At 33.3% G+C, this 72089-nt stretch overlaps 3 protein-coding genes across 5 annotated transcripts; 2 read left to right on the top strand and 1 right to left on the bottom strand.

The window, feature by feature from the left end:
- Window positions 1-32998: 32998 nt before the first annotated feature.
- LOC130965743 (protein MAIN-LIKE 2-like) lies at window positions 32999-35173 on the top strand. Its single transcript, XM_057890504.1, has 6 exons — window positions 32999-33492; window positions 33627-33717; window positions 33811-34008; window positions 34069-34218; window positions 34302-34899; window positions 35022-35173. Exons 1-6 carry the CDS (start codon window positions 32999-33001, stop codon window positions 35171-35173), a joined length of 1683 nt encoding a protein of 560 aa, XP_057746487.1.
- Window positions 35174-35904: 731 nt separating this feature from the next.
- Window positions 35905-37275, bottom strand: LOC130965742 (uncharacterized). Its single transcript, XM_057890503.1, has 3 exons — window positions 37055-37275; window positions 36819-36952; window positions 35905-36677 (listed from the first exon to the last, which is right to left on the bottom strand). Exons 1-3 carry the CDS (start codon window positions 37273-37275, stop codon window positions 35905-35907), a joined length of 1128 nt encoding a protein of 375 aa, XP_057746486.1.
- A 22903-nt stretch (window positions 37276-60178) lies between these two features.
- LOC130969892 (uncharacterized) lies at window positions 60179-65858 on the top strand. 3 transcript variants are annotated; one of them, XM_057895798.1, is made up of 6 exons: window positions 60179-60322; window positions 60403-60612; window positions 61455-61613; window positions 61736-61876; window positions 64296-64358; window positions 65109-65740. In XM_057895798.1, the coding sequence occupies exons 2-6, from the start codon at window positions 60427-60429 to the stop codon at window positions 65406-65408; spliced, it is 849 nt and encodes a 282-aa protein (XP_057751781.1). In that variant the 5' UTR covers window positions 60179-60322; window positions 60403-60426; the 3' UTR covers window positions 65409-65740. The 3 variants fall into 3 exon arrangements, 2 of the variants coding, with proteins under 2 accessions (XP_057751781.1, XP_057751782.1); XM_057895799.1 differs by having other exon boundaries at window positions 60182-60236; window positions 65109-65856; XR_009081947.1 differs by having other exon boundaries at window positions 60193-60322; window positions 61455-61876; window positions 64221-64358; window positions 65109-65858.
- The last annotated feature ends 6231 nt before the right edge of the window (window positions 65859-72089 follow it).

Here is a 72089-nt window from a genome sequence, read left to right as displayed (position 1 = left end):
TGCATTTAATGATGAAATTGATGTGACATACTCTTGAGGTGTTTCCTTATTTATTTCATTTAATTCGTTAAAGCAAATTAATTATAATTAATTAGTTATATCAATTAATTAATTTGATTAGACATTCAAATCTCACCATTTATTATAATTTATATGAATTGATTAATTATAATTATTTATATTAATTAATTAATTTGGTTAATTATATTAATTATTTAATTTGATTGGAGTAAATATTAAATTATTTAATAAATAATAAATATGATAATGAAATATATGAATTAATTTAATTAGTTTATTTTTCTCAAACCGTCTATTTATATATACAAGATCAAATATTTTTTACTCTTTCGCTCTCTTTTCTCTCTCTCTCTCTCTCCCTTCTTCCCTCTCTTCCCCTCTTTCTCTCTCTCGTGTTTAAGATACAACAAGTGTAATTATCCGTGCCATGCACGTTATAAGATTGAAATTATAATTTTAAATTATTTTTTAAAATTAATTTAAATTATAATAATTTAATTAATAAAAAATTAATATGTTATGGATTGTTTGTTTGTTTTTTTTTTAATTTAGTATTAATTGGATTAACTCTAAAATAGTTATTAATCGATTTTAATAATCTACTTTTTTTAATAAATCAGACATATATACTGAATGTGATCATAAATAATATAGTAATAGTTAAATCTACCCACAAACATATTGGCTATTATCACACTCTAAAACAAATTAAATATAAAGGCTATTAGCATGCACTTATAAATCTATAAAATCGCACTATCTTTAATTCGTGCAAGGGTTTATTTATCAAATAGACTTAAAATATAAACAAAAAATATTTATAAAATGGACCTAGCATCGCTTGAAAGAATCATGGAAAATAATAAACTTACCTTATCATCCATAAGAACCATTTCTATGTAAGTCGTGTTGTTCTTGTCAAATTTGGATAAGACTTTTCATAACCTTATAATTATTGCCTTTATTTTTCAAACTTTTTCATTACATAATCTATCATAGCTAATACTGTTGATAGAATTGTAGTTAGTATCCTTTAGGTATGAAAAATAATAAACAGAAGAAGTTCCATGTCTGAGGTACGAATTTTTTAGATGATAAATAATTATAACAATTCACTATTAATCCTTATATATATATACACACACTAATTATACACGGTAATAGTTAACAAATATTTTCAATGGAGATACTTACTCAATATATATGTTATCGACATTAATTATATGCCAATATTTTTAAGAAAGAGCTAAAAGAGGATATAAATATATATAAATATATATAATATTATTGCTATATAGGAAGCATACATAAATTGCTACATTTTTTTATTATGTTATACAACTTAAAATTATACTATCATGTTATTATTAATCCTAGATACTTGCTATAATTATATCAAATTTAATTATGAATCTAAATAAATAAAATAGATAACATTCAATATTATTTTTTTTTTACATTCAATATTACTGTAAATATAAAAAGTAAAATAATTAATGGAAAAATATGAGCAGAAAATAAAACATATTAATTAAAATTCAATTTGTTATCTAATTAATCTTGTGTCCATACTATATAACTTTACAAAAATGTTATGAATCACAACCTTTTTTATTCTACAAAAAAAAAAACACTATATGTAACCTTTAGTAGTACAAAAAATAATTATAAAAATTAATTATTGATATTGATATTAATCATAATTGATTATTAATACTATAATTTTTTAAAATATATTTTACCTTTTTAAAATATAATGCATGTACCGTATAGACTTTATTGTTATCCACTAATTGATATCAAATTAAATGGGTCACTATTAATGTGTGCATCAATTATCTCCTAATAAAATTATTGCACTTGGATGAGAATTAGAACTATATCAATTGATATAATTAGAATGATTAAAAATATCGATGATTTATAAGTAGTTTAATAACGCATTAAATATTAATTTGATATAATTATAATGAAGATATTTTTTTAAATTAATATAATCATGCATTATTTATGAGCTAATTGTAATATAATTAAAATAAATTTATTTGAGAAAAAAATTCATATATAATTTTCAGAAATTATAATAATTTTTTTATTTATATATACGTATATATTAATTTTGTTAAATAATTATATATATATATATAATTATATACATATACATAAATAAAAAAATATATGAATTATATTTTGTTAAACTCCATATTACCAGCTATTAAAAACATTTAAATCACATGTATGTATTAATTTTTTTGTTATAATTATTTCGTTTTATATATATGATTTTTTTTATTCTACAATCGTGCAATAATATTTTTTATAATATTATTGCTATATATGAAGCAGCTTTATATTATTATAATTATATCAAATTTAATTATGATGGTAAATAAATAAAATAGGAAATAATCAAAACTAATTTTTTTTATAGTCAAAATTTACTGTATATATAAAAAATAAAATCACTAATGATTAAAAATTTGAGTAGAAAATAAAAATCTATAAGCTAAATTCGATTTGTTAACTAATTAATTTTATGTCCATATAATATTATTATTGTTATATATTGATTAAAACTGCGAATACATACTAATAAAATTATTACATACAAATGAGAATTAGAACTATATCAATTATATTAATTATTATTATTATTATTATTATTATTATTATTATTATTATTATTATTGAGAAATGATGATAATTCATGTGATAATGAATATTACCTATAAAACATCTAAAATTAAATAATATTCAAGTATAATTATGTGACAATTATAATTCAAAAATTACTATATATGAAGTCACGTGAATTATTATTATAATTGATATAATAATTGCTATAATTGCTACATATTCTCAATCTTATCGGTTATATCAATTTAACTATATCAATTATATTCAAATTAGTAATCAATTATTTTTATGAAAATTTTTGCTATAATTAGATTATACTTATGAGATTATTTTGTATTAATCGTTATAATTAATTTAATAAAGATATTTATTAAGTATATATGTTATCTATATTAATTATATGCCAATATTTGTAAGAATGAGTTTAAAAAAGTGATATATAATATATATAATATTATTATTATAAAAAATAGATTTAAATAATATATTAAATATTAATTTGATATAATGATAATAAAAATATTTTTCTAAAATAATATAATCATACATTATTCATGAGCTAATTATAATGCAATTAATTAAATGTATAATATTATTCTATATTATTTATTTACCGTCATGATTTGATTTGATTGTTTTCTAATTTATTTACTTACATAAATGATTAAAATATAACATAACTATCGTAATTATTATAATTTTATGATATAATTATAATTAACATATTTTATCGTAATTAAATATTGATTTGATATAATTATAATGAAAAAAGTTTCCTAAAATAATATAATCATACATTATTTATGAGCTAATTATAATACAATTAAAGATATTATTATATCATAATGTCTACTTACTATATTAATATAATATTAAAAGATACATGTTTCATTATTTTTATAAATAAAATCGATTTTTATTGGCAACTAAATTGTACTTAGGTCAACAAAAACTATATGTTTAGGTAAAGATTTTTTGTCAAATATAATGAAAATACAAATAAAGAAATAAAAGATAAAAATAAACTTAAATAATATATCTGGCATCACTTCATTTTATTAATTATTAAATTATTTAAAAATAGTACATCCACGAAAAATAATCATAATATATAAATTGAGGCAATAATTTAAAATTTTTTAATTATAATTTAATCAAATACTAATATTAAAACAAAATTACTTAAACAATATTGAATCTATTCTAGTTCTTAGTCACGTATAATATAGAGTCATTCTCGTAACGATAACCAACTGAAATAACATCGTAAATATCAATATTTAGAATTCGTGCAAATTCAAACCATCCTCTTGTTAAATAAACTTCATCATCCACTATTCATGCAATGCGGCAAGGTATAGAATTGCCACATCGAGAAACCAAACTAACCCTTATTCCTCTCAATGGCATTGCATGCATGCAAAAGAAAGCCGGTAATTTCTGAAAAAAAATCACAATATGTTATAAAATTATTCTAATAATGAACAACTTAAAATAAGAAAATTTAAATATATTACCAATCGTTGAAATTGCATATTCGAGTTTGTCACGAATTTAGCAAAATTGAACTTAAACTGAGAGAATTCAATCTCATCATGTGCTCCACTTTGAAGATTTTCGGGCAGACGTAAAAAGTATGGAGGAGATGGAACTTGAACTTGCCTTATAAAATTCCGTGGATGCAATTCCTCAATCAAAAATTGAGCTCCTCCCAAGAAAGCTAACTTTAACCACATTCCATTAGATTGGTCATCATAGGTGAGTAGATCCAACCATCTTTCGGTAAAGTAGAGATTATTGTCCATTCTTTGAACGCTTACATCCATGTAGTTTGAACCTGAATCAGTGAAGATAACTCGATGAGGTATTTCATGGATGTGATGCATTGTAAACGATTGTGGTAAAAGACAATCGAACTGGAACATTAGGCGATAAGAATAACTTAGAGTAACAACAATTAATAAATTATTAAAAGAATAATATAATAGAATGAGTATATGAAAAATATTATAAAAAATTATAAATTGTACCTTAAAAAGATCAACTTTAATAAAAAACGAAGAATACATTCTTATTCTATGAAGTAGTAAAAAAAATACTAAACATAAAATTATGAGCTGACTCTCAAATTTAGATTCATGTACCACAGAAAAATACTATTTATAGACCTTAGTAAAACAAAAATAAATATGTAAATTACTTATTATTAAGGCAATTTTTTATTATGTACTGTAATTACGCATTATAATTAATAAATAGTTTAATAGTGCATTAAATATTGATTTGATATAATTATAATGAAGATATGTTCTTAAATTAGTATAATTATATATTATTCATTAAATATTAATTATAATATAATAATATAATTATAATAAAGGTATTTTTTATAAAATAATTTAGAATAGATGAAAAATTTCATTCGTTTTGGAGGGAAAACGGACTCACGAGAAATTGACATGTCACTCTTATTAGCTAGGGGAAAACCCAGTTTTAGTATATTAAGTAGATTTTTATAATTTTTTATCTTTATTTATACATTTCATTTTTTTAATTTTTGTTTATTTTAATTGCTTATTATTAAGCGCATACTTTTTTTTCTTTTAGCTTCTGATTAACAAAAAAGATGTGTCATCTTTACGTTATTTTTAAATAATCTTATTATAATTTTGTTTTGTAATATTTGATTTTGTCATGTGTACTTCAATTCATATATATATATTGTGTTTTTTTTGTGATTCAAAATTAATATATACATTATTTGTATATATATATATATATATAGTCTTTTTTGTGATTCACAATTAATATATACATTGTTCGTGTATGTAGTTTATATTTTAATGCTTTTATTGATTCTCTTTATTATTATTTTTTGTATGTGTCTCTTTGTTGCTCTTTATTTTAGTTATATTCATTGATTTCTCTGTATTGATGTTCTTTTTATTTGAAATATCATGACAATTTAGAGTGCATGTTGTGATCCATGTGATATTCGTTAATTTGGTGTACCTTTTTAGATGGTTTATGTTATAATGTGTTTAAGGAGTTGACTTAAAATTATAATATGATATATAAATTTATAATATGCTAAAATATTAGGATACTATCATATAGATATTTTTTTATTTGTCTATTAGATTCAACTATATAGAATCTTAAAAACTATGCAATTATGTAATTAGTTGTTTTTCCATATAATTATTGTATGGATCATTTACATTAGTAAGACTATTTTTATTATTAATATTTATAAATATACTATTATTTGTATAATTGATTGAATTATCTTTTTTGTTTAAATTTAATTCTATTGAATTAATTATTCAAGGTGTCATCGCTATTTCTATTTTTAAAGAATTTTTTTAATATTATTTAACAATTCTAATAACATAATAACAACTAAAAAAATAGAACAAAAATTTTTTTAATGTGAAAATAGAGTAAAAAAAATAAATTTATTTAATAATTTTTTTTAGGATATATATGTTTTTTTATAGATAATTATTGTAAGGCATGATAAATTATTAAATTCTAAAAATAATTATTAAGGATAAATAATTGTTATAATTAAAAATAATGTCAATTTAAATTATATACAAATAAACCATGCATGTCACACATAACAATTTAAAAGGGTTATTTTTGAAAGAATATAGTTTATGATATTTAATTTTTTACTATTTATTATAAAAGTATAATTATTTAACGATATTTATTTTTTAAATTCACTATGTATGCAATTTTATTCTTTTTTTTTTACAAAATTTTACTCATGATGGTTATTCTTCTAATGGTGTAAATGCAGAAATTATATTTTTACTTTTTGATATAATCGATATATTATTAATAATGAATAGTAATTAACCCTTCATATTTTTAATCAAAGTATTTTGACGATAGTTTCTATTTATAGATATTAATAGATAATTATTTCTTTAAAAATAAAATACATTATGATTTTAGATTATTTCATAATTAACAATAATACTTGATTATTTCTTTAAAAATAAATTTCATTATGATTTTAGGTTATTTCACAACAATAATTAATGTTCATAACATTGAATTACTCTAAATTTTTTTATTTTCTATCATTAGTAGTTAATCCCAAATTAAAAAGATTATATTGAATTGTTGAATAGTCCAAGTATAACCGGAATTGATTTAGTTTATTTGTTTATTAATATAATTAATTGGAAGCATAAATGATAAATAAGACAAGCAAATAATTAAAAAAATATAATATTAGTAATTACTTAAAATAGATAACAAAATAAGTTATAGGGTATTACTTTATTTAAATTATTAATAATTAAAAGAATAAAAGGTTAGTAATTATTTTTAAAATAAATATTAAATTTAGTTTTATGGTATTAATTTATTTGAGTTGTTAATAAAATTTTATAATTTTCAAATTTATATCTACTCAATTTATGTAATTTATTTTATTTTACTTTAACAAAAAATTGAGACGTGCATGTTTAATTATTTATTTAAAAAGTATAGCGAAATGAGTTTTATCAATTAATTGATTGTATTAATTTGTAAGATAAATAACATATAATAAATGTTGTGAAATTAATTATAATAAGTTAATAATTAATAAACAAAAAACTAAAAGAGACTTTTTTATTGCTTTTTAATGGCTACACGTGTTTATAATTTTACTTTCTCTTTATCTCTTCCTTTCACACTTATTTCTTTTAATGTATTAAACTAAATCAATTACACTAATTATTTGTATTAACTAATTAAGTACTTTTTAATGGGTTATTATAATTGTTTCTTTAGACCATAAGTTAAAAATATTATAAAAAATATTTTATAAAAATTGTTGAAAAATAAATATTTTTAAAATGTGTTTTTAAGACACAAATTAACTAAATTATTTTTTAATTTAATGTGTTTGATTAATTCAATTGTATTAATTATAACTAATCAATTATGTAATTTAATTTGATTAGGATAAATATTTCATCATTTAATATTTTATTTGATTCATTAAAGTACATTAATCATAACTTCAAATATTTAATTTAATTAGAGTATATCAAATTATTTTAATTTTTTTTATTCATTAAACCAAATTAATTATAACTAATTTATTACTTAATTTGATCGAGATAAATATTAAATTATTTAATAAATAATATATAAAGTAATAAAATAAATAAACTCAATTAATTTAATTTATTATCTTATTATTTTATATATTCATTTTCTCCTTCTCTATTCTGTACTTGAGATAAAAATATTTATAATTTTTTATTTTTATTTTTTTATCTTAATTTTGTTAATATTTTTCTATAATTTTGTTTTATATTAATTTTTTTATTTATTTTTATTAATAATTCTTAAGGGTATTATTATTTTATTTAAAGATAATTTACTGTTTTTGTAATATTTTTATAAAATTTGATTAATAAGTTTTTCTTTAAAATATTATTTTTGAAATTTTTTTAATAAGATTGTATTTTGATTTTTCTCTTTCATCCTTTGTATTAATTAATTATATTAATCTTCTATTGTAATATGATTTTTATCTACTCCATACATTATCTTTTCTATCTTCTTTTACTTTTTTTAATTGCTATTTTTATTTTATTTTTAATTATTTATTTTACTTTTACTTCTCATATATAGATTTATTATAATTCATCACAGGTTCTTTTTTAATCTAAGTGATTTTTTAGGTTATATTTTACCATTGATACTTTTATTTTGTTTAGTGTTTTTTTTTAATTTGTGTTTAATATGATAATATGTAAATATCTATTCTATTATATAAAAATTAAATTTCTGCACTTAATGATAAAACTATCGTGACATGTTTCTGATGGTGTTTTTCGATATATATCTTTTAACTCATTAAATTCAATTTAATATAATAAATTAATTATATCAACTAATTAATTTTATTAATTATTTAAATATCATACAATTTATTATAATTTCTATGAATCTATTAATTGTAATTCAAATTGAATGATTATTTTGTTACAAAATTATTATTTCCTAATCTATTCATGGACAATACATATATTAATTATAATCCCAAATTAACCTTTTTTTTACATTAAACGACTTATATAATGGTCATCTCATTTATTATCATAAATGCTGAATTAAATAAGTCGTTATTACTTTTGATTTAGAATTAAATGAGAATAAAATTAGAGATAATATTTTATTTAGCTTTAGGGTTTAATGGGTGTCACACTCAGATATAAATAGTGACTTCCGAATTTTGGTCTCCAACACATCAAAGCCACATCTGTAAATCTTTTTCCATAAAAAGGATTGCGATTCAACTCTATCAAGGATACAGAAGATTTTCAAAGAACAAGGAAATTGTCTGAATTTGTACGAATTCTAAATGTTCAAACTTATCATGTTATTTCAGTTGGTTATCATTACGAGAATGACTCTAATCTATACGTGTCTAAGGAGTAGAATAGATCAAATATTATTTAAGTAATTTATTTCTAATATTAGTATTTGATTAAATTAGTTTTAGAGAAATTTAAATTGTTGACTCAATTTATATATTACGACTATTCTTTTTGAATATATTATTTTTATATTTTTTAATATATTTTTTTTCTAATTTTTAAGTTTATTTTTTCTTGGATATATGTATCACCCTTTTTTCTCATTTTATATTTTAGATTAGTAATGTAATTATTAAAAAAATATATTTAAAAAAAATTAAAAGATCAATATTTAAAAAAAGGAAAGATACGTGAAAAAAGGAAAACAAAAAATTAAAACATCACTATTAGAAAAAAAATGGATATATATATGGATATAAAAAAATTTATTGCACGATTTTTTAATAAAAAATAATTATATATATATATATATAACGAAATAATTATAACAAAAAAAATTAATATACGTGATTTAAATATTTTTAATAACCGGTAATATGGAGTTTAACAAAATATAATTTATATATTTTTTATTTATGTATATGTATATAATTATTTATGTAAATGAATATATATTAAAAAAAACTACCGTAATATATATATATATATATATATATATATATATATATATATTTAACAAAATTAATATATATGTATACATAAATAAAAAATTATTATAATTTTTGAAAATTACACATGAATTTTTTTTTTCTCTCAAATAAATTTATTCTAATTATATTACAATTAGCTCATGAATAATACATGATTATATTAATTTAGGAAAATATCTTCATTATAATTATATCAAATCAATATTTAATGCGTTATTAAACTACTTATCGATTATCAATATTTTTAATCATTCTAATTATATCAATTGATTTAATTCTAATTCTTATTAAAGTGCAATAATTTTATTAGGAGATAGTTAATGCACACATTAATAATGACCCATTTAATTTGATGATAATAATAATAATAATAATAATAATAATAATAATAATAATAATAATAATAATAATAATAATAATAATAATAATAATAAGAAGGTCTACACGCGATACATGCATTATATTTTAAAAAGGTAAAATATATTTTAAAAAAATTAGGGTATCAATAATCAATTGTGATTAATATCAATATCAATAACTAATTTTTATAATTATTTTTTGTGCTACTAAAGGCTACATATAGTTTTTTTTTTTAGAATAAAAAAGATTGTGATTCATAACATTTTCATAAAGTTATATTGTATGGACACAAGATTAATTAGATAACAAATTGAATTTTAATTAATATATTTTATTTTCTGCTCATATTTTGCATTAATTATTTTATTTTTTATATTTGCAGTAAATATTGAATGTAAAAAGAAAAAAATAATATTAAATATTATCTATTTTATTTATTGAGAATCATAATTAAATTTGATATAATTATAGCAAGTATCTAAAATTAATAATAACATGATATTATAATTTTAAGTTGTATAATATAATAAAAAATATAGCAATTTATGTATGCTTCCTATATAGCAATAATATTATATATATTTATATATCTCCTTTTTTAGCTCTTTCCTAAAAATATTGGCATATAATTAATGTCAATAACATATATATTGAGTAAGTATTTCTATTGAATTAATCATAAAAGTTAATAAAATATAATGGCATAAATTTTACCTAATTGTAGCAAGTATTTGCTAATTATTACCATATATATATATATATATATATATATATATATATATATATATATATAAGATTAATAATAAATTGTTACAATTATTTATCATCTAGAAAATTTCATACCTCAAACATGCATCTTCTTCTGTTTATTATTTCTCATACCTAAAGGCTACTAATTACGATTCTATCAACAGTATTACCTATGGTAGATTATGTAATGAAAAAGTTAGAAAAATAAAGGTAAGAATTACAAGGTTATGGAAAGTTCCATCTAAATTTGACAAGAACAGGACGACTTACATAGAAATGATTCTCATGGATGATAAGGTAAGTTGATTATTTTTCATGATTATTTCAAGTGATGTTAGGTCTATTTTATAAATATTTTTTGTTCATGTTTTAAATTTATTTGATAACTCCGCCTATGTTACACTTGCGGTACATAGCCGGTCCCAAGCCCGGATAAAGGAGGAGGGTTGTGTTAGGTCTTCGGCAACCAACATAAAAATATAGACGAATCCCCATGACATGAATCAAAGACATTATTGCGCTAAAGCTAGGTCGTTGCCCGGAAGCAACGCGCCGTATGGCTCGAGTACAGTGTCGAAGCAAGAGCCGTTGCATCGGTGCCCGGATGTAGTGTTAAATGAGTAAGGGTTCTCGCGTTTTCGTGAACGGACGAGGGTAAATAAGCTAGTTCACAAAGGAAAAGGTAAAGGTCGAAGCGACAGAAGGTTGAGATTTGGGACATGGAACATAGGCACTCTAACAGGAAAGTCCATGGAGGTGGTGGACACCATGACAAGGAGGAAGATTAACATTATGTGCCTACAAGAAACGAAATGGGTTGGTGCAAAGGCTAGGGAGTTGGATACTTCTGGTTTCAAACTTTGGTATACAGGAAAGGTGAAGAATAGGAATGGGGTTGGAATAATTGTGGATAAGCAGTGGAAGAAGGACGTAGTGGATGTCAAGAGGGTGGGAGATCGGATCATCTCTATCAAACTTGTGGTGGAGGGAGGTGCTTTCCATGTGATTAGCGACTATGCACCGCAAGTGGGTTCGGACGAACAACACAAGATAAGATTTTGGGAGGATCTAGAGAGTTTGGTTCAAGGCATACCTTTGGGAGATAAGATTTTCTTAGGAGGAGATTTAAATGGCTATGTTGGGAGAGAAGTGACTGGATATGGGAGTATTCACGGAGGCCATGGTTTCGGGGTGATCAATGCCGAGGGTAAAACTATTTTGGACTTTTCCTCAACTTTTGATCTTCTCATCGCAAATACATGTTTTAAAAAGAGAGACGAACATCTTATAACCTATAAGAGTGGCATGACAAGCTCTCAAATCGACTTCTTCTTGTTGAGGAGAGTCGACCAGAAATTTTGCATTAACTGTAAAATTATCCCGGGAGAGAGTTTGACAACACAACATAGGGTGCTCGTCATGGATTTTCGCGTTGAGTAAAAGTTGAGGAAAAGACATCATACGAAGAACCCAAGGACGAGGTGGTGGCGGATGAAAGGTAAGGAACAAAGAAGCTTCCTAAGACGGTAGGAGAAGAGGCAAAGTGGGATGGGAATGGAAGCGCGGAAGAGATGTGGAGGGAGATGGCAGAAGTTATTAGAAGAACAGCAAAAGAAAGTTTTGGTGAATCTAAAGGAATAGGACCAAGAGACAAGGAGTCCTGGTGGTGGAATGCGAGTATACAAGAAAAGATAAAGATAAAAAGGGAATGCTTTAAAGAGTGGTCTTTATGCCGTAATGCAGATAATTGGAAAAAATATAAGGCGGCTAAGAAAGAGACAAAAGTGGCTGTAAGTGAAGCAAGAACAAGAGCATATGAGGGTCTCTACCAGTCTTTGGGCACGAAAGAAAGAGAAAAATGTATATATAGAATCGCAAAGAGTCGGGAAAGAAGAACGAGAGATTTGGATCAGGTTAAGTGCATAAAGGATAAGGATGGAGAGGTGTTGGCTCAAGAGGAGAAGATTAATGAAAGGTGGAAGAGCTACTTCTACGAGTTATTTAATGAGGGACATAAGACTCTTCCGAGCCTTGGTCGATTATGCACAAGGGGAGAAGATCAAAACTTTGACTACTATCGAAGGATTCGAGACTTCGAGGTAAAAGAGGCTCTAAAGCAGATGAAAAATGGCAGGGCAGTAGGACCTGATAATATCCCAATTGAGGTCTAGAAGGGTCTTGGAGAAAAATGCATCAACTGGTTAACTAAGCTTTTTAATGAGATTTTAAGATCAAGGAAGATGCCTGATGAGTGGAGAAAGAGCACCTTGGTACCTATCTACAAGAATAAGGGGGATATACAAAGTTGCGGAAACTATAGAGGGATTAAGCTTATGAGTCATACTATGAAGTTATGGGAAAGGGTGATAGAACGGAGGTTGAGAAAAGAGACACAAGTAACAGAGAACCAATTTGGATTTATGCCAGGCAGATCTACCACTGAAGCGATATACCTATTAAGAAGGATGATGGAGAGGCATCGTAGTAATAAAAGGGATATGCACATGGTGTTTATTGATTTGGAAAAAGCGTATGATAGGGTACCAAGGGAGGTCTTATGGAAGGTTTTAGAAAAGAGGAGAGTAAGGATCGCATATATTCGGGCAATTAAAGACATGTATGATGGGGCCACAACTAGTGTGAAGACTCAAGGTGGTGTGACAGAGGAATTCCCTATTGGTATAGGATTACACCAGGGATCATCCTTAAGTCCATACCTTTTCACATTAGTCTTGGAAGTACTCACAGAGCACATCCAAGAGCCTGTGCCATTGTGCATGCTTTTTGCCGATGATATCGTCCTTATGGGAGAGTCAAGGGAAGACCTAAATAAGAAGTTGGAGTTATGGAGAGAAGCTCTAGAAGTGTATGGTCTGCGCATAAGCCGTAACAAGACGGAATATATGGAATGTAAGTTCAGTCTGAGAAGGGAAAACTCCAATATAGAGGTGAAGATTGGAGAAAACATCCTACGAAAAGTTAAAAGTTTTAAGTATCTTGGGTGCATCATACAGGATAATGGAGAGATTGAACAGGATGTAAATCATAGGATCCAAGCAGGTTGGTCAAAATAGCGGAGTGCATCTGGTTTTATATGCGACAAAAAAGTGCCTTTAAAACTTAAAGGTAAATTCTATCGCACCGCTATAAGACCGGCTATGCTGTATGGTACGGAGTGTTGGGCGGCTAAAGGAGAGCACGAACATAAGCTGAGTGTGGCAGAGATGAAGATGTTGAGATGGATGAGTGGTCATACGCGATTGGATAAAATAAGGAATGAAGATATAAGGGAGAGAGTTGGAGTAGCACCCATTGTGGAAAAAATGGTTGAATCGCGTCTCAGGTGGTTTGGACATGTGGGAAGAAGACCGATAGAACATCCAGTCAGGAGGGTGGATGAGATGGAAGATGGACAAAGAGCGAAAGGCAGAGGAAGACCTAAGAAGACCATCCGTGAGGTGGTCAAACGAGATCTACATGTAAACGGTCTCTCTGTAGACATGATACATGACAGAGCACAATGGCGTCGTTTGATTCATGTAGCCGACCCCACTTAGTGGGACAAGGCTTTGTTGTTGTTGTTGTTGTTTTAAATTTATTTGATAAGTAAACCCTTACACGAATCAAAGACAATGCAATTTTATATATTTATAAGTGCTAATAGCTTTTATATTTAATTTGTTTTATAATGTGATAATAGCTAATATATTTATTAGTAGATTTGACTATTACTATATTATTTATGATCACATTCAGTATATATGTCTAATTTATTAAAAAAAGTAGATTATTAAAACTGATTAATTACTATTTTTAGAGTTAATCCAATTAATACTAGATTAAAAAAAATCAAACAAAGCATAATATACTATTTTTTTATTAACCAAATTATTATAATTCAAATTAATTTTTTAAAAATAATTTAAAATTATAATTTCAATCTTATTACGTACATGGTACGAATAATTACACTTGTATGTTATCTTTGTGGCCGAAAACTAAATATTTTGTATTTAATTTAATAATTATATTTATATAATTATAATCAAATATTATATCTCATTATAAACTTATACGATAAATTTCTATTCTAAAAAAGGGTGTTACAACACTCACCCCTCAATACATTATCACATTTGCCTTCACCTTTTCAATCCCTCACCCTCACCTTTAACACCACTGCCTCTTGTCCCCAAATCCAGTATCGTACTGCTCACCCTCACCACCATGGGTATTGCTCTTCACCATATCATTAGTACATCTTCCCTAATCTTAGCGGCAACAACAATAAAAATAATACAGGAGATTAGGCAGAGGCGTGAGAAAGGTGCCGCAACGTCCTAAGCTGCTGCACAGGGGAACACAACCCATAGATAATCGAAAGGATGAAGGAAGATTATCCATCCGAATCCTGTTAGGGAGTTAATGGAGTATTTATACAATATATACAATGAGCTATTTATCTGGATCAATATGAGTTAAAAAATGAATATTTAGAATAAAATATTACTAATTTCTTAAACACAATACACTCATATTATCCAAAATAACCATTCGAATATCATGCCAAGAATAATAAACATCTAATATCCTACTGAATCGAACATCTCTATACCCTATTATACACGTTGTATAAATACTCCATTAATTCTCTATATTTCCTCTATCCATTATTTTTTAAGAGAAATTTTATTACGACATTTAGAGTTCTTACCAACTAATTTTTTTATAAAAAATAAAATGTCTAATTGAATGTCAAAGATAAAAATGTCTGTTGTTAAGTTTGAGAGTTAATTATATTAATTTTTTATACCGCCTATTTTTTTTGAAAGATTACTTTTTGTTCCATGGTTATTTGTAAAATTGATTTTATTGATTTTTTTGAGATAGATATTTTTTATTTATTTTAATATTTTAATAATTAAATTTTGTCAATGCAATTGATAAGAAATAATATATAATATATCATATTTTGATAATCTTACGAAAGAGGCATTTATTTTATATTATTAATATTTTATTATAAAAATCAAATTTAATCAGCGCTCATATTAAATCAGAATAAAATCTTAAAAATCTTAAAAAGAATTAGTTTAATTGCTACTCTAATCTTCTTCTAACTGCTGTCATAGACTAATTTAAAAAACAATTATGATAATATATAATTATTTAATTAAAGTGTGATGATATTTATATTATCTTTGAAATTTAATTTTTATTTGATAAACATTCTTATTTATCTTCTAATGCCCAAAAAAAAAAAATTAGTTACATATAATTCTTAAAAATATGTACTGATTAACTTTTGACTATAACATAAAAACAAATAATTTTGTATCTTCTATTTAAATAAAAAATTTCGAAAAATAAAAAAAGGTACATTAAGATCAAAGCCCTTTTATTCGTTTACCTCAATTTTAATTATTTTTTTATAAAAAAATATAAAAATAAAAAATTCATTGTTATAATAAACAATTGTTAATAATTATAAAGATGCATTTGCAATTTGCATATATGCAGGATATCTTAACTATTTTATCACTATGACCTGTAATTCTGAATGGGATGAGATAAAAAGAAAAGTGACTCTCTTTAGATTGAAGATAGAAGACCGCCCTAATATATTGTGTCGAATTTTCAAGCTCAAGTTTAATGGTTTGATTGATGACCTAAAAGAGAAAAAAAATTTTTGGTAAAATTTTGGAATGTAAAGTCTGTGTTTATGCAACACCTTATTAAAATCTTATGTTGTAATGTTTTGTTCATTTGTCTTTTTCAATTTTCAGATGTTTGCTGTAATACCCAGTCTAACCGAAATTAATTAAATAATAAGTTAAATAGGAGTGAATATGATTGGAAGATTTGGCAATTGGAATTTGATAATTTAAATATGATATTTAGATTCAGTGAATTTTTCCAAGTCGGAAAACATAATTTTTTGCGTAAAAGCGCACAGTGAAATTTTGATCGGCAGTACCAGCTAAGATCTGTCTGGTACTGCAGCTGAGAAAATTGATTATGAGTAAATAAGATTAAAAAATGAGGAATTATAATTAGGGGAGGTAAAAATATTTAAAGTGTGATTTAGAGCGCTAATCTTAAAGGGTTTTGGCCCAAAATTGGGCCAACAGACAAAAATAAGTGAACCGGGCCTAAGTGGGCCTAAGACCCAACATATATAAACATTAGTTATGAGCATTTCAGCTCATTTTACCCTAAAAATAAGAAGAGGGGCGCTTAGTTGAGAAGAGAGAAAACATAACTCTCTTGGATCTTCAAACCACCATAACTTGAGCTACGAAGCTCCGATTGACGAGCCATTTGCAGCCACGCATTACTCTTCTCATCCTCTACAATTCTATCTTTTGTGGTGAGTATTCCATTCCTCTCTACCCAGTTTTTGAAATTCCCTACTGTTACACGTTTTTGGGTAGTTAGTATTGAAATCTTGTGATTTTGAGTGTTTAGGGATACTCCAACATGGATTCTAAGTGGGTTCTATCCCTACTTCATATGGACTGAGATAAGAAGTACTCAAACCCTTGTGATTTATCATTTTTATGAGCCCTAGGTTGATGTATGTATGTGAAATTGGTTATGTTATTGTAGTTGGTGATTTTGATGCACAATTGGGAGGTTGGTGTTGCTTGTGGAGCTTTGGTGAGGCTTGGAGCTAAGGATTGGTGGAGACTTCCATAGAAGAGGTTCAATTGATTTGGCTACAAGAGGTATGGTTTAAGTTTCATTTAAGTACCGTGTGGTGTGATGAGAATTCCTAGGCTAGATGCCCCTAGGATTAAGTTTGGATTGTGTAAATGGTTGGTGCTAATATGCATAGTTGGTATGTAATGTGAATTAATGATTGGGTTAAAAAATTGTGTGGCCTTGTATGCTTGGTGTATTGAGAATTTGATGTATTGGATAATAAGTATTGATTTGTGGTTTATGCATTTAAATTGTGAAATTAGGCCGGAGACCGTGAATTTTGGGCGGAGGCCGGAAAGAGGTAAGGAAGGTAAGTTGATGTGTGCATTGTATGATGACACAAGTGATTTGATGAATTTCAGATAATGAATATATGAATGATTGGGTTGGTTATTGAATAATAAGGTTTGAGGAGTTAAAGTGTGGAATTTGGTAATTTTGGGTGAAATTATGTAGATAAGGTATGTTTGGTTTTGGTTGAGATATATTATGTGGTTATATATGTAATTATGATTATTGATGCCTTGATGATATGATGATACATGAGAGATATATATGTTGTGATATATGCTTGAGAAATGATTAAGGTTGATTTGTGGGTGAAACCATGTGATAGTGAGTATGATATTGATTATGTATAATGATGGTTGATTGAAAATAGTATTGTTGGAAATTGGGATGAGGAAGGATGTATGACATGTTAATGTGTTTGTAATTTAGCCATTTGTTTGAAATGGGTAAAAATGGTTATATGGCGATTTTGTGAATTGTGGTAAGGTGTTAATGTATGAATTGAGAAGGTTTGATGTTGATTTTGGTATATTTTGATTGATTTAAAAAAGGGTTGAAATTGGCATGCTTTGGTTGATTTTGAAAAGGGTTGAAGATGGCTTGTTTTGAAAATGGCACTTTGTGGTTTTGTATGAAAATATGGTCTTTGGGCATACTTTGATGGAACATAAGTTAGACTCCGGATCTCTGTTTTGTGCCAAACTTATTTAGAAATAAATTTGGATTCGGGGTGTCCATGTCGTTCGAAGAACGGGTGAAAAAAATGATTTAAAACGAGGAAGTTATGTCCGTTGAAAGATTAGGGGTTTAATTTGTGAATTCTCACTACAAGAAAAATACCCATTCAGCCACACTTTTTTTAGACTACATTTGAAAAGCGTAGTCTATTCTAGGAATAGGCTACGCCTTTCTCTGTGTTTCCTTTTTGTAGGAGAATAGGAAACACATTTGTGGCATCACTTGAAAAGTGTCTCCTTAGATATTATAAATATCACTTATAAAGCGTAGCCTTATCTTAAGAGCTATGGGTTCACTTTTTACACCAAAGAGTGCGCTTTTGAAGGGTAACTTATTTGTCAGGTTTCAGGTCTTTAAAAAGATTGCCTAATGTATCTTAGGTCAAATGTCCAACACTTAGTAAATTTTTTTCACTCTACAGCAAATAATAATATACAAATTAAACCCCATAAAAAATGATATACAAATTAAACGCATACAGCCAAATCAAATGAAACAAACGCATAACCCTCACTCTTGTTAGCTGCTTTTCCCTTCTTCTTCGCGCCCCCTCATTGCCCCAAAACAGAGAAGACTCTGCACTCACTACTCCAGGAAGACTCTGCCATCACCACTCACTACTCACGGTGTCACCACTTCAGGAAGACTATGCACTCACTCATCTTCACCATTCACGACGCCGTCACTCGTCTTCACCATACCGGCGCATCTCTTCTCTGTGCGTTCACATCAGGACGACACTGCTTTCTTCATTCGGTCACTATCGTCGAGAAGGTATGCATCCAACTTCATTTGGTTTTTGAAATTTGAGAGAGTAAAGTTTCGATTTTAGAGTTTCAATTTAGGAGTTTGGTACAATAATCTGTGAACTCATGAATTGATGAATTGCGGCTTAGGAGAACTCATTCTTGTACGTTCGTTCACCACAAACCCTAGGTCCGTTCTTCTATTGTCTTAGCTGTGCGATTTTTTCAGCTATATTTCGATTCAGTTCATACTTTTCTGTGATCAACCTTATCGCCCATTTCATTTTTGGATCATTTAATGGCTTGAAAAATGATTAAAACTTAAATTTGTATCCTTTTATTTATTTTACTTGCTGATTAGGGTTGTTGTTACTTTGAAAATTCATCTGACTTTGTTGTTTTTTTTTTCTTGATGGTGGCCGATTTTGTGTTTTTTTTATTATATATTTTTTCTAATGGAATATTTGAATGTAGATGTTTTATGCTGAAGCAAATTGATGAGCTGAAGTAGTTAAAAAGCAGAGAGTGAAATAGAGTTTCTCTGAAAAATTTAATCATGCGAATTTTGTAGATTACATAATTGAATTCTGAATCTAACTTGCATCCATATCTACAATTACCATTTCTTGAACAATTTGATGGATTTAGTTTAGAATTTTTTAACATGCGTTGTTGACTTCCCAGAATGTGATTAGATGCATCCAAGTTGGTTTTAAAACTTGTTGGTTTTTTCTGATTTGAATTCTTCTTTTTTCCTTGCGAGATTCATGGTTTGAATTTAAATTTTGGACTGTGGTCAGATTTAATTAGTATAGATACTATGCGAATTTAATTTTTTTTATTCCAACTGTTTAATCATTTGCTTGTTCCTGATTTGAGCTACAATAGTCAATAGGTTATTGAATTTAGAATGCTAAGTAATGCCATTCAAATAAGCTTAATGAATATCTCATATAGTTATTTCTGAATTGTGACTTCAACTCTTTAGAATATTTTATCACTTGAGAAATTATACTATGTTATAGTTGGTGTTCTGAAGAAAAAATCAGAGTATAGACTCTATTTGGTTTGTGCATTGCTTCAAAACTTGTTGATTTTTTCTACTTTGGATTCTTTTTCTTCTTTCCTCGTGAGATTTATGCTTTGGATTTGAATTTTGGGCTGTTATCAGATTGCTTGAGAATAGATACTATACAAATTAAAATTTTTTTAATCCAACTGTTTGATCATTTGTTTGTTCCAGATTTGAGCTACAATAGTCAATAGGTTATTGAATTTAGAATGCTAAGTAATGCCATTCAAATAAGCTTAATGAATATCTCATAAAGTAGTTTCACCTTCTTTAATTTCTCGTCTCTGGATGCCATTATTAATTACTTTTTCACCTTCATTTGGGCCTTACACACACAAAATCCCCTGCCATTTGTGGATTCCCTAATTGACCCCTTTCCCGATGCCCATGATAAGGTACAATGCATACTTTTTTTTTCTTTTTATTATTATGCTATTAATTCATGTGTAGCTCCAACTTGATTGCTTTATTAGTTATGAAGCTACAATTTAATTTATTATTTATATACTATAAATTCTTTGTTTTCCTTAATTTGTTTTGCTTCAGCGAGTTTCTAGTAAAATATTTAGAGAATTACTTCTGATTTTAGTTCCCATTTAGTATGAAATTGTGTTAGTCCGTTTTTTAGTTATGTCTTTTATGGTGACTTATAATATCCCCTGAATATGATTGTTATTTTAAAGCAAAAGACTTTGGTTTATTTAATTATTTATTCAAGCATAGTATGATTTATTTTAATTATTTATTCAAGCACAGCATGATTTTTTAATTGCTCTAGTGAGAGATACAAGGGTTGATAAGCCCATGGATATGCCAAAAAGATTGAGTTCTGCAAGTTCTAATTTGGTAAGTATGTCTTTTTCATCCGAGATAGAGTCTGGAATCTGAAGAATAGTTTGTGCCAAATTGTGATTAAAAAGTTGAATTATTTGGTATTTTCATTATTACTAAAATCTAAATAAGTTTTTGATTTGGGCTTTGCGACAATGATTTTTGATGGGTTTAAATTGTTTGATCCAAGAGTCTTGTATGTTTTGACTTGACTTAATTATTTTCTTACCTTCTAGCAAACCCTTCTAATCTCCTATTCCAATGTCAGCCTTTAGGAATGTACAATACATAAAATACTTACTTTGGTATACTTCAAATAAAGTGAGTGCTACTTAGTTTACAATCTCTAGTTCTATTTTTTAAAGAGGGTCATATTAAATACTTTTAAATCAAAGTTCAATTCACCTTAAACTTTTGGTGTGCTAATTATCTCTCAATAAACTCACTGCATTCTTTTTTTTCATTCTCTCGACCCCACAAAAACTATAGGACAAGTCTATGAATTTTATCGATTAGAGTCTCGTAAAACTTAAAACAACTAAGAGTATAAATAGAGACAACAGAGTTTAAATTGTTTTGATGTTACAAGAGCAAACATGACTGGAGAGGTTATACTCCAAAAATGAGAAGATGCAATTCAATTTTTGTTAGAAAAAGTTGGTGCCATAGCAAATGATAATTAATTATAAAAATATTGTTAAATGGATTGAAGGAAAAAATGACATTAGCTGGGAATTACTATTTTTGAGAAACAAAACAAAGAATAAAATCTATATTTTTCAACATATGAAAGTTGTATACAAGGAGGATAAATGGTTTCGACCATGCGAGTAGATTTCTTTAAATAAAGCTAGTAGGTAGAGAATTATGGAGTTCATGAATCAAATGATATATATAAAGGATATAGATACTTAGTAATATAAAGTGTCTTTATGTAATATATGTATGTATGTGGTTGGTGAGTCATAAAATTGTTGCAGTTTGTAATGTTGGTGGGTAGGTGTTACTAAAAAAATAGAAAATATGTTGAATGTGTTGAGTTAGATCTAAGTCCATGTAATCTAATTTTTTTTATGGCATTATCAAAGGGGATTATTAGATTCATGTTGAATGTGCTTTGTTTCTTATTTTATGTTTTTGGTGATATGAAAAGAAGAGTAGTTTCAATTATCCTATGCACGGATATTGTATGTGTTATTAATATGTTAATTACCTTTTTTTTGTTGTACTTTTTTAAATTATAATTATTTTTCTATATAATTATGCAGAATAATTCTGAAGATGCGAGTGAAGATTGAGATGCTTATCATGATAGTTTATTGACAAAGATGAAAATTGAAAGATGTATGGTTGATGATGATGTCTGTTATTAGAAGCTAAGATACATTTATATGATATAATATTTTGGTTTTTCCTAGTTTATTAGTAGTAAACTCTAAGTGCATTATATGAGTATACTTATTCTAGTTTGAGATGTATGAATACTCAAAATTATGATCATCTTAATATTTTTGGTTCATTATATAATTATATTTTGTTTCAGTATAATTTTTATTATTTAAAGATTATTGTATGGTATTATTATATATGTATTCATTTTTATTTTATAATAATTAACTAATTTAATTAAAAATACAGGATTATATATATAATTATATTCTCAAATATTAGATTTTAGATAAAAAAAATTGTTAGAAATTTCTATTATATATATATATATATATATATATATATATATATATATATAAAAACAGAAATTTAAAAAAATGAGGGACAAAAGGCTACACTTATATAGAGTAGCTATAGGTATACTATTTGCTACATTTATAAACTGATGCAATAGCCCTGAAAAGTGTAGCCTATTCTTTAGAATTATGGTAACCATTAGTGCTGAAAAGCGTAGCCTTAGGTCCTGAACAACATCACTTAAAAAGCGTATCTTATTCTCAAAGGCCAGAAGCGTAGCCTTTAATACAGAAAAACGTAACCTTTGAGAATAGGCAACACTAGTATAGGCATCGCCTACAAAAGTGTCTCCGAAGCCTAAAAAGCGTAGCCTTTTCCTAAGGCATCATTTTTTTTCGTTTTTGGCTACACTTTTCAAGTGTACCTGAATGGGTGTTTTTCTTGTAGTGTCTGCAACTTTTAACTTAGAAAAATTTTTAGCAGAATGCCCCCCACGCGTAAGTATGCCTGACGCGTACGCGTCGCTTTTCAAGAAGGCACCATCCACGCGTGCGCGTGGTGTGCGCGTGCGTGTTGATGCGCTGTACCAAATGCCGAGCCATTTTTCTTGAGAGTTGTGCTGGAGTTGTGCCAGTTTTGTGCGTGGAGAACAAACACACCCACGCGTATGCGTGGCTGACGCGTGCGCGTCCCTTTGCTATTTTTTCACCCACGCGTACGCGTGGGCGACGCATACGCGTCGATGAACATTGTGGCTATCCATGCGTGAGCGTGGAGGACGCGTACGCGTGGCTCTATTTTCATACCAAAGTGTATTTTTGAGTTTTAAAAGCTAAATCTCATACTTCTAAGCCTCCGACCTCACCCCCTTATGTATTAAATCATTATGATATGCCTAGCAATGAGAAAGGAGTTAGGGGATGTGGTAACTTGCGAATGAAGCAAGGAAAAAAGTTATGATCAATGATGATCAAAGATGATTATATGAGATATGGAGGTTGACGGTAGAAGTACCGTGTATGTCGTGAGCCGAAGGGCTATATTTATTGATAAATGGCTGGTTCTTGATTGAACCATGAGACGGATGGCTGAGTTATTGCTGGGTACGGCGGAGCCATGTTGATAAATTGGCTAGTTCTAGATTGAACTGTGAGCCGGATGACTGAGTTATTGCCGGGTTACGGCAAAGCCATTATTGATTATGGCTGAGTATAAATGCATATATGATTAATGAACGAATATGATAAATGAATAATGATGAAAAATATTGAATGTGAGTATGTTTGTGTTTTCTCTCTGGTTGTAAGGGTGACAGGGCACCGATACCCTCTAATGGCGACAGGGCGGGGCGCCGATACCCTCTAATGGCGACAGGGCGCATATACCCTCTAATGGTGACAGGGCACATATTTCCTCTAATGATATTAATGCGCAATAGAGAGACTGTGCCCACGTTAGCTACCGGACACGTCGGGTTAGCTTGATAACCGACAGATGATATCATCAGCCATAGGACAGGCATTCATCATTTGCATATGTTTGAATTGTTTGGGTTTGCCTATTTGTTTTGGATTTCTACATCATATATGATATGTTACCTGATTATGTGCTACTTGTTCTACTTGTACCTTATTTGTGTATTACTTGCCTGTATTGCTTGTGTTTGTACAACTGAGAGGCCCCTCATGCTGGTGTCGGTGGATGTTGAGGGCTGTTCTTGATGAGATGAATTGATGATGCGATTGCATGATGATGATCATTTAATGAGATAATTTGAGCTCCCTGGGTAGACGCAGTGATGTGGTTTCACTAGCTCCAGGTGAGGGTATGATGTATTGATATAGAATTGCTGAGGTAGAACAACTGGTGATGGTTTTGCTTATGATTCTGAGTCTGATTCGTGGAAGAGTCAGCGAGTTGGGAAACATGTGAAACATGAATTAGATTTAGCACTCCCTTATGACAGTTGCCTATTCATGGATTAGCGAGAACCTAGGATGGATAATTGGTGAAGAAGTTTAGGATGCTTAGTGAGTTTTTATTGCAGTGCATTGTATTTATTTGGCACTTTTACCGTACTGGGAACCCATGGGCCCGGCGTTCTTATTCCGTATATATCTCTTGTTTTTCAGATACAGGTCTAGGTGCTCAGAAGTGAGTTGTGGGTCGTCTGAGAGACGGCGAGGATCTTTATTTTCTCTACTTTGTGTTTTGCTTAGAATCTCTCCACCTTTGTTTCGAAAAGATTATATTATGTATTGAACTCTTTTGAACTTGCCTATAGAGGCTCTCAAGTTTCCTTTGGGAGAGATTAGGATATACTGTTGTCAACTATTTTCATACTGTACCCTAGCCGGCCTAAATTTTGCGGGTCACGACTAGTGGCTATTTACTTATGTTATATATATCTATCAGTTATCTATCTCTTAATCTCCTTTATGCCTTGTCCGTATATCACTTTCGGCTTCACGGTTTATCTTTTTGTTGTCGAAACGTGAGTGATACATCTTCGCGATTTTATTTCTACTCTTTTCAGGCTTCTCGATTAATACTCCTTTCGAAATTACTATTATTTATATATAAAAAATCCTCCTGAGAGTTGTACCACCGTAGTATCATTGACTTATGACTCGAGCATAAGGATTTGAATATTAGGGTGTTACATTTGCACTATAGAATTTCAAAAGAGAGGGTTTCCGCATGCACATATCCTTTTATTCATGAGTAACGAGTTCAAGCCACAAACTCCAGATGACATAGACAAACATATAACAGCTGAGATTCCTGATGAAGATGAAAGGCCAAATCTACATAGAGCTGTTCAAAATTACATGGTACATGGTTCATGTGGTCCGTATAATAAGAATTTACCTTGCATAAAGAATGGATCCTATTCAAAGTTTTATCCCAAAGAGTTTAGACAGCGACCACTCATTGATGAAGCCGGATTTTTCAAATATAGGCGTACTGATAATGGTCGAACAGTAAAGAAAAGGAAATGTGTACTAGACAATAAGTTCATTGTTCCGTATAATCCAGAATTGTTGCTCAAGTTCGGGTGCCACATAAATGTGGAATACACATGTCAAACAAGTTCTATTAAGTATCTGTTTAAGTATGTACACAAGGACAATAATTGCGTAACAGCTACCCTATAAAACGCTGATGATCCGTCAGAAGCCACACAAGTTGTTGACGAAATTAGGAAATACTACTAAATCATTAATTCTGTCATTGTTCACATTAAACAAACGATTAGTTTGTAAAACCTTGGTGCATATATTATATAGTACATTAGTTTCCTCTTTTATTCTTCTTACATTATCAATAATCATATCATTGTTCTATCCTTTTCTTCCGCTTCTACGAATTTGACGAGTTACTTTCTAAGATTAAGTTAGAAAGAACATAATTCTCAAGTGGCCTTTCACAATCAGAATTTTTCTTTAGAACCAAATCCAGCCTATCAATTTGCACAAAAATAGGCTCTATCTGCATATTGCTTACTCACGGTAGCTAAAAAACTCACACATTAAATTTAATCAAAACCATAAATATATTACAACTACGAATTTCTAATTAAGAAGCAAAACGTCAAAAAAGCTATATAAAATAAGTATAGAAGATTAAAGAAGACATTAATATAAAAAAAATAGAAATAACTAATGATTGATGAACTAAACAATTATAAAACATTGAGTTTTAAAATCTTCATTTTTTCAGTTTCCACCTATTTTACTAGTAACTCTCACGAACCAAAATAGTATACCCTAAAAAAAAGTTAATGAAAGAGTGATAACACAAATCATAATCTCCAATTTGCCAACTTTGAGAGTGCAGGTGGCAATCCATGCTAGCAAAATTATTTTAAAAATTTTAAACATTGAAAATTATTTTTGAAATTCTAAAATTAATTTAAAAAATTTTAAATTATTTTTGAAATCATCTTAAAAATTTCAAAATTTATTTTTATAATTCTAAAATTATTTTAAAATTTCTAATAAAAAGAGACATCTAAACCTAATAAAAAGAAGTATAAAAAACCTAACAAAAAAAGATATTCAAAATCATTTTAAAAATTTTAAAACCTATCAAAATGAGATATCTAAAAAATATTTAAAAAATTCAAAAATTAAAAAAAAGTCTAAAATAAAAAAAAAAACATCTAAAACCTAAAACAAAGAAACTTCCAAAACATAAAAAAATATTTTAAGAGATTTTTAATTTTTATTTTTGAAACATTTTTTTTATTCTAGTTGGTTCTAATTGACTAGACCATTAGTTGATCTCCTAGACTTTTCATAAATGAATACTGTAACACCCTAATTACCCTAAGCCTTACCTCGTGTCGTAAAGCAAAGGTTACTCAAAGGTTACGACAATTCTAAAGTTTATACATATTATATAGAAAGAAATAATATATTCTAGAAGCTCGATGAAGGATTAAGCTCAAAAACAGAGTTCAAAAAATGCAAAGCGTTCACACGAAGCTATAAACTTAAGGCACAAGATAAACGTACAGATATCAAGGTATATATATATATATATAGATATATCAAAAGATAATAGTCATAAGGATCTAGCCGCCGCCCGCGAAGTTTAAGCCAACTAGTTATATGCAGACATACAGAGTTTATAAGGTAAAATAGCTTATACAATAATTTTCTCAAATTAAGCCTCTAAGGCAAAATAGATACAAAAGTGAGAGATCTAATAAAAAATAAGGCAAAAGACTTCAAAACATAGCAAGAATTCTCCGCTCTGTCACCATCAAAGTAACTCACCGAGGTAGGTTGCGACCTACATCTGAAAAATAATAACATTGTATGGAATGAGAACCAGAGGTTCTCAGTATAGTAACAGTACCCAGTAATGTAAGATATAAGACTCCGGGACGCCAGAGGCAATCCTAAAACTTCATATCCATCATGAGATTGAAGCTTAAAATATAAATAAACTTTAAAACATAAATTTAAAACCATAATGAAAAAGGGGTAATCTAACTTAGTGGATTTCTACTCTAACATTTCACCGCTGTCCCACAGCCTTCACCAGCCTAACCTCCATGCGATCCCATCGCCACCGCCTTCCGAACCTCCTCAATCCCAATAGAATACACAATTAATAACAATGCAAGTAAAGCACAAGTATAAGCATGTATATCAAGTAATTCAATAAGCATTTAGGCATGTTGAACACTTAGGCAAACAATACAAGTCGGCAAAGCAAACAAGCAGATAGAATATGCACATGATAAATGTATGTCCTATTTGGCTGTGATATCACATCATCGATTCAACTGCCAACCCGACACACTTCCATGGAGATGTCGCCTTTCGGTCATCATAGTGGGAACGCCCAGGATATCGTGCCTGGAACACGGCCTAGAATTTTGTGCTTGCACACTCTAGTAATTCTGAAAGGATGCGAGTGGGATAATTTTGCCACAGATCTCACATCTCAACATAAGCGGGACTAACCACCGCCCTTACGCCGCCGCCGCGACCTCGACAGGCGGGATCCAACTACCGTCCTTACCAGGCGCATAGCGTCTCAACAATATCATTTAAAAAAAAAATCACATCAGTGGATTTAGAAATCATTTTCAGTATTCAGTCCACTCCGAGTCCTCGACTCCTCTCAACATCATCAATTCGAATTTCACAATTCATCATTTTGATCGTTATTACAACACTCCGCCATCTCACTCAACCAGTCCGTCCTCAGTACTCCAGAAATCTAAATCTCCATTTTCTAAACTTTTTGCCAGAAATACCTAATTAAATCCACCTAAAGCCTTCTCTATGTTTTAACACCTAAAAACAAGCTAAAGAGTCTTAGATAAGTGTCACGGAAGTTTACAAGCTTGCCGAGGAGGTAAAACAGTTAAAAACAATATTTTTATTGAAAAACAGGGTAGTGTGCGTGCGCACAAGGCTGTGCGCACGCACCTCCCAAAAATATTCTCAAAGTGTGCGTATGCATAGGAGTGTGCATACGCACGGTAAGTAAAAGTTGCTATTTTGCGTACACGTACACATACATGCGAACGCCCCCAACAGAATGCACCTCCCGGCATGTGCTTGCCCACAATATTGTGCGTACGCACAACTTGAAAAATTCGTAGTGTTTGTGTACGCACTAGAGTGTGCGATCCTCCCAACAGTAAGCACCTCCCTATGTGTGCGTGCGCACACATGTGTGCGTGCGCACACATGTGTGCGTGCGCACACATGTGTTCGTACGTACGTTTTCAAATTTTTACAGGGTGTGCGTGCGCACAAGGCTATGCGTACGCACAAGTCAAGACAAGGCCACTGTTCAGAGCACGCGCACAGCAGTGTGCGTGCGCACACAAGCATAAATCACAAATTCTGCAACATCACAGAATTTTGATTTTTGACACCCATTTTCAACGATCATATCTTTCTCTACAAAATTCAAATTTCTACAAAATCTATACCGTTTTAAAGCTTTTGAATTATCTTTAATTTGATATAAAATTTAAACAATTTCAAAAATTGTAGCTTAAGATATGATATTGTTCACCAAAAATCTAATTTTTACCAAATCTCTAAACCTCAATTTTACCAAACTCACCATCCAAAATTACTTATCCCACATTTAAAACAGTCACAATGTACCTAGAACATATTCAAATATCCTCCAATTACTGCCACAACCTAGAATTCACATTTTCATCATTTCCGTACCAAATCATCAATCAATTCATAAATCTCTCAACAACACATAACAACGTCACACATCAACAATTCCTCATACACAAATCCATCACTTACCACCCAACATCAATCTTAACACAAAATAAGAAATCCATCATCATGCAACATAACTCAAAGTCATTATACATCATAATCATCAATATTGAATTTCAATCCTATTCTATGGTCAACTAGCCTAAGTGTCAAGAAATATTATATATTACATAGAAAAAACCAAAATCATATCTTGGCTGATTCCCAATATGCACTAAATTGCTAAATTGACCTCAACCAAGCTTCCACAAGTTCTCAAACTCAATCAAGCCACCAATCAATCTCCATATCAAGCATCAACAATCAATATTCCAAGCTATACACATTAATGTACCACAAATTAATACCTAGGGTTCCTAATATTCAATTTCACAAGAATTAAGAATAAACTCATCTTATCCAATATTGATTGGGTCAAAACCCAATAGGAACCAAAGATTAGAGTGTACCTAAATACCCAAAATTATAAAATTTCACTCAATACAAAACCCAAAAATTTTGAATTTATAAAAGAAAAGATTGAGAAAGGATTTGTAATTTTCTTACCAGTTTCTTGGATGGGTTTTACAGAGCTCTTCATAGTGATCGTGTGGTCGCAAACGGTGCGACGATCAGAGCTCTGTAGCTCAAGTTACGAGCTTGGGAAGTTTGAGGTGAATAGTGTCAATGGAACCCTTTTCTCTCTTCTATTCAGTTCAGCTGTGTTTTTGGTGTTTGAGTGTGGTGAATGCGCTGATGGCTCATTAAAGAGGGGTTTTATATGTTGGGCTTAGGCCCAGATTGGACCCAATCCAACCCATTAGCGTTTTTGGCCTGTTTGTCCCAATTTTGGGCCAAACCTTTAAAATTAGTGCCCAGTTTTCAATTCTAAATGTTTTCCTAAAGTTTTCTACTATTCTTAATTATTCTCACACAGTACCGGTTTGGCTAATTAATCTGTCGGTTCGTAGTTTTACGCAGTTTTTCGCAAAAATTATATTTTTCAACTCAGAAAAATCTACTGAGTCCAAATATCATATTTATATTTTCAAATTAAAATTATAAATTTTTTGGATCCTATTTTAGGTAATTTAATTATTTTAATTAAATGGTTAATTAATCACGGTTCTTACAGATACAACGTCTATGCGCATAGCAAAATCCTAGTTGACTCAAATATTTTTCACATAATCGTTTTTAATGATAGAATAGATCAAATAATTATATTTGTGTTAAATTAAATTAGAACAAATCAGGTTTGCAATTACTGAATCTAAATCTTTAATGTTGTCATTGTTCACATTAAACAATTGGATCTTAGTATAGTGTAGTATATATTACATTGATTTTTATTTTTGAAACTATTTTTATCCTAGTTGACTCTAGTTGACTAAACCATTAATTAATCTTCTAGACTTTCTCTAAATAAATAGTTAAACACAACGTCTCCATAGCAAAATTCTAAACAACTAGTAGAAGGTAGCACCTAAAGAAACCATAGCAATACAAATCAAAAACTTAAATAGATCATTGAATAAGGTAGAAACTTAATACTCCTCCCGTGAACCCTAAACATTCCCCAACCTGCTGTCACGTCACACCTGCACGAAAGGTTTGGACTAGCTTTTTTTCTTTACTTTCATTCTCGGTTCCAGTTTGAGAGTTTTTTAATTTTGATATGGAAGTAACGATTGTGTATAACAGGCTTATGGGAGAATTAGGTGTATCACCGAGTTGTGATGGCGGCATAACTGAAATCGGACAGACCGATTTAGGAGTCTGAAATCGAACGGACCGATTTCTAGTAATCGGAGGGAAGCAAATCGGTGGGTCCGATTTGCTGGACCATGCCAGGTGGCATGCATGCAAGCCATTCCTCCGTCGGTTTGGTTGAAAGGAAGCAAGTTAATATCCCAACTTCATAACTTCACCTTTCCCTTTCACCCTCATCTCTTCTTCTCTCTCTTTGTTCCCCATCACTCTCATCTCTTTTCCTCTGTGTTTTCCAACCCCACCACCATTGTTGGACTACTAGAAACACCAGAAAAATTTGAAAAAATGTCCAAAAGAAGAAAAATCAAAGATGTAAATCAACCAGAGCTTCATATTGCTAATTATCTTGGACATCCTAATTATGTAAGTTTCTATTTTTTAATATTTTAATTTAATAATTAAATAATAATAGTGATAAAATTTTACTGTTTTTAATAACAATATATATTATTATAGCACTAAGTAGAGATTAATAATATATATATATATATATATATATATATATATATATATATATATGGTTACTGTTAATGATATATATGTATGATATGGTTATGATTACTGTTAGATATTAGACATAGAAATTGAACTTGAGTTAATTAGTTAGTTAGTGTTTATCCCTTTAAACCTTTCACAATAGATAATAAATATTAGGCTTTTTATTTGATTTGAATTTATTGAATAATATGTTGAAATGAAATGAAGATCTGTATATAAATTTAAAATTTAAAATTTAATTTCTTTTATTATTATTATTATTATTATTATTATTATTATTATTATTATTATTATTATTATTATTATTATTATCCGTGGATTAACAGTAATGAAAAATTTTATTATTTTTATATTATTATTATTATTATTATTATTATTATTATTATCCGTGGAGGTTAATGAAAAATTTTATTATTATTATTATTATTATTATTATTATTATTATTATTATTGTTTTTACTATAATTATTATTATTATTATTATTATTATTATTATTATTATTATCGGTTTTACTATAATTGTTATTATTATTATTATTATTATCAGTGAATAATTGTAATTAATTATTAGCATGATTATTATTATTATTAACGATATTACTATTATTATTATCGATATTGTCCATAGGTAATGTTAATTATTATTATTATTATTATTATTATTATTATTATTATTATTATTATTATTATTATTAATTGAGTATAATTTAAACAAATAATTAGGCATATTTATTAATTTGTATGTTTACAAATGTATGTATGTTTATAGGCAGATTATATTATTGTAAGTAGGGACATGTAAGAGAAATTATATTATTGTTAATATACTTATTATGCTGGAATTCGTAAAGGAACTGTGATTTTATAGGGTTCACGCTTGTTGGTATGTGATCATTTGAAGCCGTCCGATCCGTACAACCAAATTGTTGAGACTCACTTACGGGAGACGGGTTTCTATTATGTTTCTCAAATTGGGGTAATTTAGTGTCAGTCAGCAATGATTAATGCTCTGATTGAGAGATGACGTCCTGAGGCGCACACATTTCATTTTCCAGTTGGTGAGTGTGCGGTGACATTGGAGGATGTGGCAATGATTTTCGGTCTCCCGACAAATGGTCTTCCGGTTACAGGACTAACCATGAGTTCTTTTGAGGCGATGGAAGCTGAGTGCTTGCACCATTTTGGAGTTACGCCGACGATAAAAGAATGTAGAGGAAGTTTTATAAAGTTGACTTGGTTTAGGCGTTTGAAAGAACGCATAGTGTTGACTGATGGTTTTCACATTCAGATGTATGTAAAGTGTCACATAGTGTTGTTGTTTGGTACTATTTTGTTTGGAGATAAGTCTGGTGCAGCGGTGCATTGGAAATTTCTGCCGTTGCTCCGTAACTTCTCGGGGATCATACAGTTTAGTTGGGGTTTGGCATGCCTTGCGCACCTGTATAGATCATTGTGTAGGGCAACTCGCGTCGACTGCAAGGAGATGGACGGTCCTTTGACACTTTTGCTTACATGGGCTTGGATCCGGTTACCATTTCTTGCGCCGATTCCTGGCAACCCCCAATTATTTCCGATTGCAAATAGGTAAAATGAATTGATGTATGAATCGACACAAGCACTAGATTAGTTAATGAATTGCTGTATGAGTTGACAGAAGCGGTATGAATTGATGTATGAATTGACGAAAACAAGTTAATTAAGAATTTGTCTTAATGCAGGTGGCAAAACTGGGAGCGTGAAAACTATGGTTACCAGTATCATTCCGTTCCCCACTGTAGGAGGTTGTTAGATGATATGCAGGAAGGACATGTATGTCATTAAAAAATATTTCATGCATTTGTTTTGTCAATGAATTTATAGTTGTTTAATCATCACTGTCGGTGTGTCCAGTTTGTTTGGCAGGCTTATGGCATTGGACACGTTGGTCCAGACCTGATTCCCTTAGACATCCGTCATAATTCTGTTATTTGGAATGCCAGGGTGCCGCTTATATCATTCGAATGCGTCGAGTGGCATGCAACTGATAGAATCAGGAGGCAATTTGGCTTGAATCAGGATGTCCCTAATCAGCCGCGGGATCTAGGTGCATCACATGGTAAAGTACTAACTGGGCCTAAAAATTAAGATTGGGCAAATACGCACTCTGTCTGGGCGATGCAGTGGACCAACCGGTACAGTCACGTTCTAGTTGATGAAATGGGTCCTCCACATTATTCCTTGGACACTTACATGCATTGGTACCGAGGAGCTTTCGGTGATCACTTGCAATTGTCTAACCTTGTAGCACAAGAGAATCCAGAAGGGCCCCCGGTTGATATTCAAGAGAATCAACAAGAACAACCAACGCCACAGCCACATCCACCTTCACCCCCCCGTCACCTCCACCGCCACAGGCACAGCAGGATGTTGAGTATTTTGCTCCATATGTTCCTCACACGCAACCGTCTGATTATCTTTCACCGTCAGTACCTATACATCAGCAGTATTGGAGTGGTCCACAGTTTGAGACAGGGGAGCAAGGATCGTTCTCCCAGCTGCTTGGTTTCATGGGTAGTTCAGGAGTAGGTCACTCATATTCAGGTAACTATGCGGACATCCCCGCCGACCACTGGGCACGTTCGGGTGGTGTTACTCAACCTAGGAGGTCATTGGATTTGAGACCTTGGGATCGCACTTCCTCTGATAATTCTGGAGCCAGAATGTCTGTTGATTCGAGTAGGAGTGCTGAAGCTGCGGGAGGAATTATACAGAGTCGAAACCAGGGGCGTATTCCGATGAGTCTAATTCAGGAGAGAAATATGGGAGTTGATGATGACACTGATGACTATCTAGTAGACCATCCGGAGAGTGATGGAAACCATGATGATGAGGATGAGGATGATGATGAGGATGAGGATGATTTCGAGGATGACGATGAGGACGATGACGTCGCTGATGATCCGGCCGACCAAGCTAATGAAGACCGCGCTGACAATTCAACGGCTAGTGCAGGTAACGTAAAATTTTGATTATATATTCTTATATTTGATTAGTTCCAGTCTCCATGGGTTATACATTGATGCTGAATTTATATTTGATTAGTTCCACTCATTATATGTATTGTATTTTGATAGGTACAGCCACAAGTAAAAAAGGAAAAGGCTACAATCTTAGAGAAGATCCGCCACGTCGGAGTGCTAGTCGGTATACCCCCTCCCCATTTAACAAGCTTGCCAAGAAGTGCAAAAAGTTATGCACAGGTTTAAAGTGGGCAACGAGAAAATGATGTGTTTCATGTTGTTAATTAAGGTTTATGGGTTGGTTGTATTACTTAGGGTGTTGTTACTATTTAATGTTGACTGTGTATAAAATTATGGACATTGTATTACTTAGTTTAGTTAGTTTGCTGTTAGTATTTAATATTGCTGTTTTTGGATTGGTTCTATTACTTACATTGTTGTTACTTTGATTGATGTTACTTTGCTATTTTAATTAGGTTGTAATGATCGATATTTTTATTCATGTTGCTACGACTATTATAGATATTTTTATTTTATTTTTTATATTTAAATAACTATTATTTTAATTTTCAATAATTTATTAATTAATTTATATTTATTATACTATTATAGAAATAAAATTAAAAACTAAATACATATTTTCAAAAATATATTAATAATAATTAAATATCAATTCTTATATATAATTTATGGTGCAAAATGAGATAATAAATTACTAATTACTCACTAGTACAAAATACTTTCTCAATTTAATGAACAAAAAAAATAAAATATAACACAATCAATATCAATATATTAATATATTTGTATACTATATGTTGTTACTATGTGAATCCATATTTAAAAGGATAAAAAAATATAAAACTGCGAATGTCAAACTGGTTTAAATTTAATACATCTAGCAATAAATATAACAATAGTCACTTCCTTACGATATATCAAACTGCAAATGTCAAGCAGCAACGTAAATTAAGATGAAATATAACAATAGTCACTTCTACTCTCCGGGTGCCCCCGCACTTGGACCACCTCGCTGACGACATCTACTTCGGCTGTGGCCCTCGGCACCGCATTGCTTGCATCTCCTAGGACCACGCAACATGCGGGTGTCCATCTCATTCAAGAAGCGGGTCATCTTAGGCCGACCTTTGGCCACCCGTCTAAGGAACGAATTGCCAACGAATCGTGGACCATGATAAGCAGGCCACGTTGTAGGATTTTTCTGTGGTCTAAACCTCGCCCTGTATACTCTTCGAATTGAATCCATCTTGTATACGTCATGAACATATACTTGCCAATCCAACTGCTGATTTGCACAACAAGCTAGAACATGTCGACACAGAATTCGGTCAACCTGGAATTCACGACAGTCGCACAGCTGTTGGCGTAGGTCAACTGCATACTCAACCCCATTAGGCATCTCACGAACTTCAAAGACTTCATGTTCTCTGTCAAAACAGCTCACCTGTATGTTTCCCGATGCTCGCTGGTTTGCTTGCAGCTTCGAGGTGACCATCTCAGAGAACACATGTCCAGCATTAATTCGAGCCTCAGCCTCGGCTCTTTTCCTAGTGAACAACTCATTTAGTCTGTAAAATGTAGCCTTAACAAGCGCAGTGACCGGGAGATTGCGTGCACCCTTCAGCACGGAGTTGATGCACTCCATAAGATTGGTGGTCATATGTCCCCATCTGTATCCACCATCGAATGCCAAAGCATACTGCTCACGTGGGATGCGGTCAAGCCAGTTGGTGTAAGCCTCACCCCGTTCTTTTAATCATTCATAGCGCATCTGGTACTCCCGTATCGTCCTCGAATACCCTACGATAAAAAACCATCATCAATGAATCACGTTCTATCGAGCCAAATTTACTTAGTAAACAGTGGACTAGACTGCGTAATTAAACTTACCGATATTGACGATGAGCTTCTGCAAGTACGGTGCCTTGAACTTCCTCAAGAAATTCGACTCAATATGCCGGATACAGAACATATGGAAAGCTCTGTGAGGAGACCAAGCCCCATTACTCCGATCAATAGCTGACCTGATAGAATCGTGTCGATCAGAGATAAGTCCGACACCATCACGTGTGACCACATGTTGACGAAGGTTACTTAGAAAAAAGTACCATGCATCAGAGGTCTACCCCTCCACTATGGCAAATGCAATAGGCACGATGTTGTTATTACCATCTTGTGAGACTGCAACCAACAAACAACCCTTGTATTTACCATACAAATGAGTCCCATCCACCTGCACTACTGGCTTGCAATGTCTGAAGGCCCTAATACAAGGGTAATAACTCCAGAAGACTCTATGTAGTACACGGATATCAGGAACCAAGTCATCCCCCTGGTACGCATCCATTGTTTCAAAGTGAACTACTGTTGACGGCTCCTTGTGACACATGGCCTCAAACCATATGGGTAAAGCTTTATACGATGCCTCCCAACCTCCGAAAATTGACTCAACCGCCTTCTACTTTGCTAACCAAGATTTCCTATAGCTGATGGTGTAGTTAAACTTCGACTGGACTTCCGCAATGACTGATTTCACCTTCAAAGATGGGTCAACCTCTACCAACGGCTTAATTGCTTCTGCAACTGTCTTGGAGTCCAGTTTCGAATGGTCTTGAGAAATTGTCGACCGGGTACAAGTGTGACTACCATTGTACCTCCTTATCTCCCAGCAGTACTTCTTCTGCATTTTCGTAACCCTGATCAGCCAATCACAACCTTTGCCATAATGTGTACATTTAGCATAGAATGTCGTCGGTTCCGACTCATAAACCCGATAGTCTACCCCTCTACGGATGGTATAGTCTTTCATTGCCTTGATTACTTCCTCCCTTGAACTGAATTCCATCCTCACCGTAAATTCACCGTCGGCCACAACAGGAAGCTCTGCCACAATCACACCGCAGGAAATATATATTCATAAATAATCATTACATATATATATATATATATATATATATATATATATATATATATATATCTTAACAAATAAAATCCTCCTATAATAGTCTTTACATTCCCTATTCTATCTACATTCGCTATTCTATCTACATAGAGAACTAGTAATTAATATATTAATCAAATGGTATGGTAACAAACGGCATACCTGCATTCATATATTGCGGAAACTCAGCTGCATTCATCACTTCCAAATCCTACGACCGCATGAAAGAAGGCTCCTGAAACGGAAGCGAGTTTTCTAGTGCATTAGCAACCTCCGCCACATCTAGGTTCATGGGGCCGTCAGCTGCATCTTCGTTTTCACCTGGACCAACGATCTCATAGTTACTTTCAAAATCCTCATCGCTACCACTATCATAATGTTCGACTTCAATATTTCGGTCCACTTCAAATTGCTCGAACTCAATATACAACTCGATGCACGATATTCGCCGGTGATTCTCAATATACATTGAAAATATTTCCTGCATACTCGCTTCATCTGTCATGTATTTCGTCTGAAAATGGACGAATCCACCAAACACAGGTAAATGATACTTGTACAAAATACACGATATTCTTCCTGATCTTTCTGAATGTATCTTCTCACAAATCACACCTTTCAATTCATCCAATGACAATGTGAACGGAATAACAACATCTATTGGATTTTGACATACAAATTGAACTCCCTCATATGTTTCTAACAAAATCTGTCCATAACAATAAATTTTTAATATAACTCTATCATCCATAATATCAAACTACTTTAAACAGTCTCACTCTCAATAAAATCTAATATACAAAAATAAAGAAAAATGAAGGAAGAGGAAGAACATCACCGGGTTGCAGACACTCACGGACTGAAGAAGAAGAAGAATTGGGGTTCTGGGTACAATCTTCGTTTATGTACGCATGAGTCGCTTAATCGGACGGACCGACTGGTTCATTCACAAATTTCCACGCACTAGAAATCGCTGCCACCGATTTCTCAGCAGCTGATTTACCTTGCAGCAAATTGGTGGGTCCGATTTAGTCTCCTAAGGATCAAAATTTTTTGCTGACCCACAAATCCCTGGGACCGATTTGTGGTTTTTTGCTGACCCACAAATTCCTGGGACCGATTTGTGGTCTCCTGGATTCGAGTAGCAACAAATCGGTGCGTCCGATTTTATGAAACATATACAAACCAACCCAAAATCGATCAGTCCGATTAGACTCCCTTTCCCTCAGAAATAAATCGGACGGTCCGATTTCATCCCCCACCTAACTTCAGCTTTCCGCCGTCACAGTCTTGTATAACACCCACAACCTCCATAACGCTGCGTTACTCACATTCCGTTATCATATCGAAAAAAAACAGCCCCAGTTTGAAGCATAAACAACTATATCAAATTTCATTCTTTTTTCATCAAACATAACATTGTTAAAAATCATCTCATTCCTACCATTCCATACAAACCAGATCGCCGTTTTCTTACTAATACCCCTATCCAACCAAGCTTCAAAGCATTCCTTAGAGGAATCCGACCAAAGAAAAGGTAGTGCATCATTTTCAATTCACCCATATATAGTACACAATTTGCATTAAAACTCAACAAAAAATATTTTCACAATCCTTTTTAATAATAGAATCTAATCAAATAATTATATTTGTGTTAAATTAAATCAGAGCAAATCAAACCAAATAACTATAAAATCAAAAGATCAGTTTTCAATTAATAAATCTAAATATTTAATTCTGTTATTGTTCACAATAAAAAATAGTTAGTTTATAAAACTTTGGTGCATATATTATACAGTACATTGGTTTTCTCTTCTATTTTTCTTACATAATCAACATCATATCGAAGTTCTATCTTTTTTTTACCTTCTAAAAATTTAACAAAGTTGCTTTCCAGAGTTAAGTTAGAAAGAGCATGATCCTCAAACAGCCTTTCATAATCAGAATTTTCCGTTAGAACCAAATTCAGCCTATCTATTTGCGCAAAAATAGGCTCTATCCGCACACTGCTCACTGATGGTAGCTATAAAATTCAGACATTGAATTTAATTTTTTTTTTTTGGTGACTTCGTGTTTTTTTTGGTGACTAGACATTGAATTTAATTAAAACCATAAATATATTACAACTACTTTTAATAAAGAAGCAAAATGTCAAAAGAGCTATACAAAATAAGCATATAGGGTTAACAAAGACATTGATATAAGAAAGAGCTAATAATTACTTAACTAAACAATCATAAAACATTAAATTCCAAAATCTTCAATTTTTTTCATTTTCCAGCTATTTTACTAGTAACTCTCATGAACCAAAATAGCGTAGCTAAAAAAAAAGTAGTGAAACAGTAATAACACAAATTATAATCTCCAATTCGTCAACTTTAGAGTGGCTACATTGAGTACAGGTGACAAAATCATTTTAAAAACTTTAAACATTCAAAATTATTTTCGAAATTCTTAAATTCATATAAAAAATTCTAAAATTATTTTAAAATTCATAATAAAAAATATTTGAACCTAATAAAAAGAAACATAAAAAACCTAACAAAAAAAGGATATTCAAAATTATTTTAAAAATTCTAAAGTTTATCAAAATGAGATGTTTAAACAAATATTAGAGAAAGAACATTCAAAAATTAAAAAAATATATCTAAAATTTAAAAAAAATCATCTAAAAAATCTAAAATAAACATTTAAAACATAAAAAATATTTTAAGCGTTTTTTTAATTTTTATTTTTAAATTTTTTTATTTATCGTAATTGGTTTTAATTGACTGGACCAATAGTTGATTTCCTAGACTTTTTCTAAATGAATATAACGTGCATGCGCATACCAAAATCCTAGTTGACTCAAATATTTTCACATTATTCACATTAAACAATTGGATCTTAGTACAATATAATATACATTACATTGATTTTTATTTTTGGAACTATTTTTATCCTAATTGACTCTAGTTGACTGTACCACTAAATAATTGTCTAGACTTTCTCTAAATAAATAGTTAAATACAACGTTCCATAGTAAAATTCTAAATAGGTAGTAGAAGAAACCACCTAAAGAAACTATTGCAACACAAACGAAAAACTTAAATACATCATTGAATAACGTAAAAACTTAATACTTCTCCTGTGACCCTAAACGTTCCCGAACCGGTTGTCGCACCACACATGCATGAAAGGTTGGGACTAACTATTCTTCTTTGCTCCCTCCACCGGTTTCAGTTTGAAACACACACAGAAACAACTATATCAAGTTTTATTCTTTTTTCATCAAACATAACATTTTTAAAAATTATCTCATTCCTACCCTTTTACACAAATAAAAAACTCCTTTTATTACTCATTAGCTATCCACCCAAGCCTCAAAGCATTCCTTAGAAGAACTCGGCCAAAAAAAGGTAGTTCATCGTTTTCAGTTCACCCATACACAGCACAAAATTTGCATTCAAACTCGACAAAAAATATTTTCACACTCGTTTTTAATAATAGAATCCATAAAATAATTATATTTGTGTTAAATTAAATCAGAAAAAAATTAAGTCAAATAACGGTAAAATCTAAAAAATCAGCTTCCAATTAATAAATGTAAATCTTTAATCTATCATTGTTCACATTAAACATACAGTTAGTTTGTAAAACTTTGGTGTATATATTATACAATATATTGATTTCCTCTTCTGTTTTTCTTCTTACGTGATCAACAATCATACCTTTATTCTATCTTTTTTTTTATCTTCTAAGAATTTAATAGAGTTATTTTCCAAAATTAAGTTAGAAGAGCATAATTATTGGATGGCCTTTCATAATCAGAATTCTCCTTTAGAACCAAATTTAACCTATTAATTTACACAATAATAGGCTCTATTTGCACATTGCTCACTGACGATAGCTAAAAAATTCACATATTGAATTATCAAAGCTATAAATATATTACAACTACTTCTAATGAAGAAGAAAAATATCAAAAGAGCTATATAAAATAAGCATAAAAGGTTAAAAAAGACATTGATATAAAAAAAATTAGAAAGAGCTAATGATTGCTGAAATACATAATCATAAAATATTGAGTTTCAAAAAATTCATTTGTTCAGTTTTCACCTATTTTACTAGTAATTCTCACTAACTAAAATGGCATAGACTAAAAAAGAAAAAAAAATTAGTGAAAGAATGATAACACAAACCATAATCTCCAATTTGTGAACTTTGGGGTGGCTACATTAAGTGTAGGTGGCAATCTAACGCTAACAAAATTATTTTAAAAATTTTAAACATTTAAAATTATTTTTGAAATTCTAACATTAATTTAAAAATTTCTAAAATTATTTTTGAAATCATCTTAAAAATTTTTAAATTCTTTTTTTAAAATTTTTAAATTATTTTAAATTTTTTAATAAAAAAATATCTGAACCTAATAAAAAAATTTAACAAAAAAATGATATTCAAAATCATTTTAAAAATTTTAAAACTTATCAAAATGAGATATCTAAAAAATATTAGAAAAAAATTCAAAATATATATATATATATATATAAAATTTTAAAAGAATCATCTAAAACCTAAAACAAAGAAACATCCAAAAACTTAAAAAAATATTTTAAGTGATTTTTTATTTATTATTTTTGTTTTTGAAATATTTTTTATGCTAATTGGCTCTAATTGACTGGACTATTAGTTGGCCTCCTAGACTTTTTCTAAATAAATACAACCTTCATGCACATAGCAAAATTCTAATTAACTCAAATATTTTCACATAATCATTTTTAATAATAGAACAGATGAAATAATTATATTATTGTTAAATTAAATCAAAACAAATCAAGTTTGTAATTAATAAAACTAAATCTTTAATGTTGTCATTGTTCTCATTAAATAATTGGATCTTGGTACAGTGTAGTATACATTACATTGATTTTTATTTTTAGAACTATTTTTATCCTGTTAACTCTAGTTGATTGAACCACTAATTAATTTTCTAGACTTCCTTTAAATAAATAGTTAAATACAACATTCCTATAGCAAAATTCTAAATTACTAGTAGAAGACACCACCTAAAGAGACCATTGCAACACAAATAAAAAACTTAAATACATTATTGAATAACGTAGAAACTTAATACTCCTTCCATGGATCCTAAACATTTCCGAATCAGTTGTCGCGTCACACCTGTATGAATCCTAAACATTTTCGAATCAGTTGTCGCGTCACACCTGTATGAAAGGTTGTTTTTCTTTGCTCCTGGTTTCAGTTTGAAGCACAAATAGAAAACAGCTATATCTGTTACGGCCTGGCCCAGAATTCCCACGGGTCAACCCGGCCCAAGCTCTACTCAATCCGGTTACGCGCCCTCCAACCGACCCGGACACGCGTCCTGTACGGCTCACACACGGCTGCAGGACAACGTCCTTGAGAATATGGGCCTGTCCCCATGAGGGGCCCACTACTGACATGTATATAAAGGGAAGATTGGCTCTTCCCCCGAGGTACGTCACCTTTTCTCCCATCATTTTCCCCCGCCTGCACACTAGCTGACTAGAGCGTCGGAGTGTCTTTGCAGGTGGCACCCCCCCTTTTTTCCTTCACAACGGGAGCTCGGCTACGTGGCAAATCTGGGCTTAGCACAACCGTGAGCGAGGCGTCCTCACCCCATCCCATAACCACCCGACTAGTCCGGCAACCGACGCCGAACATTGGCGCCGTCTGTGGGGATCGAACCCACGACCACAATGGATGTTGTGCCGGGTCCCGGAGACTAAGGCCGAGGAGCCGGAGCGGAAGGGGCGGCCTCTGCCGTCTCACTAAGAGGACGACGAAGGTCCCCCCGACAACACGCCGAACAACACACGAGGACGCGACCCTTCGGAGGAACGGGCGGCGACAGCGCCATAATAATGCAAGAGCTACGTCACAGAGTCCAGAACTTGGAGCGGCAATTGGCCGACCAGGAGCGTGGCGAACGAACTACCGATCCCAGCTACACCCCATCCTCCGAAAGCCAAGAGAGAGACTCTTACCGAAGCCGTCTGCAACACGCCTCCGCATCCCGAACGGAAGCGGAGAGCACCCGGGAAGAATCCCCAATTCCGAGGAGACGGAATGACACGATAATTTACTCCCGAGGTAGGGAGACGCGCCGCACAGCACGAGGTCGCAAAGACGGGAGGTCCAACAGGACACGACAACCCATAATAATGGGCACCACCCCATTCCACCATTCCATCCTCGAAGTCCGGTTGCCGAAGCACTTCGACAAACCAACGGACATGAGGTACGATGGAACTCAAGACCCCCTAGAACACCTCACGGCCTTTGAAGCAAGGATGAATCTAGAGGGAGTAGGGGACGAGGTGAGGTGCCGAGCTTTCCCGGAAACCCTTGCGGGACCCGCGATCAGATGGTTCAACGGCTTACCGCAGGGATCCATCCACGGGTTCTCGGACATCAGTCGTGCGTTCCTCGCCCAATTTACAACACGAATAGCAAAGGAAAAGCACCCGATAAACCTTCTGGGGGTAACCCAGAGACAGGGAGAGCCGACCAGAAAATACTTGGATCGGTTCAACGACGAGTGCTTGGAAATCGACGGCCTAACCGATTCGGTGGCCAGCCTTTGTCTGACGAACGGCCTCCTGAACGAAAACTTTCGCAAAACACCTCACCACGAAACCGGTTTGGATGATGCACGAGATCCAGACGGTAGCTAAAGAATATATAAACGATGAGGAAGTCAGCCGAGTCGTGGCTGCCAATAAACGGCAGTCCGGCTACAGCCAATCTCGGCAACCCGGTAATGGAGAAAGACTGAAAGAACAAACCAGGGAGGAGGCGCCAAACAAGGCTCCCAGGTCGTTCCCCCGGGTCGGGAAATTCGCCAACTACACACCACTCACTCTTCCCATCATGGAAGTTTATCAACAAATAGCCAAGAAGGGGATCCTGCCGAAGCCCCGACCACTCAAGGACCGTACGGGAGGGAACAAGAACCTCTATTGCGACTACCACAAGGGTTACAGCCACCAAACACAGGATTGCTTTGACTTGAAAGATGCACTGGAACAAGCGATAAGGGAAGGCAAGCTAGCAGCATTCTCCCATCTTATCAGAGAGCCGAGGAGACGCTATCGCGACCATGACGAAGAAGCCAAAACCCGATCGGCAAAGCGACGACAGGAGCCAGAAGATAAAGACCACGGCCTTACTGTGATAAATGTGGTAACGGCCAAAAACACCGCGCCAAAATCCCGATCGGCGCACAAGAAAGATGCTAAGGTCTTGGCAGTCTCCTCCTCGGTGCTGCGAAACTCTCAGAGGCCTCCGTCCATTTCTTTCGGCCCAGAAGACAAATGGTTCGACGACGCCCCAGAAAACCCTCCCATGGTCATTACGGCCAGAGTGGGAACCGGCCTCGTCAAGCGCATCCTTGTCGACACAGGGGCTGATTCAAACATCATGTTCCGCAACGTATTTGACGCGCTGGGGCTAAGAGACGCCGATCTGACGACCCACCAACACGGGGTCATCGGATTGGACGACCACTTCATTAAACCTGACGGAGTAATATCCCTACCGATCTCGGTAGGACAAGCCCAAGATCGAAGGTCGACGATGGCCGAGTTCGTGATCCTCCGGGATTCCACCGCCTATAACATCATCTTGGGAAGGAAGACGATAAACGATGTTGAAGCAATAATCAACACGAAGCTGCTAGTCATGAAGTTCGTTACTGATAATGGATCTATAGGGTCCATAAGAGGGGACCTCGAGACGGCGGTCGCCTGCGACAACGCCAGCCTCTCCCTAAGAAAGAAATCAAAAGAGGCGTCCGGTGTGTTCCTGGCTGACCTGGACGCCAGAGTGGACGACAAACCTAGACCGGAACCAGAAGGGGACCTGGAAAAATTCGTGATCGGCGCCACGGAGGAAAAATTCACGTTCATCAACAAGAACCTCCCACACGAGTTAAAGGGGCCCTTGATCGAAATGATAAGGGCCAATAGGGATTTGTTTGCCTGGACACCTGCCGACATGCCGGGCATAGACCCAAAAATCATGTCGCACCATCTGGCCGTCAGGTCGGAAGCACGCCCGGTAACACAACGCAGAAGAAAGATGTCGACAGAAAGAGCGGAGGAAGTGGCCAGGCAGACGGCCAGCCTCCTAGAAGCAGGTTTCATACGAGAAGTAGACTACTCGACATGGCTCTCGAATGTTGTTCTAGTGAAAAAGCACAACGGCAAGTGGAGAATGTGTGTAGATTACTCTGACCTTAACAAAGCATGCCCAAAGGATTGCTTCCCCCTCCCTAACATAGACGCGCTCATCGACGCTGCGGCGGGCTATCGTTACCTGAGCTTCATGGACGCCTACTCCGGTTATAACCAGATACCAATGCACCGTCCGGATGAAGACAAGACGGCGTTCATAACGCCGGGGGGAACCTTCTGCTACAAGGTGATGCCGTTCGGCCTGAAAAACGCAGGAGCAACATACCAAAGGCTGATGAACAAGATATTCCATGATCTTATAGGCAAAACAGTGGAAGTCTACGTTGACGACATCCTCGCGAAAACAACGCGACCTGACGACCTCCTAAAAGATCTGGAAAACGTATTCGCATCTCTCCGGCAACACGGCATGAGGCTGAACCCCCTCAAATGTGCCTTCGCCATGGAAGCTGGCAAGTTCCTAGGATTCATGATAACTCAGAGAGGGGTAGAAGCTAACTCGGAGAAATGCCAGGCGATACTCCAGATGAAGAGCCCAGGATGTGTTAAGGATGTCCAAAGGTTGACGGGGCGGCTGACCTCACTATCCCGGTTTCTCGGAGCATCGGCAACAAAGGCCCTGCCATTCTTTAACCTCATGAAGAAAGGGATGGCGTTCGAATGGACACCCGCATGCGATGAAGCCTTTCAACACTTCAAGGAAATCCTGGCGGCACCACCTGTGCTCGGGAAGCCAAAAGATGGGGAGCCATTGTACCTGTACCTCGCTATAACGGGGGAAGCCCTGGCCGCAGTCCTGGTGCGGGAAGAAGGGAGGGTTCAACAGCCGGTCTATTTCATAAGCAGAGCCCTGCAAGGAGCAGAATTAAGATACAGGAAACTAGAAAAGCTAGCTCTAGCGCTCTTGACCTCCTCACGAAGGTTAAAGCAATACTTCCAAAGTCACCAGGTAGTCGTAAGAACGGACCAAGGGATCCGGCAAGTACTTCAAAAACCCGACTTAGCGGGGAGAATGATGACTTGGTCCATCGAACTCTCCCAATACGACATACGGTATCAACCCCGGCAAGCCATCAAGGCGCAGGCGATGGCAGATTTTCTAGTAGAAGTAACTGGGGAACCAGCCGAAGAAGCGAGCACACGGTGGAAGCTCCACGTGGACGGAGCTTCCAACCAGACGTTTGGAGGTGCCGGGATCATCCTGGAAAGCCCGGTTGGAGTCGTATAAGAGCAGTCGATCAGGTTCGAGTTCCCCATTTCGAAAAATCAGGCAGAATACGAAGCCCTTATAGGGGGCTTGACCCTAGCAGCGGAAGTCGGGGCAACAAGGCTGGAAATATGCAGCGATTCTCAGGTCGTCACCTCCCAGGTAAACGGGAGCTACCAAGCCAAAGACTCGTTATTACAAAAGTACTTGGAAAAAGTCAAGAGCTTAAGCCAAAAATTTCAGGAGGTCACGGTCCACCACGTGCCTAGAGAAAGGAACACACGGGCAGACCTCCTATCAAAGCTGGCCAGCACTAAACCGGGAGAAGGCAACCGGTCTCTCATCCAAGGTATGACGAGAGAGCCAGCAGTCACCTTGCACGTGACAAGACTGGGCCCTTCATGGCTAGACCCCATCACTAGCTTCCTTGAAGATGGCAAACTCCCTGAAGACGAAAAGGACGCGGCGAAACTGAGAAGGGAAGCAGCCAAATACGCCGTCATCCAAGGACAGCTATTCAAGAAAGGGCTCAACCAGCCCCTATTGAAGTGCTTACACCCCGACCAAACGGACTATGTCCTCAGGGAAGTCCATGAAGGCTGCTGCGGACACCACATAGGAGGCAAGGCCCTATCAAGAAAATTAATTTGAGCCGGATATTATTGGCCGTCAATGATGGCGGACTCCAAAGAGTTCGTCAAAAAATGCGTGAAATGCCAAGAGAACGCCAATTTTCACAAGGCACCGGCCTCCGAGTTAAGCCTGTTAACGACCTCACGACCATTCTCTCAATGGGGGGTCGACCTATTGGGACCCTTCCCCGTCGGTCCTGGGCAGGTCAAGTACCTCATAGTCGCCATTGATTACTACACCAAATGGATAGAAGCTGAACCACTAGCCAGCATATCCTCATCCAACTGTAGAAAATTCATGTGGAGGCAAGTGATAACGCGATTCGGGATCCCAGAAGTCGTCATCTCGGACAATGGCACGCAGTTTACCGACAAGAGGTTCACGGAATTCCTTACCGGCCTGGGTATAAGACAAAGATTCTCCTCGGTGGAACACCCCCAGACGAACGGACAGGTGGAGTCCGCGAACAAGATTATCCTCTCAGGGCTAAAGAAGCGATTGGATAATAAAAAGGGTGCTTGGGCCGACGAACTAGCCTCGGTACTCTGGTCTTACCGAACAACCGAACAATCCTCCACTAAGGATACTCCTTTCCGGCTAACGTATGGGTTAGACGCGGTAATACCCGTAGAAATCGGGGAACCGAGCCCCCGGCTACTTTTGAAAGGAGTGGAGGAAGCCGTGGAAAAGGACCTGATAGACGAAGCCAGAGAAATGGCTCATTTGACAGAGACGGCACTAAAGCAAAGAATAGCCCTACGCTACAACACCAAAGTGCTCAAAAGGGAATTCGAGCCAAACGATCTCGTCCTAAGGCGAAACGACATCGGCCCACCGACCCCTGGAGCAGGCAAGTTGGCGGCAAACTGGGAAGGCCCCTATAGAATCAAAGAAGCAATGGGTAAAGGCGCTTTCAAGTTAGAAAGGTTAAATGGTAAGGAAGTCCCGAGAACATGGAACGCAAACAATCTGAGAAGATTCTACTCCTGAAACGCGGGGCGACACGCCGACTAATCAAGCTAAGTGGTTAAGATGCAAATTTAAACTTTCCATTATGACCTATGGGTCCCTTATGCAATTGCCGAATAAGATATACTTGCGCAAATTTTCTCTTTTGTAATTTCCCTTTTCCAGATAACACGCTCTACCACAACCCAACAACGATGCGCGACCCCGGGACTGATCACCCCGGGAGCCCGTCAAATACCGTCATAACAAATGACTACGCAAAAGGCCACGGCTCGTTAATATAAACAGCACATATAAACCAATAACGGTTAATAGAAACGATAGCACAGCCAGACGAATAAGAAAGAGTTAACTACGTTAAAACGGGCAAACGACGAAATAGTCAAATTGTTCACAAAAGCCAAAATAAAACGGCCAAACTACAAAGTTTTAAACAGAGGGTTCATTTCTTGGGGACGTCGACAATCTTGCCGTCCTTAATGACCTTGAAAACACTGATCGCCGACGTGTCGAACTCGGGGGCAACAATTTTAACTTGAGCTTTGAAGGCCGCCTCGGTCGCCAAAATCGCACCCTTCCCTTGCTTGACGACGTCTTTATACTTTGCTTTCCATGTTGCCAGTTTGGCCTCCACGACCTGCTTCTCTTTCTCGATTTCGGCCACCCGTTTCTGCGCCGCGCCGACCTGACTCTCCAAAGCCATTTCGCGCTCGACAAGACGTGAAACCGTGGCGTCCGACTCTTCCAATTTTTTCTCAGCAGTAGTGGCCTTCTTTTCGGCAGCAGTAGCTTTCTTCTCGGCGGCGTCAAGCTTCTCCTCAGATTGGGTCAACTGCTCCCGAAGAGTCTCAACTTCACTTTTTAGCCCGTTATTAGCCTTCCCAACAGACTCCAACCTCCTGCGGAGGGACTCCATCCCAGACAGTTCGAACTCGGCTTTTCGAGCTATCACTGCGCCGCGTAGGAGGGTACGGTACATCCACCTCGCCTGCCCGGCAAGGGATGACTCATGAAAATACTCTTCAGTACCGGGAATCAGCTGGGAGTCTATAAAGTTTCCGGCGTCAAAATTCCTCTCCATGACAGTAAGGACCCCCTCAGGACTGGACGACGCCTTCCTCTTCCTCTTGAAGCTAGGGACCTCTTCCACCTCGTCATCGGCATCAGGGTTAGACGTCGAACCCCCAGTGCCGATAACCTCACGGAAAGGGGAAGCATGAACCGCCTGGCCACCTTCGATCGCGGCGCCTTGAGCCGAGGTGTCGGTCTCGTCGGCCGCAGCCCCTTGCTCGGAAGCAGCCTTGTCCTCCGGAGGAGCAGCAGGCTTCCCAGCAACGGACTTCTCATTACCTTCCTCATCATCACTACCACACAGGAAGGTTTGGAACAAGTCAGGAAGACCCGTTACCTCGGCAGACATTCCCACTGTAAAAAAGAGAGAGAGAGAGAGGAGGTGAAGTCGGTTAGTCGCAACAAATTATTAATAAAAGCAAGAAGATAAGAGGCGAAATGAGCAGAGGCTTCTCACAAATATAATTACGACCGGCCTCCCGATCACCCATAAGGAGGTGAGGATTCACATGATTCCTTCCAAAGACCGCCATCAACACGTCGGCGATCTTCCTATCCACCGCCGACATGCCCTTATAGGTTACCTTGACGAAGGCATTGGATCCCGCCCCGAAACTCCAATAGGTCGGGATAAGCCGTACCCCCTCCAACGACAACCAAAAGGGATGACGACCTTTGACAGGACGGACCTTGAAATATTTGTCCTTAAACCCGTGGTAGGAGTCCTCAAGCAAACCAAAAATCCTCCGACCTTGGGCAGACCGGAAAGACATGAACCCCTTTTTGTGTTTCCCCTCCTTTGAAGGGTTTGTAAGATTGAAGAAGAAAAGAAAAACATCTACGGACACCGGCAGCTCAAGATATTCACAAACCATCTCGAAACAGCGGATCGAGGCCCAACTGTTCGGATGCAACTGCGACGGCGCCACGGAAATCCGACCTAAAAGCGCCATTTGGAAGGCTGAAATGGAATACGAACTCCAACTTGGGTAAACATAGATTTGTAGAACCAAATCCAGTCGGCAACTCGGGGATGATGGAAGTTGATCTCATACAATCGCTCGTGAGGAGCCGGGACAAAAACGTCATAATTGGCTTCCTCATCGGTTCCTCCGCACAAGTACTCGGCTTGTCGGAACTCGGTGAGCTCCTCCTCGCCCATTTGGTTAGGCGAATCCTTCACGTCGGAAACGACCCAAGCATAGGGATCGTACGCCACGGGAGAAGGGGAAGCCCGGGAGACCGTGCGAGCCATACCTACATGGGGGGACCATCCAGTCAGTCTAGGAGATCGGTTGCTCAGGCCGAATACAGACACTACCCCCCACTACTCCCCAACTAAGGCCAAACAGAATTAAAACGCGAAAAGAACAAAGAAAAACCTACCCTGGAATGGTACTTTCCCCCCTAACACGTCTAACCACAATTGAAAGGCTACGCAGCAACAACAAAAACCAGGCAACAAGCATGCAAGAACAAAGCATAAAAGGAAAAGAGTTCAAAAATTACCTGAATTAGCGGAAGGAGGATGAAGCAGCAGTTAAGAAAAGATGCGAAGGGAGAGACACGCGAGGGCACCACAAAGAAAGGTTCTGAGTTTTGGGAGCAAGAAGAAGGCAGAAAAGGGAGATATGAAGGAAAGAAGGAGTACCAAAACTGGCTGTTTAAAAACTGCCTCCCAGGAAGCGCGAAAAATCTGGGGGCAGAATAGTCTTTGCAAACAGGGTTTTCCACCCCATTATGAGCATTCAATGCTCGGCACTAGGAACGATGTGATGAAACGGTTGCTTGTGCAACCAAAGGACACGCGCGTTGGGGGCATATCCTTCCCGCGAGCGGCCGACCAGACGAGCACAAGTGAGATGCGAGACGACACGCCATTGGTAGCTCCCACGACTACCATTGGCGCGTGGGGGCACTGTTGTAACACCCTACCATACAAAGTCTTGTGCTTAAGTCATAATTCAGAGATGGCAAGGTATTACGACCTCTAAAATAAAAATTAGTACGTATAGTAGTATGAATGATTGATTATAACTAGGAGCCTTTGTAGAAAAAGGGGTAAACAAAAAAAAAATCGCAACTCAAAAGCGCAACACTCCGATCGATAACGCAACGAACAAGGATAACCAACGCGAGATTATATATATACAAAGGAGTGTCAAAAATAGGAATATCAAGACTCAAGATCCGGCTGCGAAGATAACCGGTCCGAGCATAGCAATATATACATATGATAAAATAAGGAAAACCCCAAAGGGACACAAATACATAAAACCTATTCTCCAAAATCTCCCATAAGAGGAGTCATCACAGTTTGTATTATTTAATGGAGATAAAAGTATCTAAGCGAAACATATAAACCAAGACATAGTCTCGAGAACAAAGGATCTTCGCAAATCTAGAAGTCTCCAGCATGCCTCAGCGGGAAACCTCACATCCTGCATCTGAAAACCACAAAATCCGCTTGGGTGATAACCAGAGGTCCCCAGCATGGTAACAGCTTCCACATATATAATACATAATAATAGAGGAAAGCCAAAGGCAATCCTAGAACTTCCACCAGATAATATCAAAGCTTATAAACAAGCTAAACCATATAAGGGCATCTGACTAAAGATTCTTCAGTCTAACTAATACTTCCCTTTCCAATTCCTTCAAACCTCCCAACCACCAGCAGGAGTATATTATAGCAAACACAGTTATATCAGACAAAGAATATACAAATAGGAGCAGTTAAGACATTTAGGCAATTAGCAAGTAATATGCAGTCAAATAGGCAATCTCAAACAATTCACATAGTATGCATATGATGAATGCCTGTCCCTAGTGGCCGATGATATCATCTTGTCGGTTATAGAGCCAACCCGACAAGTCCTGGTTGCTAACCATTGGACTGTCCCTCTGTCGCGCATCCCCAACTCGAGTTATACTCGTTATAAACTTGATCATAAACATGATCCATATCCATCACCCTCACTGGTGAATATTTCGGGGGCGAGCTCATCCGGGTCTTTCACAGTGCCCAGCCACACTTACGACATAGGGTCACCAGAGTATCAAGTCTCAACTTGGAGCACGTGGTGGCTAGCCACTGCTACTACCCAGGGAAACTCGTATCTCAGATAGTGGAAGTGCAAATCACAATTATCAATAATTCAGCATAAACATGCATGAATCCTCATCCATGGATCAACATCCATATCAGCCATCCGGCTCACGGTTCAGTCCAGAACCAGCCAATATTCATAGCATACACAGCTATTCCGGCTCACGGTTAAATCCATAACCAGCCATTTCATTAACAATTACAGCCTTTCGGCCCATGGCATAACAAGCACTTCCACCACCATCCTCCGCATCTCACATAATCATCTTGATCCTCATTGATCATTCATTTTTCCCTTGCTTCGCTCGCAAGTTACCTCATTCACTAGCCCCTTTTTAATAGCTAGGCATGTCATAATGATTTAAGACATAAATGGTGAGATCGGAGGCTTAGAAGTATGAGATTTGGCTTTTAAAACTCAAAAATCAACTTTGGGATGAAATTAGGGCCGCGCGTACGCGCACTCCACGCGCACGCGTGGATGGCCTCAAAAACTCATCGACGCGCAAGCGTCATGCACGCTAACGCGTGGATTCCAAAATTTTGCCAATCGACGCGCACGCGTCAACCACGCGTACGCGTGGGTGTTCTCATGCCCCAGGCACAACACTGGCACGGTTCTGGCATAACTCTCTGGAAAATGGCTGGGCATTGGGTGCAGCACAATCGGCGCGCCCGCGCACATCACGCGCACGCGTGGATGGCGTTTTCTGGAAGATCGGCGCGTACGCGCCAAGTGCGCCCACGCGCAAGGGGTAATTCTGCTAAAAATTTTCTAAGTTAAAACTGCAGAATTCACAGATTTAGACCCCAATCTTCCAGTGGACATAACTTCCTCATTTTAAATCATTTTTCATCCGTTCTTCGAACGGCATGGACATCCCGGATCCAATTTCATTTCTAAACAGATTTGGCACAAAACAAAGATCCGTAGTCCAACTTATGTCCCACCAAAGTATGCCCAAAAACTATGTTTTTCATAAAAACCACAAAGTGCCATTTCAAAGCAAACCATTTCCAACCCTTTTAAAAATCAATCAAAATATGCCAATTTCACCCCTTTTCTTTGAAATCAATTTAAATATATCAAATTCAACATCAAGCCTCCTCAACTCACACATTGACACATTACCACAAATTACCAAAATCACTATCTCATCATTTTACCCCACTTCACCCAAGTGGCTCAAACTCAAACACATTGACATATCATATACTATTCCTCATGCCAATTCTCAACAACACCAATTCCAATAAATCATTATTGTACACAATCAACATTATACTCACCAACAACATGGTTCAACCCACAATTCAACCATAACCAATCATCAAGCATATATCACAACATGCATATTTCTCATACATCATACCACCAAGACATCAATAATCATCATCACATATATGACCACATTATATATCTCAATCATTCAACAACATCAACAATTCAATGCCTATCTTAGGGCCTCTAGCCTAAGTATTTCCTACCACATTACATATTAGATACGGGAAACCGAAACCATACCTTAGCCGATTTTCCAAGCTCAACCGGAGCACTTCCAAACCACTTATCCACAAGCTCTCAAGGTCTCAACACCTTCAAGAACAGATTTTTCACCACCAAATCCTTTCCAAGCTTTTCAAAGTCACCAATCAAGCTCCAAAATCCACACATACACAACCTAAGCCACAACCATCATACCCATACACAACATCTCAAAATCCAAACATCATAGAACAACAAAATTACACTAGGGTTGAGAATCTTACCACACCCAAGGTCCAAGGAGACAAGATTAACCTTCTCCTTCAAGAGAGTTGGGTCCTATAACATCAAAGAACCCAAAATCTCAACATTTTACCCATGAAACTCGAAAATAAGGGCTGAAATTTCGAACAGAAACTTGTGGCTTACCTCAAGATTAGTTGTATGGGTTTTGTAGAGCTCTCCGCGGTGAACGCGTGGCTGCAAACGGAGCGGCAATCGGAGCTCTAGATCAAAAGTTATGGTAGTTTGAAGATCAAGTGAGAGAAAGAACTTGAGAGAGTGTTCTTCTCCCCCTTTCTCTCTAATTTCAGCGTGTGTGTGTGTAACAAGTGAGGAGAGAGAGTGCTGAAAACTAGGGTTTTGGTCTAGTTATGTTGGGCCAAGGGCCCACTTTGGGTCCGGTTGGCCCGGTTTGGCCCGTTCGGTCCAATCTTGGTCCGAATTCTATAAAATTGGTACCAAAATTCTCGTCTCAATCTCCTCTATCATATTTAGCCATAAAATAACATTTTTGGCTTTCTAGAATAAATTCTCATTTATGGATTAATTAGCCGTTAATTAACCGGGTTTTACAACTGTTACGGCCTGGCCCAGGATTCCCACGGGTCAACCCGGCCCAAGCTCCACCCGGCCCGGTTACGCGCCCTCCAATCGACCCGGACACGCGTCCTGTACGGCTCACACGCGGCTGCAGGACAACGTCCTTGAGAATATGGGCCTGTCTCCATGAGGGGCCCACTACTGACATGTATATAAAGGGAAGATTGGCTCTTCCCCCGAGGTACGTCACCTTTTCTCCCATCATTTTCCCCCGCCTACACACTAGCTGACTAGAGCGTCGGAGTGTCTTTGCAGGTGGCACCCCCCCTTTTTTCCTTCACAATGGGAGCTCGGCTACGTGGCAAATCTGGGCTTAGCACAACCGTGAGCGAGGCGTCTTCACCCCATCCCATAACCACCTGACTAATCCGGCAACCGACGCCGAACAATATCAAATTTTATTTTTTTCATCAAAGTATCAAACATAACATTGTTAAAAATCATCACATTTTTACCCTTTCATACAAACCAAATCACCGTAAGAAACTTCTTTTCTAACTCATACCCCTATCCACCCAAGCCTTAAAACATTCTTTAGAGGAACCCAGTGAAAGAAAAGAAAGTGCACCGTTTCTAATTCACCCATACAAAGCACACATTCTGTATTCAAACTCAATAAAAGAAATATTTTCACAATCATTTTTAATAATAGAATCGATCAAATAATTATATTTGTGTTAAATTAAATCAGAGCAAATCAAGTCGAATAACTATAAAATCTAAAAAATAAATTTGCAATTAATAAATCTAAATCTTTAATTCTATCATTATTCACATTAAACAAACGGTTAGTTTATAAAACCTTGGTGTATATATTATACAGTACATTGATTTCCTCTTCTATTCTTTTAGGACGATCTTTCATAATCAGAATTTTTCTTTAGAACCAAATTCAGCCTATCAATTTGCATAAGAATGGGCTCTATCTGCACCCTGTTCACCGACATTAGCTAAAAAATTCACACATTGAATTTAATCAAAACCTTAAATATATTACAACTACTTCTAATAAAAAAGCAAAATAACAAAATAGTTATATAAAATAAGCATAAAGGGTTAAGAAGACATTGATATAAAAAAAATTAGAAAGAGCTAATGATTGCTAAACTAAACAATTATAAATCATTAAGTTCCAAAATATTTATTTTTTTAATTTTCACCTTTTTTACTAGTAACTCTCACGAACCAAAATATCATAGCCTAAAAAAAAAAATAGTAAAAAAGTGATAACACAAACCATAATTTTCAATTTGTCAATTTTGGGGTGACAATCCAACGCTAGCAAAATCATTTTAAAAATTTTAAATATTCAAAATTATTTTTGAAATTCTAAACTTCATTTAAAAAATTCTGAAATTATTTTAAATTTTCTACTAAAAAAAAACATCTGACCCTAATAAAAAAAGCATAAAAAACCTAACAAAAAAATTCAAAATCATTTAAAAAATTTTAAAACCTATCAAAACAAAATATCTAAAAATATTTAAAAAAAAAGAACATTTAAAAATTAAAAAATATATCTAAAATTAAAAAAATCTAAAACCTAAAATAAAGAAACATCACAACATGAAAAAAATTTAAGTAATTTTTTTATTTTAATTTTAATTTTTAAAATAATTTTATCCTAGTTGGCTCTAATTGACTGGACCATTAGTTGATCTCTAAGACTTTCCCTAAATCAATACAACGTCTATGCGCATGGTAAAATCCTAGATGACTCAAACATTTTCACATAATCATTTTTATTAATAAAACATATCAAATAATTATATTTGTATAAAATTAAATCAGAACAAATCAAGTTTGTAATTAATAAATCTAAATTTGTAATGTTGTCATTATTCTCATTAAACACTTGAATCTTAATACAGTGTAGTATATATTACATTAATTTTTATTTTTGAAACTATTTTTATCCTAGTTGACTCTAATTAACCGAACCACTAATTAATCTTTTAAATTTTTTCTAAATAAATAGTTAAATGCAATATCCCCATAGCAAAATTCTAAACAACTATTAGAAGGCACCACCTAAAGAAACCATAGCAACACAAATAAAAAACTTAATACATCATTGAATAACGTAGGAATTTAATACTCCTCCATGGACCCTAAACATTTTCGAACCAATTGTCATGTCACACCTACATAAAAGGTTCGGGTTAGCTGTTCTTCTTTTCTCTTTCTCCTGGTTCAGTTTGAAGCACAAAGAAAAAATAACTATATCAAGATTCATTCTTTTTTCATTAAACATAACATTGTTAAATATAATCTCATTTCTATTCTTCCACGTAAACTAGATCACCGTAAAAAATTTCTTTTCTTACTCATATTCCTATCTATTCAAGTCTGAAATCATTTCTTAGAAGAATCCTGCCAAAAAAAAGTAGTATACCATTTTTACTGGGAGGAGGGAGGAGAGAGGAGAGAGAAGAAGAGGAGATAGAGAAAGAGAAAGAGAGGGCAGGGGGAGAGAGAGGAAGAGAGAGAGAGAAATGGGAAAGGGAGAGAGAAAGAGAGGGAAGAGAAGAAGAGAGAGAAAGAGAGGGAGAGAGAAAGGGGAAGAGAGAGAGAAGAGGGAGAGAGAGAAAAGAGAGAAAAAGGAAAAAGGGAGAAAAAGAGAAAAGAAGGAGAGAGAAAAAGGGAGAGAGAAGGAGAGAAAGAAAAGAAGAGGAGAGAGAAAGGGAAAGGAGGAGAAAGAGGGAGAGGGAGGAAGAGAAAGAAAAGAAGAAGAGAGAGAAAGGGGAAGGGGGAGAGAGAGAAGAAGGGGGAGAGAGAGGGAGAGAAAGGGAGAGAGAGAGCATGTGAAAACTAGTTTTATCCTGTAAATTAATCTAAATTAATTTTTTCAATTAAAATTAGTTTTATTATTTTGAACCAGTTTAAAGTAATGCACTGTATTATAAATTGGTTTAAAACTAATTTCTTTTGTGACAAAGTAGTTTGGTTCAATTTTTAAACTATTTAAAATTGTTTAGTGTAGTTTCAGTTCAATTTATAAAAAATTGAACTAAACACACATTTAATTTCTAGTTCACCCATACACAATACACAATTTGCATTTAAACTGGATAAAAAATATTTTCACAATCATTTTTAATAATAGAATCGATCAAATAATTATGTTTGTATTAAATTAAATCAAAGTAAATCAAGTCAAATAATTGTAAAATCTAAAATCAGTTTTCAATTAATAAATCTAAATCTTTAATTCTGTCCTTGTTCACATTAAATAAACGGTTAGTTTATAAAATCTTGGTGCATATATTATATAGTACATTAGTTTTCTCTTATATTCTTCTTAGGTGATCAACAATCATACATTTGCTATATCTTTTTCTTTAACTTCTATGAATTTTAATAGAGTTGTTTCCAGAGTTAAGTTAGAAAGAATATGATTCTCGAGCGGTCTTTCATAATGAGAATTCTCCTTTAAAACCAAATTCAGCCTATCAATTTGCATAAAAATAAGCTATATTTACACAATGTTTACTGACAGTAGCTAAAAAACTCACACATTAAAATTAATCAAAACCATAAATATATTACAACTATTTCTAATGAAAAAATAAAATGTCAAAAAAAGCTATATAAAATAAGCATAGAGGGTTAAAGAAGTGATTGATACAAAAAATTAGAAAAAGTTAATGACCACTGAATAATCATAAAATATTGAGTTTTAAAATCTTCATTTGTTCAGTTTTCACCTATTTTACTAGTAACTCTCACGAACCAAAACAGCATAGCCTAAAAAAGAAAAAAAATAGTGAAAGAGTGATAACACAAATTATAATCTCCAATTTACCAAGTTTGGGCTGGCTACATTGGGTGCAAGTGCAATTCAATGCTAGCAAAATTATTTTAAAAATTTTAAACATTCAAAATTATATTTAAAATTTTAAAATTCATGTAAAAATAAAATTATTTTTGAAATTATCTTAAATTTTTTTAATTTATTTTTAAAATTCTAAAATTATTTTAAAAATTATTTTAAAATTCCTAATAAAAATAGACATCTAAACGTAATAAAAAGAAGCATAAAAAACCTAACAAAAAGGATATTTAAAATCATTTTAAAAATTATAAAACCTATTAAAACGAGATATCTAAAAAATGTTAAAAAAAGAATATTCAAAAATTAAAAAATATTTAAAATTAAAAAACATCTAAAACCTAAAATAAAAAATTTTCAAAACATAAAAAAATATTATAAGTGATTTTTTATTTTTTATTTTTAAAATATTTTTCATCCTAATTAACTCTAATTGATGACTGGACCATTAGTTAATTTTCTAGACTTTTTTTTAAATGAATACAACGTTCATGTCTATAGCAAAATTCTAATTGACTCAAATATTTTCACATAGTCATTTTTAATAATAGAACAAATCAAATAATTACATTAGTATATTAAATTAAATTAGAACAGATCAAATTTGCAATCAATAAATCTAAATCCTCAATGTTGTCATTGTTCACATTATAAATAATTATTTGTTTATAATCTTTTGCTAATATCATATCACATGTAATACTGCCACCCATAATTATTATGCATTTCCCATCATCAATAAATAAATAAATAGAGTTGTGTTATATGGAGTTGTTCAAATAACATTTATTACGTATATAAGAGACCGTTGACTTTCTTAGCGTGGAGTGCAAGAATATGAGTAAGTGACCATATATTATATATAGCAACTTCAATCAAACTAAGGACAGAATCTTATATAAGAAAAATTAATCATATCTTTTCATTCATAGAGTAACTACTAAATCTGTCTTGTGGTTAGTAGTTTCTTTTCTATTGGTTTAATTTGCAGCATTTAGTTATTTACTTTGCAAAGAATAAATTTGAAGCCAAAAATTTTTCAGTAAGTACATTATTATATTAAATTTATTTGACTTCTTACTTTTACGATATATGCTAACTCATAAGAAGATTATTTATTAGGCTTTAGGTAGTGATATCAGAATAATGGATCGAGAAGAAGAGAATAAGTTTGACCAGGAACATGCATACAAGCAAGCGTTGACATTTTGTGTTGTCAAAATTTGGCCAAAAGATTCAGATATGGATAGCAATGCTATTCAAGTATTAAGGTTGTTTGAGAGAAAGGATGAACAAATTTTTCGGATATCTGAAAAGATCAGAGACAAAGTGGTATGTGAAATAATTAATATGGTTTGTGTCTTTGCTCTGTTTTAATCTTCATATATCAATTAAATAGGAAGAATTGCAAAAGATTCATTGGTGTTATAAGTTGAAGTTAAAAATAAAACGCATTTGTCTTCTAAGAACAGCATTTTTATTCACAAAAAGTTATGCTTGTATCTGCTTCCATTAGGCAATTTTACTATAAATAACATGCTGTTTGAAATTATAATTAAATATAAAAAAAAGTGTTATCCGAGCGACAGAAATACAAAATTGTATTTGGCAGGTTAGACATGGACAAATACATTATGTCCAAAAACACTGAATTAGTATATTTTTTGTCATTTCTGTCAAAAAGAACACAGAATTACTGGATGGAAACATAATTTATTTTTTAATTTTTTCTTTTATTATTCCTATCAATTTTTTATTATATGTTTTATTATTCTATTTGTCATGTTCTCAGTGTCCTGTCCTCAAAACTAAACACAACCTAAGATATGTTGCATAATATTATTGTTTATAGCCAAAATTATTGTACTGAATTATTATTTTCAGTAAATTTATTTGTTGAGAAACAAATGTTTATGATAAGGGACGGATCTTTGTGTGAACTTGTGGGTAACTGGCTCCACTAAAATTTAGAAATTTTTTGGATAATATATGATAATGGTATTCACTGTTCATCTGTTTCTATTATGTTAATATTATTTATTGGCATATTATATATGTTTTGTCCTCTGTTATCAAAATTTTTTAGATCCATCACCCAATATATGATATCAGAAAAAGCAATAATATAATATGATATAACACAACCTTAACTTGTTAGGAATTTCTTCTTGCAGTTTGGTTTGGAAAAGTTGGTTCAAAGGATGAATAATCTGAAAACATATTACTTGAACAGTATTAATGGAAGTATTGAAGAGAAAAAGAAGATCTTGACTCAACTGTATCAAGCACTAGATCTGCTGTCATTTGAAATAAAACGCAGAGGGAAAGAACTTGTATGTCTTCCTAATTAAAAGTACCTTACAATATTAAAAGAACTCATTTGATACTTTATCATCTTCTTGCTACAAGATAGAATGTCAATGATATATATATTTGTGAATTGTGATGACTTTAGTTGACATTGAAGATGCTACACACAAGCAAAAAATTGGCTCAAGAAAATTCAGTCCTAAGAAAGATAAATATGAATCAGCAGCAGCTGAGAGAATCAGATACTACTACTTCAACTTCACATTTGACAGAACTTAGAAAAATTGTAATTTCAGAACTCTTCTTATAGCTTTTGTTTTATTTTATATAAAGTAACATTGGCATCATCAATCCCTTGGATTTTAAATAAATGGTTATTTTAAAAGTTTATTTAAGCCCAAATAAATATTTATTTATAAAATTCAAACTACATAAATTAACTTTTTTTTATCGATAATGATAACCATATTAACTTTTGCATGTAAGTTTGTTAGTTTAATTTATCTAAGACTAAAATATTTCTATTCTTTTATCTAATATATATAACTAGAGAGTACAGTCCATGGTGGCTATGATTATAAGGATGGTATTCAGTAGCGGAGTTTTAAAAGGGCCATGGTCAAAGTTTTTGTAAAAATATTAGTAATTCTACTTTAAAAAAAATAAAATTATTTTGTTTAATTAAATTGATAAATTTTTAATTTATGTATCTGAATTTTATATTTATTTTTATAATTTTTTCAAAATTTTTATCCTATCCTATTTGACATAATAAATAGTATATTTTTAAATTAACAATAAGTGACATATCTTTAAATTAACATTACAAATTAAATATCATTATAGAATTAACACTAAATTATATTTAGCTTCTCATATAGTTTCATGCATTATTTTATTTATTATTAGTTATAATATAACTAGTAATAATATCAGTTATTAATAAAAAATTATTATTTTATTTTTAAAATAACTTTACAAATTTAATGTCATTATATTATAACAATATTTACATTAATAAATTTTGATATTTTTATTTTATTAGAAATTTAAGACTTTGTTTTGTTGTATTATATTATTTAATTTGTAATAAAAGTAATAATAAAAATAATTAATCTTGAGATTTTTGAGAGATAAATATTATCAAAAATAAAATTAATTTTTTAAAATATTATAAAATAATTTATAAGTTATAATTGATTTTATATAGTTTAAATAAAAAATCAATTTTTTAAAAAGAAAAATCAATTTTTAGATAAAAAATTAGTTTTTAAATAAAAATAGATTTTTTATGTGTAAAAACTAATTTTTTTCATGTAAAAACTAATTTTTTTAAATTAATTTTTTATTTAAAATCAAATTGGCTTATTAATCTAAACAAAAGTTTTTTATTAATCAAAATCAAAAATTTTTTTGTTAATCTTAACCATATATAACCCTACATATTAGTAATAAATTTAAAAATAAAATAATTATATTTATAAATTTTATTTTAATATAAATACTATTATATAATTTTTTATTAAGATTTCTGACCCTTTCAAAAAAATTTTTCAAGCTCCGCTACTGATAGTATTGATGGTAATTTTGACGACACTTAAAAGTGTAGCAAAATTTTAGGTCACAATTTTTATTATTTGGCAACACTTTTTAATTTACAAAGCAAAAAAACAAAATTATAATAAAATTAATAAGTGATGTCAAATTATTAAAAAAAGTGTGACATTGATTTTAGGTACGCTTTTTAAGTTTCATCCAATTTTCATATCCAGCATAACGTTTATAATCATATCTGCATAGAACTCATCATATAATTTACAGTGGTTTGTTAGAGAAATTTTAGATATTTGAGTCCATGATTTTCAAAAATTTTAACTTGTCGGAAATGACCTAAAACCTGCTAATAAGTTTGTTAACATACAAAAAATTTTAATTGAATTAAAAATTAAATATGAGATACAAATAAAAAAGTTTGATATACTTATTAAAGAGATTTGATAGATAAATAATTAGATGTTTAATATACTATTTTAAAAGAGAAATGTTAAGAGGTCATCAGAATTTATTATTTTATTATTTTTGTTCATCACTTAATCATCAACTCAATTCATGTAATCTAATTTCTTTAGTTTAGTAATTCAACAACATACGTTATCCTATACTTTTAATCATGAGAAACTGACAAATAGGTCCCTGACCTTTTGTCTCGCAGATATTTTCGTCTCTAACCATTTGAAAATACTTTTAAATCTCTCAACTCCTTAAAAGTTGGACAGATTAGTCCCTCTTTAAAAGTTGGGTCTGACAGAGGCATTCGTATGGAGGGACTAATCTGTCCAACTTTTAAGGAAGTGAAGGGCTTAAAAGTATTTTCAAATAGTCACAGATGAAATTGTCCGCAGAACAAAAGGCCAGAGACTTATTTATCATTTTCTCTTTAATCATTGATGACTAAATAATAGGCAAAAATAATAAATATATGTGATGACCTTCTAGCATTCCTCCACAAATTTTAATTTATAAGTAGAACAAATCTAAAACAGGACAGGTCTAACTCCATAAGAGGCAACCTGATTCAACCCTACTTATAATAATGTAAACATTTATATAGTTTCTACAAACCCTTTTAGTTATTTCAGATACGATGAACATATCGCTACAGCTACTATCCTTACAATCAGAATTATGACACACTACTTCAACAGTTGAAAAAAGTGGAAAAGGATATCACATGTGACTTAAGAGAATGTTTGAAAAACCAAGTCAAGGTTAGAATTTCACATACCTTACATTAAGTCCTGCTATTTCCTTGTTTCATATATTATTCTATTTCTACTTTCATTTTAATGCTTTCAACATTTTTAATCAAAATGTTTTGGCTTTTCATTTTGTTTGGACTTTAGTTAACATGTTCTAAGAATATATATTAACATTGGTAATTGAAATTTTATGAAAATTACAAAAATTTAATTTTTTTGTTGTATTTGTTATGCATGTATTAAAAACAAAATTCGTGTCTTTAGTATATATATTATATGGAAAAGTATAAGGTACCAATATATTATCTGTCAATTTATTGCCAACAATGATTAATTATTATATTTTAAATACATATATAAAGAGACACATCTAAAAAATATATCTATAAAGATATTTCTATTAAACACAGCTATAAAAAATACATTTTTATTAAACACATCTACAAAGACACTTCTATTAAACACAGTTATAGATAAGAGTTGGCAGATGTTGGCAGAAATGTTGTTGGTAAAGTAGCGGGATTGATATTATATTATTATTTCAATCATGCAATGTGTATACAAAAAACCAGTCATTCATATAAAATATACGTTAAAATATAAAATATATATTAAAAATAAGTTAAACAATATATATATGTATATACATAAAAAAAAGGAAAAAAACAGCTTAAATATAACTAATGCAGTGTAACGTTTCATTTCTAGTCCCAATGGCTTACATTTTCGCGCATGTCTCCTTGAATTTGCTTTAAATAGTTTATATGTGATGAGTTAATGGAGATGAGGAAGAAAAAGCGTGCACTAGAAACCAAAATCAAACATGCCGAGAGAGAAATAGAGTGGATCAATGAAGAGATATGGTCTTTCCAAATACACTTGAAAGACAATCACTGCAGAAAGGAAGCATCGCTTTGCATTCTTACGAAGTGGAAAGGTGATAGACATTCAGATTCTAAGTGGGATGTCAGATGTGGCAACCTGGAATATAATTCTGTGGACAGTAGCAGAACATGGATTTCCAAGTGTCCGATTGGATTGCTTGTTAGTACTTCTTAAAAAATAAAAGTACTTTTATTGAATTCTAAATATGTTTAGATTCATTTTTTAAAAGACAATAATATTTTGTTTTTTAAAAAGTAAAAACAAAAATTTCTGCAAATTAAAATGTCTTAAATCTTTGAATTTGATTTGTAAGGTTAATCAAAAGTCCATCTTATAATATTTGTGTCAAGGGATAACGTTAGTTAGGTAATTTGGCTTTGTATAAAGTCTGTCAGTTAGTCAAAAATAATCTTAGTTGTATATGCTCACTTGCTATATACGAGTGGTTGTCTTAGTTTGCAAGTAACAATGATCAATTCAATAATAACATAGCAATTCAGTTTTTTTATTCTCTCTCAACTCTTTCAGACTCCTTTTTGTTCTGTTGCTCACTTATCACCATAAAAATCTCTTTATCTGATTTATTAAACAAAAAATCTTTCTCACCTGAATGAGGATAATTCCTTCACATGGAGGTATCAAGCGTTACTCACAATTTAAAGTCTTGAGATGAAAAATCATCTAAATAGCACTAAATTTTTATTAGTATATGCAACTGATGAAGACAAAAAAGCTGGCAAAGAATCAGAATCTTTCAAGACATAGCGTAAGCAAAATCTCACTCTTTCTACATAGATTGTGGCATCTATGACTGCCACTTTCAAAAATAAGGTAATTCACTATTATACATTCCATGAAGTATGTAATACTATTGAAAAATATTTTCAAGCAGCATCAGCATCAAGAATTTAAAGTCTAAAGTTTTAAATGGAATCTTGCAAGGAAACTGGTATTGTCAAGGAATATTTGGCTACAATTCGCACTTATGTTGATTCTCTCTTTGTTTGGGATATGAATTCGTGAAGATGATCATATACAAACCATTATACATGGCTTATCTGAGGAGTATGATGTTTACATAGGTTCTGTGATGTCCAAGATGGGATCTATTAAGATCATTGAGGCTGAATCTTTTCTCATTGCCTTTGATGATATGTTAAATCGATTAAAAAGACCTGATACAAGCATGGCTGTTACTTATCTTGCTCAATCTTCTAAAAATTTTAAACATGGGGGGGAGGATTCATGCATGGACGTGGTGGCAAAAACCTAAGAGGTGGTGGCCGTTTTGGCTATGAAAATAACAGAACTATTTGTTAACTCTGTCTCTATGGAAGACCTAGACATGTGGCATGGCAATGCTATTATCTTCTTTTTAACCTAATTCGATGAACACAGCACTACAATTCTAGATTTCTTTTGGAAACTCACAACTTTTTCCTCCCCCAACAAGTTTCCACTGACCTAAAGCATATATTTCTACTCCATCTTCAGTTAGTGAGGAATTATGGTTTCCTGATTCAGGTGTTAGGCACCACATTACTCATGATCATCGAATCTTTTTACTTCAAGCCCAGGCAATTCTATTACAGATCAATTCTTTGTTATCCCAATTGTTAATTCAGGTTTTCCATTCTTTATGATGATAATCATGCACATATTACTTTTAGATCGAATAATAACTTACTTCATATTCCTCAAATTACTCAAAATCTAGTAAGTGTTTCAAAATGTGTAGCTGATAAATGTTTTCTTTGAATTTTGGCCCGACTTTGTTGCAATCCGTGATCAGGACTCCAAGGAGCTTCTCCTACAAGGCGAGACTAGACATGGCATTTATGCATTTGACAATCTTAGAGTTTATAGACCTTTTTCTGTTAATTCTTCTTTTGCTCGTAACAATATGAATAAAGCATCTTTCAATTCTTCTAGTAATATAGTTTCTTATTTATAACCTGATTCTGGCTTAATTGATAACACAACAATTTGTAATTCTTCTTGTATGCCTATTGCTTATCCATGTAATAAAAATGCCAAATTATATTTGTGGCATAAAAGGCTTGGCCACTGTGCAATTAAAATTTTTATCTCTGCTTTTAATCAAAAGTGTTATTCCTTATGCTTCTTCTAAATTTGATTCTAATTTAAAGCAAGTCTATGAAATTTTCTCTTTAGCAAAGTTACACATATTATATTTTGGTGATACTGTTACTCTATTCTCATTTTTTAGAGCTTGTGTTTATAAATATATGGGGTCTAACTCCAATATATTCAAGTAGTTATAGGTATTATTTGTGTTTTGCGGATACCTACTCTAAATACTCAATACATTTTTCTCTTGGTAAATAAATCTAAAGCTCTTCATACATTTCAAAATTATAAATTGTTCATGAATGTTGAGTTTGAGAAACAATAATAATGGTTTGGTGATGACAAACATTATATAATTGGGTCTAAAAGTCCAAAGTTTGGTTATGGGTGTTTTATTGGTGCAGGCCCATATTAGAATTGCAAATAACAAAAAGAGCAAACACCTATTCTTATACGGATGAAGTTAAAAAGTTCAAAAAAATAACCGTTACACATAGAGCGTTTTTTCTCCGTACAGTTGCTTTTAGAACTTGTTTGAGAAGCCATGAACGGTGCTGATGATCCAGGAGAAGCAGCGACAAAGAAACCTCCCTCTACTGAGGAGCAAGATCTGCTAAAGAGAAGTAAAAAGAAAGTGAGAAAGGACGGTGAAAATTTTTCAGGAAGCCAACAACCTGTGCCAAGAGAAGAAGACTGGATGATTGAAGATGGTTCAAGCACCGGAAACCAATCTAAGAATCGGTCATTTGCTCAAATCGTGAAGAATGGTCCCATGAACAGCCACATGGAAGGTGAAGATTTAGATTTGGCTATCGACACCGGAAAGAAAGAAGCAGAAGGAGATAAGACAGACACGGTGAGTGATTCAGAGTCTGAAATCAGAATGGAGAAAATTGAAGAAGGACTTTTTAATATTGTCATCAGTGAAGAGACTGAGAGAAAACTATGGAAGCCATGGTGGAACACGTTAATAGTAAAACTGTTGGGTCGAAAGGTGGGATATGTAGCAATGAAAAGAAGATTAGAGATAATGTGGTGTAACAAGGGAAGTCTTGATGTCATTGACTTAGGACAGAACTTCTATTTAGTCAAGTTTTACTCAAATGAAGATTTTGATTTTGCCTTATTGGAAGGACCATGGAAGCTTTATGATCATTATCTAATGGTGAGGCTTTGGGAACCTAATTTCAACCTTCAAACAGCCACTATAGACAAGGTAACAGCATGGATTAGACTCCCAGGACTACCTATTGAACTCTATGATAGAAACATTTTGAAAAAATTGGAAATCTTATCAGAAGGACTGTGAAGGTGGATAGCAACACGGCTGAGTTATGTAGGGACAAATTTACAAGACTGTGTGTTGAAGTTGATTTAACTAAACCCCTAATGGGGAGATATTTAATCAATGGAAAGGAATACCCAGTAGAGTATGAAGGTATTAATCAGATATGTTTTTCTTGCGGGAGAATAGACCATGAGCAAAAAGATTGCCCTCTAAAACAAGCTCTAAAAGCAACAGAAGCTTAGTCAACCCAAGACTCTCCAAAGAATGAAAGATCCAATGGAGTTGCAGAAATGGGACAAGAATAGGCAGAACAAAGGCGATTAGATAAGGAAAAACAGATTGACATTACAGGGGCAGGGCAAGACAAATATGGAGAATGGATGGTTGTACAAAGGCCAAGAAGGAAAAAAAAGGGGCAAAAAGAAACTGTCTCTGGAAACATGGGAGGAAGAGGAAGGTCAAGATATAGTGTGCTGACCATTGAGAAAACAACACAGGAGAAAGAACAAGAAGAGAGAGAGGGTGACAATAATGCTGAAATAGATACAAATAGCGCACACAAGGCAAGAACCAAAGAAAAGGGAAGCAGGAGCAAGCATGCGGAGCAACAAAGCATAAAAAAGAATTGGGAAGAGAAGGAGCCAACTAATGAAGATAGGGAAACAAACCAGGAGACTAATAAAGAAGCAATAACTCAAAAAAAGAGTTATAATGGAAGTGAAAAAGAGCAAAGAGTAAGGACAATAAAACAAGGAATCAATCATCTTGAGGAAAACTAGGCAGAGGAGGCTAATGGGACCCATTCCTTAATGGAAGAATGCATCCAACCTTCATATCAAGCTCACCCAATTGAAGGAAAACCACCAGACCCCATAAATGTTGAGACAACAAAGGTGGTGCCTATGGAAACAGAGGGCACTGAAGGAGGGCAGGCGAGCTTGCTAGAAGGAATAGATTTCACAACGCCGAAAACTAGTGTTTTACAGGACACTAAAATGAAGATGAACTAATTTCCAAGTGTGCTCTTTCCGCTTGAAGTTTGTTTTTTGCTTTTTTAGTTTTCTTAAACCTTTAGTTATCCTTTTTAATGATCACAATAATATGGAATGTTAGAGGGGCTGCTAGTGGAGCTTTTAGAAGGATTTATAAAGAGATGATGAAACAATATAAGTCAGACATTACCATTGTTTTAGAAACAAAGTGTAGTGGACAAGTTGCTAGAAATGTTATTAAGCAATTAGGATACACCAATTACATTATTGAGGAAGCTCAAGGGTTTGTAGGTGGAATCTGGATTTGCTGGAATAGGAGTGACATCAATATTACTTCAATAGAAGCACATCAACAATATATACACATTAAGGTCCAAGAATATGGAAGAGGATAGTGGTTTTTCACTGCAATATATGCCAATCCTCATCAATAAATTAGAAGGGAGCTATGGCCCAAGTTACAGAACATAGCTAACACTATTAGTGGGGAGTGGCTTATTGCAGAAAATTTTAATGAGATTAAAGATAGTTCAGAGAAGAGGGAAGGTGCAACCACAGACCTGAGAGCTTGCAATGCTTTCACTAATTGGATTAATAAATGTGGTTTAATTGATTTGGATTTCATCAGATCGAGATTCACTTGGAGAGGTCCTCAATGGGAAGGCCAAGAAATAATATTTAAAAGATTGAACAGAGCTATGACTAATTCAAGTTGGAGAAATAGATTCCATGAAGCTACAGTGGAGGTGCTAACAAGAATGAAATCTGATCATCATCCCCTATTAATTATTACTGAAAAATGCTTAAATGGAACAAGGGATAGACCTTTTTGCTTTGAGGCTATGTGGACTATGCATCCAGCCTTCCAAAATTTAATTGAAACAAGTTGGAATAATCATTATCACCTCAACAATTCTCTTGAAAAACTAAAGAAGGACTTAATCGAATGGAACAAGAGCTGTTTTGGGAATATTTTCAAAACTAAAAGAAGACTACAAAATAGACTTGCAGGAATTCAGAGAAGTAGCACATATGGAAAAAATCCTTACTTAGATGGTTTGGAGCTAAGGGAGCTAAACGAAGCTTTGGACAAGGAAAAAACCTTTTGGTTACAAAAGTTAAGGGAGAAGTGGATCATGGATGGAGATAGAAATACGAAGTTCTACCACACCAAAGCTATAGTTAAAAGAGGAAAAAATAGAATTCTTAAACTCAGAGGACAAGAGGGGGGAGTGGATTGAAGAAGAGGAGGAATTGAAAAAAGCACATCACTTGCCATTTCAGAAACCTTTATCAAGAAGAGGTAAGAATTGTTCCTTTTGAATTAGACCATTACGACCTCCCTAATTTCAGTTTGTCTGATTGCAGGAAGCTTGCATCTACTCCTACAGAAATGAAATTCAAAGGGCTTTGTTCAACATAGGATCTTTCAAGGCTCCAGGAAGTGATGACTTTCCGGCGCTTATCTATAAAAATAATTGGGGGACTATGAAGAACAAAGTGTGTGATTTTATTCAGAGCTGCTGGAATGAACCGGAGATTATAAAGCAAGCCAATTCCACACTCATCGTGCTAGTTCCAAAGCTTAACTATCCAGAGTCAATCAACCAGTTCTGGCCGATAGCACTGTGTAATATGACCTATAAGGTGCTAACCAAGATAATTGTAGATAGAATCAAACCTCATCTCAGTGATAGAATAGCGGTGCACCAATCAAGTTTTATTCCAGGAAGGAAAATACAAGACAATATCATCATTGCAAAGGAGCTCATGCATAATATGAAGATAATGAAAGGAAAAAAATATTTTATGGCTATAAAAATTGACTTTGAAAAGGCTTATGACAAGCTTAGTTGGGACTTCATTAAAGTTAGACTTAAGGAGTTTAAATTACCAGAGAAATTGATCTAAATAATCATGCAATGCGTTAACTCAGTGTCCCATAATGTGCTGTGGAATGGAAACAAGACAGAGGAGTTTATTCCGAAAAGAGGGGTTAGACAAGGTGACCCCATTTTTCCATATATTTTCGTTATTTGCATGGACAAGCTATCTCAGCTAATAGAGCAATTGGTGCATCTAGGAAAGTGGAAACCTATGGCAGCGGGTAGAAGGGGACCAAGAATATCGCATATGATCTTTGCTGATGATGTTCTTTTATTCACGGAAGCCAGCCAAGAACAAATGCAAAGGGTTAAAGAAATGCTAGAAAAATTTTGCAAGGTGTCTGGATTGAAAATTAATGAAGAAAAATCTTCAATTGTCTTTTCAAAAAGCACAAATATAAATTTAAGGAGGAGGATTATGGATATAGCAAATTTAAGGGAACAAAAAAAATTGGAAAAATACCTTGGAGCCCTGATTACAAATAATAGAAGAGGCAAGGAGAAGTTCAAAGATGTTATGGGAAGGGTTCAAAGTAAACTCAAGGGATGGAAGAGTAAGTGTCTATCTCTTGCGGGAAGATTAAGACTGGCTCAAGCA

This window comes from Arachis stenosperma, chromosome 3 (genome assembly GCF_014773155.1).
Source record: "Arachis stenosperma cultivar V10309 chromosome 3, arast.V10309.gnm1.PFL2, whole genome shotgun sequence".
Classification (NCBI taxonomy): Eukaryota; Viridiplantae; Streptophyta; class Magnoliopsida; order Fabales; family Fabaceae; genus Arachis; species Arachis stenosperma.
Note: the sequence above shows the minus strand (reverse complement) of the source record. Positions and strands in the feature narration are given on the sequence as shown.

What these genes read in the sequence shown, in the direction of transcription:
- LOC130965743 (XM_057890504.1), top strand. Translation starts at nt 32,999, where the DNA reads ATGATTTTCGGTCTCCCGACAAATGGTCTTCCGGTTACAGGACTAACC. An exon ending in TTATTTCCGATTGCAAATAG is followed by an intron (nt 33,493 to 33,626) that starts GTAAAATGAATT and finishes GTCTTAATGCAG; the next exon opens with GTGGCAAAACTGGGAGCGTG. An exon ending in CAATTCAACGGCTAGTGCAG is followed by an intron (nt 34,900 to 35,021) that starts GTAACGTAAAAT and finishes GTATTTTGATAG; the next exon opens with GTACAGCCACAAGTAAAAAA.
- LOC130965742 (XM_057890503.1), bottom strand. Translation starts at nt 37,275, where the DNA reads ATGGATGCGTACCAGGGGGATGACTTGGTTCCTGATATCCGTGTACTA. An exon ending in GCATTTGCCATAGTGGAGGG is followed by an intron (nt 36,953 to 37,054) that starts GTAGACCTCTGA and finishes CGATTCTATCAG; the next exon opens with GTCAGCTATTGATCGGAGTA. An exon ending in GAAGCTCATCGTCAATATCG is followed by an intron (nt 36,678 to 36,818) that starts GTAAGTTTAATT and finishes AATGATTAAAAG; the next exon opens with AACGGGGTGAGGCTTACACC.
- LOC130969892 (XM_057895799.1), top strand. Translation starts at nt 60,427, where the DNA reads ATGGATCGAGAAGAAGAGAATAAGTTTGACCAGGAACATGCATACAAG. An exon ending in TGACAGAACTTAGAAAAATT is followed by an intron (nt 61,877 to 64,295) that starts GTAATTTCAGAA and finishes CTACTTCAACAG; the next exon opens with TTGAAAAAAGTGGAAAAGGA. An exon ending in GTTTGAAAAACCAAGTCAAG is followed by an intron (nt 64,359 to 65,108) that starts GTTAGAATTTCA and finishes TGCTTTAAATAG; the next exon opens with TTTATATGTGATGAGTTAAT.